General features: G+C 41.3%; 2 protein-coding genes across 2 annotated transcripts; one reads left to right on the plus strand and one right to left on the minus strand.

Annotated features, from left to right (window-relative positions):
- Nucleotides 1-44,454: 44,454 nt before the first annotated feature.
- On the minus strand, nucleotides 44,455-48,077 carry LOC128133674 (uncharacterized). Its single transcript, XM_052771193.1, has 3 exons — nucleotides 47,410-48,077; nucleotides 45,757-47,346; nucleotides 44,455-44,767 (listed from the first exon to the last, which is right to left on the minus strand). The coding sequence occupies exons 1-3, from the start codon at nucleotides 48,075-48,077 to the stop codon at nucleotides 44,455-44,457; spliced, it is 2,571 nt and encodes an 856-aa protein (XP_052627153.1).
- A 599-nt stretch (nucleotides 48,078-48,676) lies between these two features.
- Nucleotides 48,677-51,031, plus strand: LOC128133675 (uncharacterized). The gene is made up of 2 exons (XM_052771194.1): nucleotides 48,677-49,344; nucleotides 49,408-51,031. The coding sequence occupies exons 1-2, from the start codon at nucleotides 48,677-48,679 to the stop codon at nucleotides 51,029-51,031; spliced, it is 2,292 nt and encodes a 763-aa protein (XP_052627154.1).
- Nucleotides 51,032-70,542: the final 19,511 nt, after the last annotated feature.

The following is a 70,542-nucleotide window of genomic DNA, read 5'->3' on the forward strand; positions in this document are numbered from 1 at the left end:
GGAAAAGGCATTGGAATTCTCAAAATCCCCAACTATGAGCCTCCCAGGAAAGGATCCATGGACAAGGGAAAGGAAAAGTTGAAGGAAAATTTCTGTCCAAATTCCTACTATTCTAAATCCCAGAACCGAAAGTCATGTCTCGGTCCTGAACCCACTTTTGGTCCTTGACCTCGATTCGGTCCTCGACCCAGATTCAGTCCTAAACCCAGATTCGGTCCCAGTCCTAGCTATGGATCCTCCAAGTCCCAAGTTGAAACAAATTCTTTAAAGGACATAAAAGGAAAAGGAAAGTTGGTATCAGACTCTGAGAAGGAAAATAAGAAATCCTCCACCAAACCTAGGAATCAAACGAAAAATCCTAAACCATCAACAACAACCCCAACTGATACACCAAAATTTAAAGAAGATAAAACAAAAATCAAGGTGTACACCATTAAAAGAAAAGATCAAACCACTCTTATTAAACAAACTTATTTAGTTGATCTTTCTGTAGTTATTCCTTTCTCTGTGAAAAACTCACCAGGACCCAAGTAACTTTAGGTTCCTAAATCTGCTTGAATTTGTAGGTAATCAGTGACGAGCAGTTTGACGACGAATGGTATACAGACAGTGGCTGCTCGCGTCACATGACAGGGAGGAAGGAGGAGCTAAGAGAGTTTCGGTCCCTGAAAGATGCTGGGTCTGTGAAGTTTGGAAACAATTCCTATGGAACAATCAAAGGATACGACATGATATCTAATGGAGACTTCTCGATCAGAAAGGTGGCTTATGTAGAAGGTGTAACAGCCCGATATCCAGGTATTATTCTTTTGGCTTTACATCTTGGTTAAGTTTGTGAATTAGGGTTTTCATGGTAGGCGAGTACGCTGGGCGTACAAGGTGTATGTTGCGCGTACTCGCTCGCCTCATTTTGGACGCGTTTCCCCTCAGGTACCAGGGGCGTACCCAAGGTTACGCCCGGCGTAACTTATTCAGACCCAAACCCTAAATTCCTTTGATGGGGCTATAAAAGGAACATGTGGCTGGTCTTCTCAGCCACCATCCCTCAGAGTGAAACCCTAAAAAGATTGTACCCCCATTCTTAGGCCATTATGTGTGTATTCTAAGCTTGGTGGTGCCATTTCAAGGTTGCATAGAAGAAGAAGAGCTTGTTGGAGAGGCTAGAAGTGGTGCTCAAGTGTAGATCTGAACTTTGCAAAGGCTAAAGCTTCATTTCCAGGTATAAAGTTCGGATCTTGTCACTTGGTTCGTGTTGTATGCTTAAAAGGTTATTTTCTAGGGTTTAAGTCCCAAAGGTGGAGACTTTTGTGCAAATGGCCTCCATAAGCTTAGATACTTCATATTTCTGATCTATTGGAGTTGTAGACTCATAAAAATGGCATCTTGGACGTGGGGATTTCACCATGCATGAGATCAAGGTCCTTGAGTTTGAATAAAAGGTTGTATGGTGATGTTGGAGCCTTTACAGCCGTGCCAAGGCTTAAAGGTCTCGACTTTATGGGTTTAGACACATTAGAAGAGTCGGATCTAGAAGTGGAAGTAATGGCTTAACCGATTAAGACCAGAAATGGAGAGTGGCTGATTCTGGGGGTTACGTTGGGCGTAACATCCAGTACGCGCAGCGTACTGGGTGGAGACCCCGATCAGGGAGGGGTTGGCGACGTATGCCCCGTGTACTCTCAAGGTTTGACTTTTGTTGACTTTTAGGGTTTTGGTCAACTTGAGGACTTTAGGTCAAGGAAGGGTAAAATGGTCTTTTACCCTCTGAGGAATGATGATAAGGAGTAAAGATCTAAGTGGTGGAAGTCCTTGTGTAATAAATGATATTTTCATGTTTAGGCGAGGTTGAGTCGTCGTTCGGGGTCGATGTTAGCAAGGACACGAGATCTTAGACTTTCCACGAGGTGAGTCTTCTCACTATACTATACCCAAAAGGGTTTGACTGTGTGACCAGAAGGTCGGATTTGGTATGAGATATATCTGTTATGTGTGCCATGTATGATATGCTTGATATGGGCCGGAAGGCATTATTTTATGGGCCAGAAAGCGAATACGTTATGGGCCGGAAGGCGTTGTAATGTGGACCGTAAGGTTGGCGTGGGTAGGACCGGAAGGTTTACCTAGTCGGGACGGAGGTCCCCTGAGACACATGGACCGGAAGGTCAGGGCCTGGAAAGGCATATGTGCGTAGGTTGTATTTTGGGGAACTCACTAAGCATTTATGCTTACAGTTATGTGATATGTGTTTCAGGTACCAGCAAGGACCGTGGGAAGGCGCCGGCGTGATCTGTACACACTGATGGGGGTTTTATGATCTTGATATTTATATGATTTGTATTCTGAAATGATACATTGGATCTTTATGAATTATTTTGGATGGAAATATATTTTTAAGAAATGAAAATTTCGTTTTAAAATCTCCATTGTTACAAGTTGGTATCAGAGCCTTGGTTTGAGGGATTCGGGTACACCTTCGGGCGTAACTAAACTCAAACCGAGGATTTGTGAAAAATCTTTCAAAAACAAAAGCATAAAAATTTTTATAAAGGATTTTGTGGTAAGCAAGGATGAAGCAGTGTGTACGATCAGCCAGCGCCCGAACGGTAAAAATCCCCAAAATACCCTTACAATATGTGTTATGAGATATGATATGATATGATATGATATGAAATGCATGCTAGAAGACTAGGTATTCATATTAGGACTAGATTGGCCTGATTTGTGATGCCTTAGTCTAGGGAAATCTGTTGCTATGAGATGCTTTGAGAGTGAGCGGGTAGCTAGTGCATGGCAAGAATAGAGTACTTAGAATCCGGGGTTTAGGGAGGAGGACTTGGGGTGAATGCTAATACGGTGTAGTCGGTAGTATTGGGCCCGTACTACCGAAGACACTGGGTCAGTGGGCAACCCAAGTAAGAATCCATGGGTATCGGAGACTGAGTAGGGTTGCGTTATCGAGTGCGATTATGTTCGATAGAGTCTCTGATATTTCTATGTTGTATCTCAGAGGCATCATGGTTGGACCACGCCACAGACCTAGTTCGAGCAGTGTGAGTGACGAGGAGATTCGTCAGATGATTCATGAGGAGGTGGCTGCAGCGATCCGGTCTGAGATTCCGGAGATGTTTGGGTCTATTAAGACCACTCTGATGGAGACATTTGATGAGCGGTACGCCGCGTTGACTGAGGCTGCAGCCGCTATAGCTACCGCAGCTGTGGCCGCTGCTAGACCACAGGGAGGTGACTCGTTGCTGTTCCGGGAGTTCAGCAACACGAAGCCACCTGAGTTTGACGGGACGCAGGATCCGATCGCTGCAATGAGATGGGTTGCTGATATCCAGGGATGCTTCTACACTTGTTCATGTCTGTAGCATCTGAGGGTACGGTTCTCTTTGAACCAGCTCCGCCTGGGAGCAAAGGATTGGTGGAAGTTCGTGACGGCGAACTTCACTCTAGCAGAGGTTTCAGCTGTGATATGGGAGAGATTTACCACCATGTTCAGAGATGAGTATGTTCCCCCAGTGGAGAGGGAATAGTTAGTTCAGGAGTTCTTGACCCTCAAGAAGGGTAATGATTCTATCACGGTGATCACGCGGAAGTTTCATGAGAGGGCGATATTCTGCCCCGAGCAGGTGTCCACGGAGCAGGCTCGGATGAGCCGGTATTTGGGTGTGTTGAGTAGGGATATCCGGGAGTTCGTATCGAACTCGACATATCAGACTTTTGCTGAGCTTCAGGAGAATGCCAGGAAGCGTAAGATCGAGTTGGAGTCCCAGGCCAGGGAGGAGGCCGAGTCTCAACGGGTGGATCGGCGGCCAGCTTAGTCTCAGCCGGTAGCCAAGCGGACTAAGTCTGCAAATTCGAGGACGGGAGGTCAGAAGGGTCGCACTTGCGGAAAGTGCGGCAAGGGTCACGAGGGGACATGTCGATCAGGTGCTTGCTACAAGTGTGGCATGGAGGGGCACATTGCTAAGGATTGCCCCAAGGGGTTTATGGTCTGCTTTCATTGCAACCAGACCGGCCATCGGAAGGCTGAGTGCCCTTAGCTTCTCCAGGGATCTGCACCAGCTGCTAGGGCTACTAAGACTCGACTAGTGAAGGCCGAGGCCCCGAGGGCTCGTGGGAGAGCTTCCCAGTTGACTGCGGAGGAGGTCCGCGCGGCGCTTGATGTTGTGGCTGGTATGTATTCTTTCATGTATTTATTATTCTTTTATGAGATGTTATGCTTATTTCATGATATGCATAGGTACTTTGCTTGTGAATTCTGTACCTGCTTTAGTATTATTTGACTCGGGTGTGAGTCGGTCTTTCGTATCTCTGGCTTTTAGTCAGCACCTCGGTACTGATCGGGAAGTGATGAGTCAACCTCTGAGGGTTTCCATAGCTGATGAGAAAGTGATATATGCCGCAGACGTGATTCGAGGATGTGTGCTCGAGATTTTTGGTGTCAAATTCCCTATAGACTTGGTTCCTATAGCGATGGGGGATGTCTGCGTTATCGTGGCATGGACTGGTTGATTAAGTTTGGGGCAGTTATTGACTGCGAGAGACAGGTGGTGACGATTCGATACCCTAGTGGGGGAGTGCTTTTTGTATACGCCGAGGGGACCCGGTGTGGGTCGGCGTTTTGTTCGGCTGCTAGGGTGAGGTAGAGTTTGTAGCAGGGCTGTAATGGATTCATAGCCTACGTGACGGATACTCGAGTGGCCGCGGGGAGGCCCAATTCGGTTGATGACGTTCCTGTTGTATGCGAGTTTTCGGATGTGTTCCCCGAAGAGTTACCAGGTGTGCCTCCGGAAAGGCAAGTGGAGTTCCGTATCGATTTGGTTCCGCGAGCGGCGCCCATCGCCAAGGCGCCTTATCGTCTCGCTCCACCGGAAATGCAGGAGTTATCCTCGCAGCTTCAGGAGCTATTGGGGAAGGGGTTTGTCCGACCGAGTAGCTCACCATGGGGAGCGCCGATTTTGTTCGTCAAGAAAAAGGATGGTTCACACCGGATGTGTATCGATTACCGGGAGTTGAACAAGTTGACGGTTAAGAACCGGTATCTGTTACCTAGGATCGACGATCTGTTCGATCAGTTGCAGGGGGCATCTTGGTTCTCCAAGATAGACTTGAGGTCGGGTTATCATCAGATGACGGTTCGGGATGAAGATATTTAGAAAACTGCTTTCAGAACTCGTTATGGACATTATGAGTTTGTGGTGATGCCTTTTGGGCTCGCCAATGCCCCAGCTGCGTTCATGGATCTCATGAACAGGGTGTGCAGGCCGATGCTGGATCGGTTGGTGATCGTTTTCATTGATGATATTCTGGTATATTCGAGGTCTAGGGAGCAGCAAGAGGAGCATTTGAGGGAGATTCTTGGAGTTCTAAGATCGGAGAGGCTTCATGCCAAATTCTCCAAGTGTGATTTCTGGTTACGAGAGATCCAGTTCCTAGGGCACCTCGTTAACCAGAAAGGGATTTTGTTCGATCCGGCCAAGATAGAGGCGGTGATGAGTTGTGAAGTGCCGAGATCGCCCACCGAGATCAGGAGCTTTCTGGGTTTGGCTGGATATTATCACAGGTTTATCATGGATTTCTCCAAGATCGCCATGCCACTTACTAGGATGACCCGGAAGAGTGTTGCATTTTCGTGGGGACCGAAGCAGCAGTCCTCATTCGAGACCCTTCGTCAGAAATTGTGCGAGGCCCCAGTGCTTGCACTCCCGGAAGGGATGGAGGATTTTGTGGTGTACTGTGATGCATCTATATCGGGTTTAGGGGCGGTGCTTATGCAGAGGGGGCATATGATAGCGTATGCTTCGAGGGAGTTGAAGCCTCATGAGTCGAGATATCCCACCCACGACCTGGAATTGGGGGCTGTGGTGTTTGCCCTCATGATCTGGGGGCATTATCTTTATGGGGTTCGGTGTACCATCTACACGGACAACAAGAGTTTGAAGTACTTGATGGATCAACCAAACCTGAATATGCGACAGAGGAGATGGTTGGATGTGGTGAAGGATTACGATTGTGAGATCCTGTACCACCCAGGTAAGGCTAATGTGGTAGCCGACGCGTTGAGCCGTAGGGCGGAAAGCGCCCCGATCCGAGATATTTGTATGAGGTTGACGGTGATGACCCCGATTTTAGATACCATTCGAGGAGCTCAGGCTGAGGCTGCAAAACCAGAAGTGGGAGCGGGTTGTGGGTCAGGTATCAGGATTCGTTACGGATGGTCGAGGACTTATGACTTTTCAGGGTCGGATTTGGGTACCGTTTGTGGGCGGTACGCATACTATTTTGATAGAGGAAGCGCATCGATCGAAATTCTCGATTCATCCCAGGGCTACGAAAATGTATTTGGACCTAAGGAAGGAGTATTGGTGGCCGTGTATGAAAAGGGATGTTGCATGGTTTGTTGAGAGATGCCTGACTTGTCGGCAGGTTAAGGGCGAGCACCAGCGTCCGCATGGTAAGTTGCAGCCGCTAGAGATTCCAGAATGGAAGTGGGAACAGATTACCATGGATTTTATCACCGAATTGCCGCGGACTGCGAGGGGAGTCGACGCAATTTGGGTGATCGTGGATAGATTGACGAAGAGCGCTCATTTTCTATCCATCAGCGAGAGCTCTTCTACGGAGAAGTTTGTGGAACTATACGTGAGGGAGGTGGTATCGCGGCATGGGGTTCCGATGTCGATTGTTTCAGATCGTGATGTGCGTTTTACTTCCAGGTTTTTGATGAAGTTTCATGAGGAGTTGGGTACGAGACTGCATTTCAATACCGCATACCACCCGCAGATAGACGGACAGAGCGAGCGGACGATTCAGACGCTTGAGGATATGCTCCGTGCATGTGTTTTGGATTTTGGAGGAGCTGGGACACCTATCTGCCTTTAGCAGAGTTTTCGTACAACAACAGCCATCATTCGAGCATTGGTATGCCACCCTTTGAGTTGTTGTATGGTCGGAGGTGTCGCACCCCCATCTGTTGGGGAGAAGTGGGGCAGGAGGTGATGGTTAGCACGGAGATTGTACTCCAGACGACCGAGCAGATTCAGCACGTCAGGCAGAGGTTGTTGACTGCGCAGCGTCGCCAGAATAGTTATGCGGACAGGTAGCGGTTCGAGCTCGAGTTTGAGGTTGGCGACCTTGTGCTCCTAAAGGTCTCTCCTTGGAAAGGGGTGATACGATTCAGGAAAATGGGCAAGTTGGGACCCCGGTATATTGGACCCTTCAGGCTAATTGCTAGGGTGGGCCGGTATATTGGACCCTTCAGGTTTATGCTGTGACTGGGGTCACTCAAAGGCAAACGGCAGAATTAAGAATCATAGTTGACTAAGATAACGCTGAAGGATGCGAAGATTATTTCTGGTATGCTCCTATTGACAACGCAGACGAGACTATGGGACTATCTGAGAAAACCACATGGAGAGTCAAAGGTAGATACATACCAGAACCAATCAACAAACCCTCCAGTTTCGACATTCCAAGCTCAAGTGGAACCAAAGATGTTCCTGAGGAACCAATGGTTGAACCTGATGTTCCAATCAAGAGGGAAGAACCGAAAGTTCAAACTAAGAAGAGTATAGAATCTAAAATGAAAGGTAAGACAACTGCAACTCAGAAGGAGAAACCGAAGGCCAGCTTCAATGTTCACAAATCTCAGAAGGAGCTAGCTGAACAGACACGCTTGAGAAATCAGAGATATGCCATGAATATGAATGAAAGGAAAAGGCAATGGAATTCTCAAAATCCCCAACTATGAGCCTCCCAGGAAAGGATCCATGGACAAGGGAAAGGAAAAGTTGAAGGAAAATTTCAGTGCAAATTCCTACTATTCCAAATCCCAGAACCGAAAGTCATGTCTCGGTCCTGAACCCACTTTTGTTCCTTGACCTAGATTTAGTCCTCGACCCAGATTCAGTCCTAAACCCAGATTCGGTCCCAATCCTAGTTATGGATCCTCCAAGTCCCAAGTTGAAACAAATTCTTTAAAGGACATCAAAGGAAAAGGAAAGTTGGTATCAGACTCTGAGAAGGAAAATAAGAAATCCTCCATTAAAACTAGGAATCAAACGAAAAATCCTAAACCATCAACAACAACCCCAACTGATACACCAAAATTTAAAGAAGATAAAACAAAAATCAAGGTGTATACCATTAAAAGAGAGTATCGGTGGAAGTAAGTACATTCTTGTCATTGTAGATGATTTTTCACGCTTCACATGGGTTTTCTTTCTTAAGCAGAAATCAGATGCTACTCCCAAGCTAAAGGCAATCATCAAGCAAGTGGAAGTACAACTAAAGAAAACGGTCAGAAACATCAGAAGTGACAATGGTCTGGAATTCAAGAACAAGGATTTTGAGAACTTTCTGGCTGATAAGGGGATAACTCACAATTTTTCGGCCCCTTATACACCACAGCAGAATGGGATTGTTGAAAGATGAAACCGCTCGTTATGTGAAGCAGCCAGAACCATGTTAAGTTTTGCTTCCCTACCTTTATCTTTCTGGGTTGATGCAATTGTTGTTGCATGCTATACTCAGAATTGGTCCTTGCTCAACAAGAGATTCTCCATAACTCCTTATGAGATCTTAAACAATAGGAAACCGAATGTCAAATTTTTCCATATCTTCGGTTCAAGGTGCTTTATTCTTAATTCTAAAGAGAACCGAAATAAGTTTGATGTTAAAGCCGACGAGGGCGTATTTCTAGGTTACTCTCTGTCATCAAAAGCATATAGGGTGTTGAATAAGCACTCCAAAAAAATTGAAGAGACTTATTATGTCTCCTTTGATGAAAATTATATGCAGAAGGTTCAAAGGACTGAAAGTGCATTAGGAGACATATTCCCAGAATCTGGACAGGTCTCGGTTCCAATATCTAACTTGTTTGAGGAATACATTCGGCTATTTGATGAACCAGAAAAAGCAATTTATTCAGAGGCAACGGCAGTAGATAACAAACTCGACAATCTCAAGAAGGTCATAGACGAAGCTACTAAAGAGATGGAAAGTGAACCACCAAGTACTAAGTCATCAACAGGCTCTCCAAGCAAAGATTCAACGTTCCAGGGGGAGAGCTCTACAACTTCAAAGACAACCGAAGTTTCTATTGAAGGGGAGAATCCAAGTTCATCCCCAACATCTAAAGGTTTAGATGATAGGGAAAACACTGATTCAAAACAATCAAGTGATAGTCAAATCGAGGGGGAGAAACCAACTTCCACAAGAAATGTTGACTCTGATGCTGACAGAGATTTCACTTCGCCAGTCGAGGGGAGAAGGAGAAAGAAAGTGATAGTTCTACTAACGAAGGTGAGGGTGATATGTCAGATGTTGAAATAGAAGTAGAAGCTGAATTGAATCTAGAATATGATCCAAGTTATCCTCCATTAGTGAAATGGACAAAGGAAAATCCCATTCAGCAAATTATTGGTGAAACCTCAGAATGTGTTCTTACTCGATCTTAACTGAAGGCGAAAGAAACTGCATTATTCTCTAAAGTCAAATTTTGTATGTTTAATTCGTTTATTTCCAAAATTGAGTCGAAAACTATAAATGTTGCACTTGATCATTCAGATTGGGTTCAAGCAATGCAGGATGAGCTCCATGAGTTCGAACGCAACAGAGTTTGGAGGTTGATTCCTACACCGAAAGATGCTTCTATTGTCGGCCTGAAATGGGTGTTTAGAAATAAGCTGGACAAAGAAGGGAATGTCATTCGTAACAAGGCTTGGGTGGTGGTAAAAGGTTATTGTCAAGAAGAAGGGATAGATTATGAAGAAACCTTTGCTCCAGTAGCAAGGTTAGAATCTGTCAGAATCTTTCTTGCATATGCTGCTCACAAGAACTTCGAAGTTTTCCAAATGGATGTCAAATGCGCTTTCTTGAATGGAGAATTAGAAGAAACCGTTTATGTTGAGCAACCGCCTGGTTTTGTGAATGAAAAATACCCTGATCATTGCTATGTGCTGGATAAAGTTGTCTATGGGCTAAAACAAGCACCAAGAGCCTGGTATGAAACGCTAACTCACTTCTTGAAAATGTCAAAATTTAAACAAGGTTCGGTTGACCCAACCTTCTTTCGTAAGAAGGAAGGCGAACATTTAATGATTGTTCAGATTTATGTTGATGATATCATCTTCGGCTCCACGAATCCTAGCTTAACAGCCAAATTCAGGAAGTTGATGGAGACTAAATTTGAAATGAGCACAATGGGTCCAATTAACTTTTTCCTTGGTTTGAATATTAGACAGGGACCAGAAGGTATTTTTATAAACAAGGAAGCATACACCAAGAACTTACTGACAAAATTTGGAATGAAGGGTGATTCAAAAGTGAAGGTTCCTATGGCATTTGGCACTAAGCTAACCCCATCTTTGGAGAAACCTGCTGTGGATATAACACTTTATCGTCAAATGATCGGGTCCCTTATGTATCTAACAACTAGTAGACCAGATATTATGTCTTCTGTTTGTTACAGTGCCAGGATTCAAGCCAATCCAAGAGAACCTCACATGCTTGCTGTGAAGAACATTTTCAATAACCGAAGAAAACTTCATCTCTCGGTCTCTAGTATCCTGCAAGATCTGGATTCTTCAACCAAGCCTTCTCTGATGCTGATCTAGGAGGATGTGGACTGGACAAAAAGTGTACTACAGGTGGATGCCAATTTCTTGACGGGAAACTTGTTAGTTGACAGTCCAAGAAACAAACATGTGTTTCGTTATCCACAGCCGAAGCTGAATATATTGCTGCAGCATCTTGCACCTCTCAAGTGGTTTGGATTCAAAGTCAACTAAGAGATTATGGGCTAAGTAGAAAGAAGATTCCTCTCTATTGTGACTCTGAAAGTGCAATTAGGATTTATCATAATCCAGTGCAACACTCAAAAACCAAGCACATTGCACTTAGGTATCATTTCATCAAGGATCATGTAGAAGATGGGACCGTGGAAGTACACTTTGTTCGATCTGCTGATCAACTGGCTGACATCTTTACTAAAGCCTTACCAGAAGCAACCTTTAACAAAATCTTACAAGGCTTGGGCATGATGGAAGGAGAGTCGTTACCGAATCCTCAAATCTCTCATTAAAAATTAGACAACCGAAATGGACAGACCGCTCAGTCTATTTCGGCACTAGACTTTTAGGGAACCGAAATGGACAGACCGCTCGGTCTATCTCGGCTCCGTAATTTTCTGGAACCGAAATGAACCGAACGCTCAGTCTATTTCGCTTCACTCATTTAAAGATAAGGTTTCGGTTGTATATTCTGTACATATCTTTCTTTTGATTTGAACTTAATTATTTTATCTTTCTGCTTTTATTCTTTTTCAGAAAATTTCAAAAATCCAAACATATTTTATCTTTCAGTTTTTATTCTTTTTTAGAAAATTTCAAAAATCCAAAAATATTTTATCTTTCTGTTTTTATTCTTTTTCAGAAAATTTCAAAAATCCAAAAATATTTTATGTTTCTGTTTTTATTATTTTTTTCAGAGAAATTCAAAAGTTTCACTAAGTTTTATTTGACTCGTATGTTTGTCTGTTTGGTTTGTTCGGTGTGTTTCTTTACTTTTCATAGGTGATATGAATACCCGTATAACCGACTATGGATCTAAGGAAGGTATGATTCAATTTCAAAATGAACTAGTTAAGGGTCCCTCGAAGCATGTTGCTGCATGTTGTCTTAAGCCTCTACGATCTTGAGCAGGCCTTAATGATTCGATCTACACCTATCGTTTCTTCCAAATCAGGCTAATTCATATTACTCGGTCTAGAGCTACCTTACTCTTCTCATATGACTTAAGAGTTTCTCTACTCTGTTAGTATTATCTAGCAGAAGGTACATTTGGTTCTTTAGCCACCTCCTTATATTCTCCATCTACTTTCGGTTCACCAAAGTAACCCTTGAGACTCTCGGTCTTTACCACTGAGGTTTATGGTTACACAACATATGTGTTTGTGATCTTACATACGTTTACCACGTGCTGAGTGAAACCCAATATCCAACACCAAAAATGAATTGATGGTGAATTATATATTCAAGAACTTACTGGTTACCTAAGGAAATCTCTCTTTTTATTTTTGTGTGATCATTTATGAAATTGTCTACTACCAAGGCATTTCTTCCCAAAGAGATCGAGTTAATTTTTTTTGAGATTTCTGATTTCTCTATAGTTACTAAAACAATAAATCCCACCTACCTGTTCTACAGACCACATCGGTCTCACAGGTACTTCTTCCAACGTTCGGTTTTATGTTAAAACTCGAAGTTCGGATGAAGATAAGCTACCCTAAGCCTATGAGTAAAAGAAGCCTTTCAATGTTTACTAACAAACAGTTGATCGTACTTTTTGGGAAACCACACAAGCACTTCAAGTCTCTCTTGACTTTGAAGGAAGTGATTCTTTCCCAGAATCATCTGCTTTCTGTCTAATAATAAGACATCACTCACATCCCATACACATTTGATTTGTTTCTTTATCTTTGTCACACTTATGCACAAAAATTTTTGTTTTCCAACATTCTTGTTACTGTTTCGTTTGAGTTTTGGGTTATCTATTGCAACCAAACAAGGGGCTATTGTGGAATTTCAAACGCCGATTGAAGATAAGATTTAGGCGCGTGAATTTGAACGGTTTCTAAAGCCATGCGTGCTGACGTATACCTGGGAGTAACCACACTGTCACATCGCACTTTTACAGGCGGCGTTTTAGTGATCTCATCATAATCATCACGGTTTTCTCTCTCCAGCCAATGGTATATAAAGGGTTGAACATTTTATTTGTCTTTTACCAGCATTCAATTCTTTCAAACTTAAACGACAAGTAAACACTGTTCATCTTCTTCTTCATTCATCAATGGCGACTTCCTCTTCAGTACATGAACACACGGCATCATCATCCTTGCTCACCATTAAACCTAACCAAAATATGATCATCGAACTTAATTCGTTCTTTTATGACTCATATATGCTGTAGGTTGTGGAATGTTTAAAATATTCCCCCTGGTTTTAGCCCTAACCCAGGTTGAAGCAGTCCCAATGTCGTTGTTATCACAAGTTTATTCCATGGCGACTTATGACAAAAACAAAGATCGTATCTATTTTACCAGCCATGACAAGAAGGCTTCGGTTTCATAGGTAAAGTTCTGTTCGATTTTGAATGTTGCAGTAGATTCTTCTATCATCTCGCCAGACTTTATCACCACATCTCAGCTATTTTCAATGATGTATGAGATGGGGTATACCGATGTGCTAACAACTATTACCAAAGTGAAGAAATCTTGTTTACCCTCTCAGTGGAATGGCTTGCTCACTCTACTGATTAAGGGTTTAGCATAATGATGTGGTGGTTCCGATACTACTAGCAAGGGTTTTCTCGCTATTCTTTACGGCCTCTACAACGGGATCAATCTTGATTATGGCTCTATAATCTGGTCTCAGGTGGTGCAAAGTCTCAATGCATCGACACGGCATTCTAAAGTTTCATGTGGGCGTTTTTGGACCCTGATTACAAGGAAGGCAATTAATTCTTTAGAGATTCCAATCATGCAGGATGCTCTACTTGCTTCTATTGCCACATTCCATACAAAGAAGATAATTCTCTCTGATCTGCTCAAGTATCCTCATTATGGAACGATTCCTGAAACCATGTATCGTGGTATTACAGAAAAGAGCAATGTCTTGGCTGACTATAGGAAACTTCCTCCTATCGGACCGAGAGTTCTGTCTCCTGAGCAACAAGCAGCTTTGGATGCACTGGAGAAGCCTACCAACAGAGGAAAGAGGGTTTCAAAGAAAGAGGATCCTGAAGAACGCAAGTCCAAGTCCTCTAAACGCAAGTCTGGTGAAGGAGATACTTCTCAACCGAATCAAAAGAAAATAAAGAAGATGGCTCGCAGACCTAGAGACAACACTCCTCCAAACACAGATCATGCAGATGAGCAAAGTGATGAAGAAGAGGTTCATCATGTCTCACCCCGAGATCCCACTCCTCCACGATCTCCTACTCCACCAGAATCTCTAAATCACAATAGAGTTCCAACTCCAACCCAATCACCGAAACAAACTGTTCCACTTTCTGTTCCCATTGTTACTACACCCCTTAACACTCAAGCAACAACTTTTCCAGTCCCACCACCAATTACTTTCGTTCCTATTTATATTGTACCCTTATCTTCTCCACTTATAACCGAATCATCAACCACTACCATTCCTAAATCCACAGTGGAAGTCAATGTATCTGATACAGGGGCTACTACTGTGACTGAAACTCCAGTCATTACCAAACCGCCTTCACCAACCCCATCATCTGATTTGGGTGCTACTCTTGGGGGAGGCGATGAGCAATTTGAATCGATCTACTACAGTCCTTACCGACTTCCAACTGATGATGAGACTGATGCTCCTGTCACAGGTCAACAAATACAGGGCATTCATGAGAAGTTGGATCGATTGCTTGACGACAGCAAAGCCTATCGTGGTGTTGTTCTTAAAGCATTTCTGGAGACAGCCATTGAGTAGTATACTCTGGCAATTGAAAAATCTATGAAGGAAGTTAATGAGTCTACCTCCACCTGTAAGCAGGCTACCAAAGAAGTTTCTGAGGTTGTTCATACAACTCAGATTTTTCTTGAGTCGTTGAAGTCTCATGGTGACACCCATGCAGCAAACTATCAATACTCTGTTGACTCCTTTTCTAAGTCCCTTCACGATGAAACCATTAAGTTTGAGGCTGTACGCTCTGAGCTTAAAATAGAAACCACTTCTTTCTTAAAATCAGTGGATTCTCATTTTGATGCTCTTGTTGCTAATCTTGCAACAGAGAGTGCCTTGAAGGAGGATTTGGCTAAACAACAAGCAACAATTGATGTTCAGAAAGTGCAGCTGGCCCAAGCGGAGAAAGAAATTTCCTTGTTGAAAACTCAGAGGGCTGTTTATAAAAGTTGTGCAGGTGATGTGAAAGATTTGCTGACAAATTTTCTTGAAGCGCATGATCCGATCTTAACTCTGATTATTCGGACTCATCTTCAATCCAAACTCCTTCCTGCTATTGCCATTTTAAGTGAAATGAAAGGTGTTTCGGAGGGAGTTGTACCTCCAAAACAAGGGGGAGAGAGTAGTGCTCGTTATTTTGTTCAAACGAGACCGATTGTGAAGACAGAAGATGAACACCCGAAAGTCACAACAGAACCGAAGGTTAATATAGCTTTGGGTTCTGGTTCTCAATCAAAGCAAAAAGAGATTAATGATGACAGTGAGAGTGATGTTGAAGAAACTGTAGCTGATGCTCTAAAACGAAAGAAAAGAAATAGAGAGCTTGATGAAACGATGAAAGTGGCTAGTGAAGCAGAGGAGCAGGAAAAGAAAAATAAGGAAGAAGAGGATGCCTTGCAATGCAAGAAGGCTTTGTTTCCTGAGTGGAACAGAAACACACTTATCAATCAAGCGATTGAGTTTCCTTCTGTTTATTGGTTGGAACCAGTTGCTCCGTTTGATTGTGATAACTCTAAAGACTCGTAGTTTGATATGCCTATTACCAGAAAAGCTTTTACATTTCACTGCTTTGAGGCGACTGTTGAGTTTCCACATCTACACCCGAAGGTTGATATGGAATTGATTGATTCTTACTTAAAGTATGGTCAACCACAGTACTTGACTTGGAGTGTACAGAAGATTATGAAAGTCAAGGTACTGAAACCTTCACCTGCTGGGAGATTCGTAAATGTCAATTTCAAAATCACCCGTCGTTCAACAAACATGGTGTCTATAATCTCTCTAGCAGATCTTCCTAACCTCAATCCTCATGACTGGATTCTGCTATACAACATTCTGCTCTCTGATCCTAAGGAGTATGAGCCGATTTTAGATCATCTTAAGAGAATGTTGGCCTGCTATATCCATGAGCTTGCAACTATGGATCAGGAAATAGCAAAGGTAATGAATAGAAAGCCAATTATGAAGACAACGCGTAAACCTGGTGATGTAAACATGATGAAATTGGGACAGATAGATTCATCCAATCTAACTGTCATGTTCACGAAAGGAGGAGGACTCAAGTTTCTGTTTGCTTTGGCTGATAAGCATCTGTTTTCAACAGACTGTTTGGAGCATATCATCAATATCATACACCGATGCAAGCAGAACTCAGCGGCTGATAAGAAGAACTTTACTGACATGCTTCGTTGGTATATTACTTTTCGCCATCATATGATAGCCGTTGTACCGAAGGTGTTCAAAACTGTGAAGAAGCCTCCAGTTGTTTAAAAGGAATGAGGTTTCAACTCCAAAGACGCAAAGGGGAGATTGTTGAGTCCATTTGTGTTGCATCTTTGGCCATATATTTTGTATCCGGATTGGGCCTGTCCATCCGTGTCTATCTAGATTAGTTTCGTTGTTATCTAAATTAGTTGTTAGGGTTATAGTATATATATATATATATATATATATATATATATATATATATATATGCATGCATGTATGCGTATATTGTATAGTTGTTAATCACGTTGATTCTTGTAACCCAAAACACCTCTACGGATTGAAGTTCTTTATTGAGCTCTTCTGAGGTGTTATCACATTAATCATACGACATATTCAGTGCCATACTTGTGTTCTTTATTACGTTCTGATTTAATATCCTGCTTAGAATCATACGATCCTAAAAGAACTTTGTTCTAACAAGTTATATTCTGTTCTGGAATTTGACTCTAAGAGACCTGAGTCTGAGCGTTGCAACATACGATGAGAGGTAATTAGAATTTAACACATCAGTCCATGATAGTAATAAAAGAACTTATGTTAACTTCGTATCCAGCGAGGATCAAGATTGTGACTTGAAGGTCATAATTTAGAGTCTAACGTGAGATACGGAGCAAGTGCAAGATCGAGCACCGCCTGCAATCAGGAAGTCTTAGAGTTAGACACCCATTCAAAGAAACATCAAAGTTACGATTAATACTTAGGATGAAGATATAACGTATGGAGTCATCATGTGAGCCCTGTTTCATTGATGATTCTGGGACGTAATCATCCTAATGGGGAGATAATTGTAACGCCCATAGAACGAGGCGAGTCAATTTAGAGATAATAGGGTCGATAATGACTTTTCGACAAAAGATTATTTAGAATAAATAATCTTAACCAATTTGTATAATATGTCTCAAGGGTTCCGTACATATAAAGAATGCTGAAATCCGAGTTATAACAAAGAAGTTATAAGTCGAAGTTTTACGGAAAACCGGCACGGCACCGGGAAACGTAAATAGTGAATTTACGATAAAGGACTTTTTAGCCTTAGTGATCTAAACCAAAGTTGTGGTATACATTAAATCGAGAACATCCATAAAATGAATGCCCAAATCTGACTTCGTACGAGGAAGTTATGATTTTTCTAACATTCGGCTTAGCAGTGTACAGCCCGGAACTCGAACTTTAGTTCGAGCGGTTTTGGCTTACGCAACCTTAATGAGAGTTGAAGATCTCATTAATACGAGCTCAACGTTAAAAACATAGACGAAAACAGAGTCCGTATGTAGAAGTTATGAATTTTACGCGGACATTTAACAGTATAATCTCCACTTACCGTTAAATTTAAGATCGGTCGAAAATTAGCCGATGGAGTCTAAATGAGAGTTGTAGATCTTATTTTTACCTACGTGTGGATATAAAGAACATCGAAAATGGTGTTCGTATGCGAAAGTTATGAATTTTTGAAAATCGGTTGATTTCCACCCAGTGTGCGATGCCACCTGTCAGCACCAGGTGAAAACTTGGAGCCTACGCAACACCACGACGTGGTGACGCTCCAGGAGCACTATAAATAGAGGTGTCGGGGCAGCCTTCAACCTCACACCTTCACCCATTCTTTCTCTCTCTATAAAATCTCTCTAAACCTCCGAAAAGCCCCCCAAAAAGCCTAGGGAACCCCCTAGCACGAGGCGGAAGCCCCGGAGCGCCTGACGGCTCCGAAAAGAAGAGCCTTCGGCTCAGAAACTGTGCTCCGGCGGAGTCTTGTTTCCAAGGAAACCCGTTGTAAGTGAGCTCTACCTACCCTACCTCTAGTATAGCGTATGTTTTAATATAATATCGTTATTATAAACTTGTAATAATTATTTAGGCTATTTGTTTTGAGATAACGAAGCGTTGTCCGAGTACAGAGTCACCACCTAATTAGGTGAGTGCATAGTCCGTTTCATCTTACACATAGATATAAAGTATTTGAATATAAATTACGTGCTATGTGTGCATATTGTCTAAATACTTGCTGTCTATGCTGGTGAAAGATTTTTATTCATGTTTTAAATGATGTAAACTGTATAAAGTATTTTATATCTTCAAAATATGTTGGGTAAAACATGGGTAGATGAATGATGAGGGATAAAATGTCACACCCCCAAACCAGACGGCGGAAACGTCGGAGGACTATTGTGACTCAACTGAATACCATCACAATGAATATACATGAAACATAACATCATACAATACCAAGCATTGGAATATTACAACTACTAGCATTTACATTCAGTACATTGATCCATAATATTACATGCCCAAAAGTAAATTGTTCGGTACTAATTAAAACAACAGCAAGACGTTACTGAGTACATTTTTCCTTTTCAATTTACCTGTTACCTGAGAATACAAGTATTTTGAAAAACGTCAACATATGAAATGTTGGTGAGTTCATAAGTAATGTTTGAAATATAGTGGTTTGTATTGTTTTGAAAATCACCAGAAAATCCGATATTTTCTGAAAAGAACAATTTGTAAAACTCGGTATGTAACTCGTAGGTGTATTAATTGAAAACCCTAGGAAAACCCGATGTTTTCCTAATACTTTGCATCAAATAATTTATATCTTGTTATTTCGTTACGACAGGTGTATTCGTTGAGTCCCGGTGACGTTGGATTAATTATGGATTGTGAATTGTTATAAACACACATTAATGAAAATGACTAGTTTACAACCATACAAACGATCCCTTAGGCGTCGCTCGCACTATTCACTTAATCCAAACACCCGGACTTCATGTAGCCCCACAACCGAGGAGGAAAAGAGGGTGCGAAGTCCCGATATTTTCCGAAGTTGTTCAAGGCTATCGTGAATGCGAAGGGCCCTTAGCCCGACTTGCATTTGGTGAATTCTTGACTTTACTAGCAACACCAGAGGGCCCTTGGGGTCCAACAGCACAAAGCCTGTAAAAGTCCTTTTACACGAAATTAGGTCATATAAGACCCAACACCATGTAAGCGAGTTTCCTTCAGGCCTAAAGCTCATGTCATTGGGCTAGCTAGGCCCAACAAACACGATTTGAAACTTCCGGGCCCAATGACGGTGTATCGACGTCTGGTGTATTCTCACGTGTGTATTGACTTCCCGAAATTTCGGCGTGTGAATTGAAGTTTCGTCGTGTTAGTAATTTCGGATTCATTATTGATTCGAGACCGAATCAATTCGTTTGATAACGATTTTTGGTGTTGAAGGTGTATTATAATTTGCCGATAGTCGAGGTGCTAGTATTTCATTATGATGGATTTATTATTTAAAACATTAGGATGTTTCATTATTACAGCCCCTTTGTATAAAATAAATTTCTATTTTAGTCCTCAAACCATTTTTCTTGACACTTTAGTATCAAAACTTGTGGAAAAGTTATTTTTCAGCCCAAAGTTATTTGAAAAACAGTTTTAGTACACCAAATGAAATTTTTCTCGGCTAAAACCCTTATTTTCGCAATTTTTACTCTTTTGGCCCAAAATAGAAAATTTTTGCATCTTTGGTCCCTTTTAAATGTGAAAACATTTTTAACCCTTGAAATGGACTTCGAGCACTAGTAGTCCCCTGTTTTACAGTAAAATACAGTTTCAGCCCCTCTAATTTGAAAATCTTGCAATTTGGGCTTTATTGGGCCGAAAAGTTCATTTTTTTGGCCCATTATGCTTAAAAATTCACATTTTAATCCTTTCAAAGAGTAGATTTCTGGAAAATCCATTCTTGAAACTGTTTTGACTCATCGCATCCCTAAGAATTTGTATTTTGACATTTTTGGCCCTTTAACTTCATATTTTTAACATTTTGAGTCCAAAAATGGGATTTTTAGCCCAATGAGTTCATATTAACCAACTTGGTTATTTTTCAAGAAATGATTTGTGTGTAATAATATGTTTAACACTTGTTTCATACATCCTAATGCAAATCTCGTTTTTAAGGACTTTTTGACTAGTTTCAACACCATAATCACATATAAACATGTAAATGAGCATAGAAATCATACAAAGCATACATATACTCATAGATCTTCACATTTGCTTGTATTCCCCCCCCCCACAAAACTTATAAAAACCGAAAAATAGGGGGTATGAAGCTCACCTTGAGTTGTAGTTTCGGTTTTGAAGAGAGAAAAGGGGAAAATTTCGATCCTAGCAAGTCTCCTTGGTAGATCTCGAGTTTAGTGACTTCTAAGGTGCATGATCACAAGTTGGAATAGATTTAGAAGAGATTTTTGATGAAGTGAAGTAGCTAGATCATGGATTAGTCATCAACTTACCTTTGATGATGTGTTTGTGGGAAAAGCCTCCTTGAAAAGCTCTTGATTCTCGAAATTTTTGAAGGAGGGAGGAGATGTTCTTCAAGATATTAAAGAGAGTGGAACAAATTTTTTTGAGTGTGTGTGTGTTGTGTTCGGCCGAGAGCAAGGAGAAGAAGAGAGAGGGAGTGGAAGTGACACTTCTAGATACATGTTGGTCCATGCATGGAGGCATGTGAGGTATAAGTGAGGTGGCACTCCAATAGTCAACTCTTCACCCTTGGATTTGGGCTTTGGGCCGAGATTTCGAAAGAAAAAGGAGGGTATTGGGCTTTATTGCCCCTAAGCCCATATTAGAGTTAGGTTTGATGATTGTTGGCCCTATAAAATATTAGTGTGATTTTTATACTTTGTTGGGCTAGTTTAGGTTAATTATGGTTCATAATATTTAATTTATTTCATTCTAGGCCCAATATGGCCCAAAATGTTGAAATAAATGATTGTGGGTCCAATTAGAGCCCATTTAAGGGTTCTAATCCCATGATAGTCAAATTGGAAGCTTATTGGTCCATTGAGTCCAATAAGGAAGTCCTAGTCCAAATGGACCTAAACAAGAACTTCTAGGGTTTCCAATTGCTTGTTGACTATTTGTAGTACTTGTATGGTGTATTGGATTGAAATTTTGTTGTCATAGAGTAAGCATCATACATGCTCTTAAGTTTTTGATTCTTCATCTTACTTGAGTGTAGTGATTACAAGACACAAAATTTCTAGTTATGACATCATCCCCCCATTAGAGGGAATTTTGTCTCAAAATTCTGTTTGAAAGCTAGATTTGAGAATGCTAGAATAGGTGAGGGTACATTTTCTTCATTTGATCTTCGCTTTCCCACGTGAATTCTGGCCCACGCTTCGCGTTCCACCGTACTTTCACGATCGGGATGCGACTTTGCTTAGTCCGCTTCACCTCCCTGTGCATGATTTCAACCGGTTCTTCAACGAACAGGAGATTCTCGTTGATTTCGATCTCATCAAGGGGAATGACGAGTGTTTCATCCGATAGACACTTCTTTAGATTAGACACATGGAACACGGGGTGTACATTGTTTAGCTCTGCGGGTAGCTGCAGTTTATACGCCACTAGACCTATTCGGGCGACGATCTCGAAAGGTCCAATGTATCGTGGGTTCAGTTTTCCCTGTTTTCCGAAATGAATAACTCCTTTCCAGGGTGAGACTTTTAACAGTACTTGATCCCCGACCTGAAATTCTAAGGGCTTTCGCCGTTTATCGACGTAGCTCTTTTGTCAGTCGCGCGATGCTTGTAATCGTGCTCTGATTTGAACAATCTTTTCCGTGGTTTCATGAATGATCTCCGGTCCTGTTAGTGCCTTGTCCGATGTATGTGTTTTTGCTAGTTGGGTATCACCCACCTCAGCCCAACATAACGGTGATCTACACTTATTCCCGTATAGTGCTTCGAAAGGAGCGACCTTGATGCTCGAATGGTAACTGTTGTTATATGAGAATTCTACTAAGGGTAAGTGGGTATCCCAAGACTTCCCAAAGTCTATCACACATGCGCGGAGCATGTCTTCGAGCGTTTGAATGGTTCGTTCACTTTGACCATCCGTTTGTGGATGATAAGCGGTGCTCATGTCGAGATGAGTTCCCAGCGCCTTCTGGAGAGATTGCCAAAAACGTGAAGTGAACCTAATGTCCCTATCCGAGATAACAGACACTGGTACTCCGTGCAGTCTCACGATTTCTCGAATGTATAAACGTGTCAATCTTTCCATCCTGTAGGATTCCTTTATGGGCAGGAAATGGGCAGATTTCGTCAGTCGTTCGACTATTACCCATATGGTGTCCAGTCCATCCGACGTCTTGGGTAGCTTGGTCACGAAATCCATAGAAATCCCCTCCCATTTCCACCCAGGGATTAACGGTTGCTGTAATAACCCCGAGGGCTTCTGGTACTCCACCTTTACCTTGGCACACGTAAGGCACTTACTAACATAGGTGGCAATTTCCGCCTTCATGTTAGGCCACCAATAGTGTTGTTTAATATCCAAATACATCTTGTCTGAGCCGGGATGAACGGAGTATCGTGTCTTATGGGCTTCCATCATAACTACCTCCCTAAATCCTCCGAGTTTAGGGACCCAAATACAGTTCATGAAATAGTATACTCCATTCTCCTTTGCTTCTAGGTTCTTCTCCATTCTACGCAATGCTTCGCTTGCTCTATTTTCCGTCTTCATGGCCTCTGACTGGGCTACTGCAATTTGGGTGGCTAGGTGAGATTGAATGGTTATTGAGAGAGTTTTCGTACAACGATAAGAGTACTCCTTCCGACTTAATGCGTCAGCTACCAAGTTGGCCTTGCCTGGGTGGTACTTGATCTCACACTCGTAATCGTTTAGTAATTCAACCCATCTTCGTTGCCTCATGTTCAACTACTTTTGGTTCAAGATGTGCTGGAGACTCTTGTGGTCCGTGAAGATGGTGCACTTTGTACCGTAAAGGTAATGCCTCCAAATTTTTAGGGCAAAGACTACGGCTCCCAATTCTAGGTCATGGGTCGTATAATTCACTTCGTGCGTCTTTAGTTGGCGGGATGCGTAAGCTATCACCCTTCCACGCTGCATGAGAACACAACCTAAGCCCTGATTTGACGCATCACGGTAGACCACGAAATCTTCCGTTCCCTCCGGTAGTGATAGTACCGGGGCACTACAGAGAGCTTGTTTCAGGGTTCGGAATGCGACTTCTTGTTTGTCTGTCCATTTGAATGGTACGCCCTTTTGTGTAAGCGAGGTAAGTGGATTGGCGATCTTAGAGAAGTTTTGAATGAATCTCCTATAATAGCCTGCTAGACCCAAGAATTGACGGATTTCCGTAGGTGTTGTCGGGATTGCCCATCCTTCAACAGCTTTAACCTTAGAGGGATCCACATGAATTCCATCTTGGCTAACTACATGACCTAGGAAGTTCACACTCCGGAGCCAGAACTCACACTTCGAGAGTTTTGCGTATTGCTTTTCCGATCGCAGAGTTTTTAGGATTTGTCGGAGATGTTGGCCATGCTCTTCTTCGCTTCGGGAATAGACGAGAATGTCATCAATGAAGACGATGACAAAGTTGTCGAGGAATGGTCGACAGATCCGATTCATCATATCCATAAATACGGCAGGGGCATTTGTTAGACCGAAGGGCATTACGACAAATTCATAATGTCCGTAACGAGTTCGGAAAGTGGTTTTTGGAATATCCTCTTCCCGGACTTTGAGTTGGTGGTATTCGGACCGTAGATCTATTTTAGAAAAATAACTAGCTCCTTGGAGCTGGTCAAATAGATCATCAATTCGTGGGAGGGCGTAGCGATTTTTAACAGTGAGTTTATTTAACTCTCTGTAATCGATGCACATTCTAAAAGATCTGTCCTTCTTTTTGACAAAGAGGACTGGAGCTCCCCATGGCGAGTAACTAGGGCGGATGAATCCCTTGTCCATGAGTTCACTGAGTTGGCTGGACAATTCCTACATTTCAGCAGGAGCTAGCCGATAGGGTGATTTAGCGAGAGGAGTTGCTCCTGGAACGAGGTTAATTCGGAACTCCACTTGTCTCTCTGGGGGTACTCCTGGAAGATCTTCAGGAAACACGTCTGGGAACTCACATGCTATGGGAATGTCTTGAACGTTAACCTCTTCCTTGATTTTATCCACTATGTGAGCGAGCAACGCTAAATTATTCTTTTGTAGATGTTTTTGTGCCTTGATGCACGAGATGAGGTGAAGGTTCATGCTAGGTTTGTCTCCGTAAATTACTAGGGTTTCGTGATTAGGAAGGCGAAGGCGAACGGCCTTCTCGTGACACATAATTTCAGCATGGTGGGGGCTTAACCAGTCCATGCCAATAATCACATCGAAACTCCTAATTGATACAGGCATTAAGTCTATTCGAAAGACGTGTTGATTGAGGGTTAGGGTACATCCGATGTAGATTTCCCCGGTGGATTCGGTTTTCCCATTGGCCATTTCCACCGTAAAGGTTTCATTTAGTTTCTGGGGTTGTTGTTTTAATAAATGTTTAAACTTATTGCTTACGAAACTTCGCTCCGCTCCGGTGTCAAATAGGATGCATGCATAAGTGTGGTTTAGGGGAAACATACCGGTAACAACATCGGGGTCCGGAATCGCCTCTCCCTAACCCATGGTCAGCATCCTTCCTGTTCCTCCGTTTCCTGGATTGTTGTTGTTAGGGTAGTCCCAGTCCTCCCACACCCATAGCAGGTGTGGCTAGGCCCTGCATTGTTGCCGTCGGTGGTGACATTGTTGTTGTTGCGATTGTTGTTGTTGTTGTTGTTTCCCTGTTGTTGGTTTTGGGGAGGGTAGGTCCTGCAGTACTTCGCCGTGTGTCCCCTTCGGTTACAACTGGTGCACTGCAACTCCTTGCATTCTCCATTGTGATGGAAACCGCACTTGTTGCACTTGGGAAGATTACCGGAATAAGGTCTGGGAGTATTTGAAGCAGCTGAGGCTGGAGCATGTGGTGTGGCTGGAACCGGTGCGGTGACAGCATTAACTGCCACTGTCTGCTGCTTTTTAGAGGTCTCGGGGTCCTGACGCCCCTTCCTGTTGTTGTTCTTCCCCTTCTTGCCATCACCTTCCTTCTTTCCTTCATCCTCCGCTGGCTTCTCACCCTTCTTGTTGTTATGGTCATACAGCTTCTTTGCCAATCTTTTTGCACTGTCAAATGTTTCGGGGTTTGCAGCTATCACATTTCCTTGGATTGGTGATGTTAGTCCCCAGATGAATCGCTCAATCTTGTTTCCTTCCGAGGTGATCATACCCGGGCACAACAGAGACAGTTCACTAAATCTCGATATGTAGGCATCGATATTCGCATTCTGCACAGTGAGGTTCCACAGCTCTTGCTCTATTTTCTGAATCTCACCTCGTCGGTAGTATTCAGCCATCAACATTGCTTTCATTTCCGACCATGGCATGGAGTTGGCTACAGGGAGTGTCATGGCTTCCACATGTCCGTTCCACCAGGTGAGCGCTTGATCGACAAAAGTGCAGGCCGCGAACTTCACTTTCATCTGCTCAGGACAATCGCATATCTCGAATACCGATTCCACCTTCTCGATCCATCGCTTTAGAGTGATCACTCCTCCAGTGCCGTTAAAAGTTCGTGGTTTGGCATTCGTAAAGTCCTTGTAGGTACATGTTTTGGTGGGTCCTTGATTCATCCCGTTGTTCGAACTCCCGGCCCCTTGCCCGTTGCCTCCTCTGTTATTCCCTTGGTGGAGTTGTGCCATAGTTGCGGTGACCGCAGCAGACACGGCCGCCTGGAATGCAGTGGAGTCAACTTCGGGTGGGGTTGGTCTAGGGTTTCCGCGAGTAGGTCGGAAAGATGTTGAGTGTTTGGGGTTTTTGGGAGGTTGTGACCCTACTGACTAGGTGCAATGTACGAACTTAAACACTCCTACCATTCAACATACAATCATAGATTCTCAACACATAGCAATTTGTAATATCATAACAAAGCACGTAAAAGTTTACTAAAATTATCCGCATTTGATATATGAAAAATTTGCTCGTAAGAGCATACATGAGCAACACTAGTTCGACAGCATAACGGCTCTATGAGTATTGTAGTCACTTAAACATAGAGTCGGGGTACTGTAACATCCCGGAATAGCAAGAGTAGAGTTGAAGGGCTAAAAGTGTTATTTGGGAAAGAGCGACTCGGCGAGTCCATGGATGGACTCGGCAAGTAGAGTCGCGGCTTGGTCGCGTGTTAAGTAGCCGACTCGGCGAGTCGATGAGATGGACTCGGCGAGTAGGCTCTGAGTGGAGAAAGCCCTAATTCTCGGGGTTGAGCCCTATTTTAAGAACATTATATCCTTCCCCCATCCTCTTTATTCCCTCTTGAAGTCCAGAAACCCTAAAAAGTGTGATTGAAGAAGATTGTTGTGTATTTGGAGCATTGGAGGAGTTTGTTGAAGGAATCTTGTGAGATTGAAGGCTTGGGGCAAGGGGCTTTGCTTGGATTCGAATTTCATTGTAGTTGGGGCGTCCATTGGAGGTAATATCTCGTTCTTGGACTGATTGTATGTTGTTTCTTCATTTTAGGGTTTGTGGGATCTTGTCTATGGATGAAATTGGAAGTCTAGAGGTTAGATCTGAGGTTGCTACCTCAGATCTGAAGTGGAGAAGAATCAGAGAGCATGAAAGTCCCTGTGTTGGACTGTTTAGTGAAGCTTGCATGTCCCAAACCCTAGTTATAAGTGAATAAGGCCTAGATCTCTTTGGATTCACGTAAAGTTTGCCACTTTACGTGATGGATGAGTTGTATGAGACTAGACCTATGTTTTGGATCATTTGCATGGCCTGGAATGCTTCTGAGTGGATTCAGACCGGTGGTACTCGTCGAGTCACATGAGCGGACTCGACGAGTTGCTTGAAGATGAGCTGGGACTCGGCGAGTTGGATGAAGATGGCCTGGAACTCGGCGAGTTGTATGAACAACTCGGCGAGTAGGTTGATGATAGTCTTAGACTCGGTGAGTCTGTTCTTGGACTCGGCGAGTCTTGTCGAAGAGTCCCGATATTCCCTGGTTGAGTCGAGAATCGTCGAGTCAAGGGATGAATCGGTGAGTTGTGTGCGAGTGGACTCAGAGTTGTTGGACTCGGCGAGTCTCGGAGTGACTCGGCGAGTTAGGTCGCGGATTGAGTGAAGTTCTGATTATAGGAACTCGGCGAGTCATAGGGTTGACTGGGCGAGTAGAGTCAGTCAGGGGTTGACTTTGACTGAGGACTTTGATTTTGACCAAGGGTTGACCGTTGACTTTTAAGGTTTGGTCAGCGATGTGGCCTTTGGGCCAAGAGAGGGGTAAAATATTCTTTTACCCTTAAGAGGGTGCATTGAGAGGATTGATTCTAGTCTCGAGAGTTATAGTCATGAGAGTTTTGCCTTACGTGTTAGGCGGTGGCGAGTTCGAGATCCAAGTATGGAGATATCTGCTTTCTGCTTGTCAGGTGAGTTTTCTCACTATACTTTACCTTGAGTAGGTAACCAGAGTTATGTGACAGAGTATTTGTATGCTATGCATGTTATGTGTTGTATTGCATTATTTCTATGTGATTTATGCTGTGCATGTTTGCAGAGTTGGAACCGAAGGGTTCCTAGAGTTAGAACCGGAAGGTTCACAAAGTTAGAACCTGAGGGTTCACAGAGTTTGGGTGCACGGACCCATAGAGTTATAGCCTCGAGTGGCTTATATGTGTTATGTGTGTGGTATTTTGGGGAACTCACTAAGCTTCGTGCTTACAGTGTTTTCTGTTATATTGTTTTCAGGTTTCTTTCAGTATCACGGGACGGCACCGGCTTGATTGTACACATCAGAGAAAGAGTCATATTCTGGAGGATCTTGGTTTTCTATGCAAGTGAAAATGAAGCTATGTTTTGTAATTCAATTATGAATGAGATTTTAAACAAGTGTTCTAAGATTAAAATGACTATTTAAAACGTAAATTTTATCATGAAATTTACGGTGTTACAAGTTGGTATCAGAGCCTTGGTTTGAGGGATTCGGATGCGCCTTTGGGTAATTATGGACTCAAACTGAGGAAGTGAGAAAGGTTTTCAAAGAAATAATTTTCTAAAGCGAATAAGAGTTCAAAGAGAAAACGAGAAAGAGCAGTGTGTACAATCAGCCAGAGCCCAAATGGTGATTTCCCAAAATACCCTTACTTTTGTGTGGCCTGATTTGTGACAGGCCATGATTGAGTTTGGAGAGGCGTCCCTCGAGAGGGAAGTCGAGTGCCTATCAGAGTATTTTGGTAAGGAGTTAGAGGGAGAGGAGAATTTCGGTCTGAGTTGAGCAATCAGTCGGTAGAGGAGAGGTCACCTTCTATGTGGGTGGTGCTATTTATGTTCGTATGCAAGACACGAGAGGCCTGATGTTTTAGTTTTGGGTTTGGGGGTAAACCCTGCAGGTCGTTATCGGTGATGATTTCTCCCAGAGTATCAGGTAGCATGTGTGCCGCGAGGCAGTGACTTATCATGAGCAGACAGTCAGTTGGGACTGAGGTAGTCGAGGACCACACCACACCTATTTGAGAATAGTAGGATGTGTTGTAGTCGTATCAGTGGGGAGTTCAGTCGAGTTTTGCAGTGCAGAGAGTTTTCATCTATGTTGGGAGTGGGTCCCTGTCCTTGGGACGATTCCGGTGTTGGAGCGTTGGTTGATGAGTTGAGGTGAGAAGTACGATGATTTTGCGGTTCAGTCTATGAGCCAGGGATGTTATTGAGCAGTTGAGATGCTTAGTGCTAGATTGGTATGAGATTTGGAACGACTAGAGGTAGTCATGATGAGAAGTTCTTGAGGAGTTCATCAGAGGTTCAGAGTATAGGAGGTTGATTGATTTCCTTAAGGGGGAATTATCGGGCGTTGTGTAGCACTTTCCTGGGGCAGGTGCGATTTCGCTGGTGAAAAATAGTTGTGGGTTGGTTGTGTGCTAATTGGTGATGGTTCGAACCCTAAGTGGGGGAGAACCGGGTACAGTATGTAAGAAAGCAGAGATTTGTCAAGAGTAGTTATAAGTGGAGTATAGAGATATGCTGTAAGAAATCATGAGACCAGAGATGTCGGTGATCGAGGAAAGGGGTCAGAGTGAGTTAATGCGGGAAGTACTTGATGAGAAGGATGAATGTCTCCACGGCAGGTGTTTGGTGTTGTTGCAAGTAGATAAAGAATGATTAGGCAGCCAACTCCTGGGTCGGTATGTGTATCCTTGTTTGGATGTTGAGTGGTGGAAAATGGGTTCGGAGAATTATCAGCGTATTTAGTAGCGTTAGCGTTTTCTTGTATTCCAATTGAGAAATTGGATACACCGAGATTGCAATTTGAAAAATGCAGATCTAATTTTGGGGTTCAGAGGAAATGTATTATTGTGTCTATATGATGCTTGGGGCAGGAGATCAGTGGTTGTGGCAGGATCTTGTGATGTTCTGTTGGGGTATTCTGAGATATCCGGGTATGATATCTTTATTTCGGAGTTACTCGTGAATCTTGAATTGAATCGACTTGTGGTATATCAAATATCTATGGATCTAGTGGGAGCCCTTCGAGTATGGGCATCCAGGGAGATTATTTGAGAGAGTGGATTTTCGCAAGGGTGGGCATTTGTTATGTTGATTGCCTCCAGAGTCTGTGATGGATATTCGAGTCGAGTATGGGTAGCCACTGATGATAGACTGCGGAGCACGAGCTAGTGGAGTCAGAGGGTGTTGTGATACTGCGGGGAGTCGTAGTACTCACTAGTCAGAGGGTGTTGTGATACTGCGGGGAGCCGTAGTACTCACTAGTCAGAGGGTGTGTGATACTGCGGGGAGCCGTAGTACTCACTAGTCAGAGGGTGTTGTGATACTGCGGGGAGCCGTAGTACTCATTATTCAGAGGGTGTTGTGATACTGCATGGAGTCGCAGTACTCACTAGATGGCAAGAGAATGTGATGTTGGAATGTTTTCCGAGTAGTTTATTATGTGGAAGAGTTTTGGGTTTGAGTAGCCCTAGTATTGAGTCTTAGGAGCCTGGATGTTGAATCGGGGGCGAGACTGGGGTCTCCGTCTCTGTCGGGAGATGCGGTGAGATGCGCAAGGGATATGCGCAGCAGAAACCGGAGATCAGAGCTGAGACGATCCTCGATTGGATCGTATTCTTCTCGCATGAGGAAAAGAGGATTTCGTGACTTGCGTGTCACTGGGCAAGGAGAGTGGTCACGGGGAAAAGGTTAGTGAGATGTTTGGATCATGTTATGGGTGACTTTTGGAGGCTCAGCTGTGGAGTCAAAAGCTAACCTGGTGCTCAGTCTCGAAGAGGGATATGAGAAATGAGCTAGAGCTTATCATGAGGTTGTCTGAGGACACTCCAGAGCGAGTGAGCGATTCAAACGCTCGAAGTCATGCTTCGGGCATGTGTATTAGATTTCGGAGGAAGCTGCGGTACGTAATTATCCCTGGTTGAGTTGTCCTATATCAACAGCCATCATTAGTGCATTGGTATGCCGCCCTTTGAGCTGTTGTATAGGAGGTGGTGTCAGACCCTCATTTGCTGAGGGGAGGTAACGCATGGACCCGATAGTCCTTGCGAGCAGATCCAGAGCATGTGCGATACATGGAGTAGTGGCAAGGTTGTCAAGTGGATTTCCCTAGGTAAGGGAAGAGAAAGGTATGTAACCCTAGAGGGGGGGGAAGTGTTGGTTCACGGAAGTGAAGGTAGTAGTGCGAATGGATGATTTAGAGTATTAGGGTTGAACGTTGTGTCTGTTACAGTGGTATGGAATGACATCGTGATGAGATGCCTGCTGAGGACGCGGAAGGGATTCCACGGGTGTAGAGCCAGGAGGCTCGGAAGGGATCCAGGGAGAGAATCCTGGACTCTCAGTGTGATTCTGATCAGGGTATTGGGTATGTATCAGTGGTTCATCCTGGGGGGATGTTTGAGGATATCATCAGTGTATCGGGTCTTCCAACCTGTGGGTGTTGGGGCTAGTTCAGCATGTGTATATGATTGCAAGAGGAGAACTCGTGAGAGTTTCTCTGAGAGTGAGAATGGGTCTCTCAGTCGTTCCGGAATGGATAGGGTGGGTTTTGGATCAGGGATCCGGTGGTTCATGGTTTCCTAACCCTTATGGGTCGAGTGATCGTTGAGATTTAGAGCAGAGTTGCATCTTGGGTAATTCTCGGTTATTGAGAGTGATGATCAGGGGTACAGTCGATGCCCGGTTCGAGATGGTGGTCAGGACACCGTGAAGGAGGGGAAAGTATGTTCGAGTTTCGATATTTATGCCTTGAGAGACCTGGGCCGGTTAAGGCCTGGTGGAGCGTTGTGGGAATACCCTTGGAGTTGAGTTGCTGTAGGCTTCGAGGGCGAAGCCTAATATAAGTGGGGGAGAATTGTAACATCCCGGAATAGCAAGAGTAGAGTTGAAGGGCTAAAAGTGTTATTTGGGAAAGAGCGACTCGGCGAGTCCATGGATGGACTCGGCGAGTAGAGTCGCGGCTTGGTCGCGTGTTAAGTAGCCGACTCGGCGAGTCGATGAGATGGACTCGGCGAGTCGATGAGATGGACTCGGCGAGTAGGCGCTGAGTGGAGAAAGCCCTAATTCTCGGGGTTGAGCCCTATTTAAAGAACATTATATCCTTCCCCCAGCCTCTTTATTCCGTCTTGAAGTCCAGAAACCCTAGAAAGTGTGATTGAAGAAGATTGTTGTGTATTTGGAGCATTGGAGGAGTTTGTTGAAGGAATCTTGTGAGATTGAAGGCTTGGGGCAAGGGGCTTTGCTTGGATTCGAATTTCATTGCAGTTGGGGCGTCCATTGGAGGTAATATCTCGTTCTTGGACTGATTGTATGTTGTTTCTTCATTTTAGGGTTTGTGGGATCTTGTCTATGGATGAAATTGGAAGTCTAGAGGTTAGATCTGAGGTTGCTACCTCAGATCTGAAGTGGAGAAGAATCAGAGAGCATGAAAGTCCCTGTGTTGGACTGTTTAGTGAAGCTTGCATGTCCCAAACCCTAGTTATAAGTGAATAAGGCCTAGATCTCTTTGGATTCACGTAAAGTTTGCCACTTTACATGATGGATGAGTTGTATGAGACTAGACCTATGGTTTGGATCATTTGCATGGCCTGGAATGCTTCTGAGTGGATTCAGACCGGTGGTACTCGGCGAGTCACATGAGCGGACTCGACGAGTTGCTTGAAGATGAGCTGGGACTCGGCGAGTTGGATGAAGATGGCCTGGAACTCGACGAGTTGTATGAACAACTCGGCGAGTAGGTTGATGATAGTCTTAGACTCGGCGAGTCTGTTCTTGGACTCGGCGAGTCTTCTCGAAGAGTCCCGATATTCCCTGTTTGAGTCGAGAATCGTCGAGTCAAGGGATGACTCGGTGAGTTGTGTGCGAGTGGACTCAGAGTTGTTGGACTCGGCGAGTCTCGGAGTGACTCGGCGAGTTAGGTCGCGGATTGAGTGAAGTTCTGATTATAGGAACTCGGCGAGTCATAGGGTTGACTCGGCGAGTAGAGTCAGTCAGGGGTTGACTTTGACTGAGGACTTTGATTTTGACCAAGGGTTGACCGTTGACTTTTAAGGTTTGGTCAGCGATGTGGCCTTTGGGCCAAGAGAGGGGTAAAATATTCTTTTACCCTTAAGAGGGTGCATTGAGAGGATTGATTCTAGTCTCGAGAGTTATAGTCATGAGAGTTTTGCCTTACGTGTTAGGCGGTGGCGAGTTCGAGATCCAAGTATGGAGATATCTGCTTTCTGCTTGTCAGGTGAGTTTTCTCACTATACTTTACCTTGAGTAGGTAACCAGAGTTATGTGACAGAGTATTTGTATGCTATGCATGTTATGTGTTGTACTGCATTATTTCTATGTGATTTATGTTGTGCATGTTTGCAGAGTTGGAACCGAAGGGTTCCTAGAGTTAGAACCAGAAGGTTCACAGAGTTAGAACCTGAGGGTTCACAGAGTTTGGGTGCACGGACCCATAGAGTTATAGCCTCGAGTGGCTTATATGTGTTATGTGTGTGGTATTTTGGGGAACTCACTAAGCTTCGTGCTTACAGTGTTTTGTGTTATATTGTTTTCAGGTTTCTTTCAGTATCATAGGACGGCACCGGCTTGATTGTACACATCAGAGAAAGAGTCATATTCTGGAGGATCCTGGTTTTCTATGCAAGTGAAAATGAAGCTATGTTTTGTAATTCAATTATGAATGAGATTTTAAACAAGTGTTCTAAGATTAAAATGATTATTTTAAACGTAAATTTTATCATGAAATTTACGGTGTTACAGGTACATAGCATAGTTCCTAACGACCTACTAAGATAAGTCTATCCCTAACCGCGTTGATCTGCGTCCGGAAGTGGTGCCGAGGATGTGGATGCTCCCTGAAGACGAGCCACCAGTCGTTCTGCGTCCTGAAGTCGAGACTCCCACCTTACTTGCCTCATGTGAAACTCCCGAAGGACGTCACATGTCTCCTGTTCCGCACGCTCGACCCTAGTCCACAGCTGGCGTACCTGATCAGCAGTGCCCTGAGCAAGATCGCCGGTGTTCCGTAATCGTCTCACCATGACCGGTAGGGCTTGGTCGGCCGGTCCTCCGTCCCTCAGGTCAAAGAACTCGCGCGACATGCCGAATGGGGGCTGGTGTCCCTGCTGTCTGCTCCATCTCCAAAGATCAATACCCCAGGGAGGGGTAGGACCAGTGGGGCCCACACGGTAAGCAGGCACCCTGATCGGGTAAGGGGGGTTGATGACTTCGGACTCTGCGTCCGAATCACCCCCTTCACTGTCATCGGGATCCTCTTCGAACTTCTCTTCGTCTTCTTCGGGTTCGGCAGGCTCGCCTTCATCTCCATCCTCGTGTTCCCCGTCAGATTCCTCTTCGGGGTCTTCCTCAGGCTCTTCCTCTAACCATCCGTTATTCCCCTGATTAGGGAAATAAGGGTCTCCAGGGTGATGAAAACCAGCCATGCTGTCTGCGCGAGTATGTAAATATGCTAACATTATTCCTAGGATGCTATAACTATTGTATAGACTAAGCAAGCGTTCTCTTTTTGGTGATAAAGGGGTATAGTTTTAGGTTCCCTAGCTATCCCAATCTCATCATAACGTGTGTTAGTTATACCTTGGAGAGAATGTAGTTGATCAGGCTACATCCACTCCTTGGTACCACTAAGAACAGTCCTGAATTAACCGAGATACTAGCATTATTTTGTTTCGTTCGGCGCTATGTTCCTTGTTCCTAATGCAAGCAAAGGTGTTTTATTGTTGTATTTTTACTTGTTTTGTTCAGAGTTATGTTAGTCCCTCTTTTGGTTTATAGTTGCATATCAATGTATGGTTCGATATGCTAGTTCACTATAAATAGAGCTCTGATACCAACCTGTCACACCCCCGAACCAGACGGCGGAAACGTCCGAGGGCTATTGTGACTCAATTGAATACCATCACAATGAATATACATGAAACATATCATCATACAATACCAAGCATTGGAATATTACAACTGGTAGCGTTTACATTCAGTACATTGATCGATAATATTACATGCCCAAAAGTAAATTGTTCGGTACTAATTAAAAAAACAGCAAGACGTTACTAAGTACATTTTTCCTTTTCGATTTACCAGTTACCTGAGAATACAAGTATTTTGAAAAACGTCAACATATGAAATGTTGGTGAGTTCATAAGTAATGTTTGAAATATAGTGGTTTGTATTGTTTTGAAAATCACCAGAAAATCCGATATTTTCTGAAAAGAACTTAGTATAAAAAGTGTGAAGATCAATAAGTATGCTTGTTTGTTTCTATAAATGTAAATGAACAATTTGTAAAACTCGGTATGTAACTCGTAGGTGTATTAATTGAAAACCCTAGGAAAACCCGATGTTTTCCTAATACTTTGCATCAAATAATTTATATCTTGTTATTTCGTTACGACAGGTGTATTCGTTGAGTCCCGGTGACGTTGGATTAATTATGGATTGTGAATTGCTATAAACACACATTAATGAAAATGACCAGTTTACAACCATACAAACGATCCCTTAGGCGTCGCTCGCACTATTCACTTAATCCAAACACCCGGACTTCATGTAGCCCCACAACCGAGGAGGAAAAGAGGGTGCGAAGTCCCGATATTTTCCGAAGTCATTCAAGGCTATCGTGAATGCGAAGGGCCCTTAGCCCGACTCGCATTTGGTGAATTCTCGACTTTACTAGCAACACCAGAGGGCCCTTGGGGTCCAACAGCACAAAGCCTGTAAAAGTCCTTTTACATGAAATTAGGTCATATAAGACCCAACTCCATGTAAGCGAGTTTCCTTCGGGCCTAAAGATCATGTCATTGGGCTAGCTTGGCCCAACAAACACGATTTGAAACTTTCGGGCCCAAAGACGGTGTATCGACGTCTGGTGTATTCTCACGTGTGTATTGACTTCCCGAAATTTCCGCGTGTGTATTGAAGTTTCGTCGTCTTAGTAATTTCGGATTCATTATTGATTCGAGACCGAATCATTTCGTTTGATAACGATTTTTGGTGTTGAAGGTGTATTATAATTTGCCGATAGTCGAGGTGCTAGTATTTCATCATGATGGATTTATTATTTAAAACATTAGGATGTTTCATTATTACAACCCCTTTCTTTTGGATAATTTACACATTTAACCCTTTGTATAAAATAAATTTCTATTTTAGTCCTCAAACCATTTTTCTTGACACTTTAGTATCAAAACTTGTAGAAAAGTTATTTTTCAGCCCAAAGTTATTTGAAAAACAGTTTTAGTCCACCAAATGAAATTTTTCTCGGCTAAAACCCTTATTTTCACAATTTTTACACTTTTGGCCCAAAATAGAAAAATTTTGCATCTTTGGTCCCTTTTAAATGTGAAAAGCATTTTTATCCCTTGAAATGGACTTGGAGCACTAGTAGTCCCCTGTTTTACAGTAAAATACAGTTTCAGCCCCTCTAATTTGAAAATCTCGCAATTTGGGCTTTATTGGGCCGAAAAGTTCATTTTTTTGGCCCATTATGCTTAAAAATTCACATTTTAATCCTTCCAAAGAGTAAATTTCTGGAAAATCCATTCATGAAACTGTTTTGACTCATCTCATCCCTCAGAATTTGTATTTTGACATTTTGGGCCCTTTAACTTCATATTTTTAACATTTTGAGTCCAAATATGGGATTTTTAGCCCAATGAGTTCATATTAACCAACTTGGTTATTTTTCTAGAAATGATTTGTGTGCAATAATATGTTTAACACTTGTTTCATACATCCTAATGCAAATCTCGATTTTAAGGACTTTTTGACTAGTTTCAACACCATAATCACATATAAACATGTAAATGAGCATAGAAATCATACAAAGCATACATATACTCATAGATCTACACATTTGCTTGTATTCCCCCCCCCCCCACAAAACTTATAAAAACCGAAAAATAGGGGGTATGAAGCTCACCTTGAGTTGTAGTTTCGGTTTTGAAGAGAGAAAAGGGGAAAATTTCGATCCTAGCAAGTCTCCTTGGTAGATCTCGAGTTTAGTGACTTCTAAGGTGCATGATCACAGGTTGGAATAGATTTAGAAGAGATTTTTGATGAAGTGAAGTAGCTAGATCATGGATTAGTCATCAACTTACCTTTGATGATGTGTTTGTGGGAAAAGCCTCCTTGAAAAGCTCTTGATTCTCGAAATTTTTGAATGAGGGAGGAGATGTTCTTCAAGATATTAAAGAGAGTGGAACAAATTTTTTTGAGTGTGTGTGTGTTGTGTTCGGCCGAGAGCAAGGAGAAGAAGAGAGAGGGAGTGGAAGTGACACTTCTAGATACATGTTGGTCCATGCATGGAGGCATGTGAGGTATAAGTGAGGTGGCACTCCAATAGTCAACTCTTCACCCTTGGATTTGGGCTTTGGGCCGAGATTTTGAAAGAAAAAGGAGGGTATTGGGCTTTAATGCCCCTAAGCCCATATTAGAGTTAGGTTTGATGATTGTTGGCCCTATAAAATATAAGTGTGATTTTTATACTTTGTTGGGCTAGTTTAGGTTAATTATGGTTCATAATATTTAATTTATTTCATTCTAGGCCCAATATGGCCCAAAATGTTGAAATAAATGAATGTGGGTTCAATTAGAGCCCATTTAAGGGTTCTAATCCCATGATAGTCAAATTGGAAGCTTATTGGTCCATTGAGTCCAATAAGGAAGTCCTAGTCCAAATGGACCTAAACAAGAACTTCTAGGGTTTCCAATTGATTGTTGACTATTTGTAGTACTTTTACGGTGTATTGGTGTGAAATTTTGTTGTCATAGAGTAAGCATCATACATGCTCTTAAGTTTTTGATTCTACATCTTACTTGAGTGTAGTGATTACAAGACACAAAATTTCTAGTTGTGACATAAAAGCTGAAATAGAGAAACATTAGTAATATGGACCTAGTGCCCTATAGGTAAACATTGGCAGCAATGGACCTAGTACCGTATAGACGAGCAGTGGCAGCTGTGCCACAACCATTAGATGTTTTAGATCTACGGTAAACATCCTAGCAGCTGCGCTCTAAGGAAAGCATCGGCAGCTGCGCCTAATAGGGAGCCTTATGACCATGATAGTAGCGTTTAAAGGTCAATAACGACAGAAGCGCCTCATAGAAAATGTCCCAATTCTGGCAGTTACATGTACGCGATAATATTAGCAGATGCGCTTGACCACTGTGTCATTGGCAACAATGGACTTCATGTTGTTTCCTTAGGAATGAATGAATAAGGGTTAGCTGATCCTTAGGGTAAATCCTTAAGAAGATAATGGGAATGGGTAATTGGATTGATTGTTTGATGTTTAATATAATAATTATATTATTGTGGTTTGAAAACCCTATGTACTCACCAGGTTTCCCAACCTGACCCACTCAGTTTATTTATATCACAGGTGTCGATATGAAGTTACATTACACTGAGAGATTTAAAAGAGATGTAGATCACTAGTGTAAATGAATGTAAGTTCTGTTTATGCTTATGTTTCTGTATTGACGATGACATCCCAAATGTTTTAAAATGAATAAAATACATTTCTTTGGAAATGCTTTGATAACGTATTTATAGTGTTTTGTTGGGAACAAATTGCGCAACATTTTTATTAAAAGAGGTACTCTGATTTTCATAAAGCATAAACAAAATCGATCTTTTCTGGCCGTGAAAATGGGGATGTCACAACCTGTCTATTAGGGGGAAATCTAGGAAGATCTTCAGGAAAGACTTCCGGATAGTCACACACAACTGATATTCTTTTTATCTCCTTTTCTCCTTCTTTGTGTCAATCACAAATGCCAAGTATGATGTGCATCCTTTGGACCAACATTTTCTAGCTTTCATTAGGGAAATGATTCTAGAATTTACTTTGCATTTGTCCCCGTACACCATAAATGACTCTTTTCCATGTGGGTTTACTCTCACCATCTTCTTCCTGCATAGTATTTCGGCATCGTTCGCACTAAGACAATCCAATCCCAGTACAATGTCGAAACCATTCAACTCAATGGGTAACAATTCCTCGTGGAATTTATTCCCATTCAAATTGATACGATGTTTTTAATGCAATCGCTAAAAAGTATGAATTTGGAACTGGCAACTTCTACAACTAGAGCACTATCAATTTTATCTATAGGCAATGCTAGTCTTCCATTAAATTTTTGCGATATAAGGGAGTAATTTGCTCCCGAATCAAACAATATATTGACAGGCAATCCATTGACAAGAAAGGTGCCTGAAGTGACATCAGATGCATCCTTTGCTGCTTCGAGGGTCATCTGAATGCTCTTGCCTTTGGCCTCGATGGAACATTAACCCTTGCTGCCTCTTTCTTCTTCGGGCAGTCCTTTGCATATACCCTTCTTCGTTATATCCATAACACGCCCTCTTTTGTGAAGCACACTCATTGGCGTAATGCCCAGTCTTCCCACATTTTCCAAAGTGTTTCTTTTTACGCTTCTCACACCACTTCGCTTTACGTCCTCCTACAAATTTCATAGAACCTGAGTTCAAGAATTTTCTTTTCTTGTTGGACCTCGATGATCCATCAAAATTCCTCTTCACGCCAACCTCAGCTCTCTCCAGACCCTTTTCCCTTATCTGGGTCTCAACATTCTTAGCTGCCCAGATGGCGGCTTTCAAGGTGGTCGTTTGTTTGACCATTTGACCAAAGTCTTTCGGTAATCCATTGGAAAACTTGTTGACCTTGGAGAATTTAGTTCAAACTAGGTAAGGAGCAAGCTTCATCTTCTTCGTAAAACTTGCAGCCTACTCGGTGACGCTCATTCTTCCCTTCTTAAGGTTCTAAAATCCGTTGTTGATCTCCAATAGATCCTGCTCAGAGCAGTACTGCATTTTCAGTTACACCAAAAAGTCTTCCCAAGACATCTTGCTAACTTCTCCCTTGGGCATGGTATCAACTAGTAGCTTCCCCCAGTTCAGTACTCCTTACATTAACAGTGTAACCGTGAGAGAGATCTTTTGTTTGTTGCTGCAGTCGCAACTTTCAAACATCATCTCCATCTCGGAGATCCAACCCATAACTTCCACCGGTTTTGCGCTTCCAAAAAGACTCGGTGGCTTGGATGCCATGAAATCCTTGTACTTGCACCCACACCCATCATTTCCTCCATTATGGTGATTTATCCTACCCACTCGTGGCTCAGCTTGACTGCCATTTTGAATATAGTTTCCTTCATCTGATTGTTCAATGTGCAGTTCAGGTTGTACGATGGGTATAGTAGGTTCATCCCTATTATCCTGCAACATTTGTCTCATCTCCTCTCTTTGTTCGACCATCATAGCCCGAATCATTTCTTGGACTCCTGCCATCGTGATTGGTTCAGGTGCAGCTGCTACTTCCGGTGCACGCTCAATCACAGGCCTTTGATTAGCATTTCCATTAGCGTTTCCGATTCTACTTCGGGTTCTTACTATGTTGATCTATACACCAAAGTAGGTGAATTTAGATCATTATTTATGATAGATGCTTAATCCTCCTTTTTTTTTCTCCAAAAAGTTACATGCTAGTTTTAATATCGTAATTATACGTTTAGAATTCTGAACACATAAAGTTTCTAGATCCAGTCGGCAACAGACCATAGATCTGACCAAATAATAGCATATAAGGCATCTTTATGGCTATAACATAAATCATTTAGCAGATAAAAACATTTTAGGCATCTTTCCTAAAATAGGTTAGTGCTCGTATCTATATATTTTCTAAATATAGCAGACACTCACCCGGCAATCATCGCTTAGCATTCTAAGTTTAAGTCTAGAAATCCTACAAATTCCTAGTTCGCTTAAACTAATGCTCTGATACCAACTGTGACATCCCCAATTTCACGAAAAGAAAAGACTGATATGTTTAATCTTTATTTGAAAATTAAAGTATACTTTTAAAGAAATATGTTTCGGAATTTGTTCCCAAAAACATGATAAGTAAATTATCAAAGCATTCCCGAAGGAATGGGTTTTCATTATATTAAAAATGTTGGGATGTCATTGTCAATACAATACATAAGCATAAACAGAAATAGTACATGACTTACAACATCGGTTATTCTAATGACCTATAATCCATAGATCTGTCATCAGATCAATACTTATGTACTCTTTTGCCACTACCTGTAATACAAGAAACTATGTGGGTCAGACATGGGAGGTTGGTAAGCACATAGGGTTTTCAACCCACAATAATTAAGCTCATTAATTTCATCAAATCCTTCAATCCGATTACCCGTTCCCGTTATCCTCACATTATGTCCCTAAAGCATCTAATTCAAGGGACCTAGCCTAAGGATCATCATCAGGATGACAATACTGCTTAACGGATTCTTCAACAATATATTTCAATTAGGCAACAATGAGGGGGACGGAGTACACCTGGTGACCACTTAGTTTAAAGACACCTAAAGGTTGCGAGCCTGTCAGCATTCCACTAGACTGTCTAGAATAGTCCATGGTCGTCATCTATACTCCGCTAGATGACTGGATCATCTTAAACATCGAGGGCTCTCATCATTGACTTCATCATCTATATAAGCTACCCATCTTTACCCATCATAAGTATAGGTATAAAATACATATACAGTTTAAATCAAATAAAACATTCATATTTTGTTCATCCAACATAAATATCAAGAAAATAGATAATATGCAAACATAGCACGTAAATTATATTAAATACTTCATATTTATGTGTAAGATGAAAGTAACTATGCACTCAGTTGTTAAAGTGATGATTCCAAACTCGGGCAGCGCTTCGCTTCTAACAATTTTATTTTCTTTCGACAAAACCTAGTATCATTATCACTAGATTTTAGTCTAAAATTTATTGCAAATAATTATTAGTTTAGATTCATTATTAAGTCAAGGTCTACGAGCAATATTGTTTTTCTTGTATTATATAAGTGTTAAACAGTACTTTTCAACTATTATGTAGAAACAATACTTTTCTAAAAAGATTCTTGTAGTGCTTCCGCGCTCACCTTGCTATACTAAAACTATAGAAAGAGAAGTCGAATCATGAGGGACCGAAATGCTCGGGAGATAAGCACATAAAGACTCTTGAATCAAGAGAATGGTGCAAGAAAATGTAAGAGCGTAGAGGCTCTTATTTATAGTAATTGAATTTTAAAAAACTACCATCTATAGTTACTTAAATGACTAAACACCCCTTTATAATACTATTTTAAATAGATTTAACAATATTTGTACTAAACTAATGTCGAAAGTACTCAACACTATTCTTATAACGACCGCATCGTCAATACTTTTCTAATGATATATATATATATATATATATATATATATATATATATATATATATATATATATATATATATATATATATACTTTATTTTATACTTTATTTTAATACGTAAATATTCTATTATAAATTATAACTCATTCATACGAACTCCAGTTTTGGCGTTCTTTATATCCACACATAGCTGTCGACGAGATCTACAACTTTCTTTTAGACTCCGTCGGCTAATTTTGATTTTATTTTTTGTCCATATTGTTATAAAACTAAATGATTTTGCTAAAATCATAACTCTCTCGTACGGACTCCATTTTTTACATTCTTTTTCTCAAAATTCCTATTTTAAGGAGTATTATGATTTTCTTTTTGGTGACATTATCTAAAAGTCGACCATTCTCTTCGTAGCTTTTTATGTCACATATTTGTTGTGCGCTGCTGACTTTTATATTTTATAAAAATCATATATAATTCATACGGATTTGAATTTTGACGAAATTTATATTTTTGGGATCGGGACGACATGAACTTTCTATATATATATATATATATATATATATATATATATATATATATATATATATATATATATATATATATATATATATATATATATATATATATATATATATATATATTGACGCACTTATTTTTACGATTAACGGACTATTCGACTAATTCTTCCTATTTTATTATAATATAATAATCATGAAACACATAATATTCACATAATTCTTATTTATTACGTCAAATAGGTTACAATTGTTGACCTAACTATTCGATCATAATTTTAATGCTTAGCCAGAAACACAGGTGTTACACGTATTTATATTTAGATACTACTTAAATATATACTCATCTTGACTTAATTCTGGATTGATGACTATTTTTTTGATTTCAGTCATTGTATGAGTTTGTGCCTTTGCAGGTTGCTTTGATTGGTGTTTTGCTATCTTTCTATTTTGACACCGAAGATATTTGTACATAGAAACCTCAATGTTACTTTATGTTATATTCTTGTTATTAGTCATTATAAAAGGATATTCTATTCTTGTTATCGGTCATTACAAATTGGTTTGACAACTTAAAATTGTAGGTTTGGACAGCTTATTAAAAGTTAACTAGGTATATGTGTGTAACTAGAATGAAGATACACCAGGTTTCTTAATATGATGTTAATATCTAAATTATTTGGTTTACAAATTGGTTTGTTATCTAGGGCTCTAGTTTCTTGATCAAAGTGACGTACTTGATGATGGTTGGAAAGGCTTTACGAATGAATTCAAAGCTTCAAGAATAAATTGGTTTTTGCAATACCATATAAGTATTAAATGTTGCCATGTCATCCTAGGCCTTTCATAACTTGAAAGGGTTGCAAATGAATTTGTGGACCTCATTCACTTCCAAAAGGTATTGGTTGTTATGCTAAATTAAAGATTCAAAACCTTCTTCTTCCCTTCACGTAAATATATAAATATTTGATTGTGATACATGTTACAGTAATTTATATTTTTAAATATATATATATATATATATATATATATATATATATATATATATATATATATATATATATATATATATATATTTTGTTAAATGTTATAAAAATTTACAATTTTAAAATGATTATATATATATATATATATATATATATATATATATATATATATATATATATATATATATATATAGGAGTAGGATCAAATGAGAACACCTAAAAGGTTGAGAACGCGAGAACAAATATCATCCGTCTATTATCTTAGATCTAAGGTAATAATTAATTAGAAATTTTATTAATAATAAAATATTTAAATTCAATTAATTTGAATTAAAATTATGAAAAGGGTAGCAAATGAATTTGTGGACCTCATTCACTTCCAAAAGGTATTGGTTGTTATGCTAAATTAAAGATTCAAAACCTTCTTCTTCCCTTCACGTAAATATATAAATATTTGATTGTGATACATGTTACAGTAATTTATATTTTTAAATATATATATATATATATATATATATATATATATATATATATATATATATATATATATATATATATATATTTTGTTAAATGTTATAAAAATTTACAATTTTAAAATGATTATATATATATATATATATATATATATATATATATATATATATATATATATATATATATATAGGAGTAGGATCAAATGAGAACACCTAAAAGGTTGAGAACGCGAGAACAAATATCATCCGTCTATTATCTTAGATCTAAGGTAATAATTAATTAGAAATTTTATTAATAATAAAATATTTAAATTCAATTAATTTGAATTAAAATTATGAAAAGGGTAGCAAAGTAATTAATCATTCCCTTATTTTTAACGGCTCCTAAAATCTCTCAATCTCTCTTTCTTATACCTAAACCTACGACTTTCCAGTATTATCGACTTGCGTAGCCGCCATCCACGAACCACTTTCACAGCCAGAGAATGAAAAAGCATCGCCTCTATCTTCGCCGATGATAACCACCATCTCCCACAATAAGACCCTGATTCCGCTTCTATCTCCAACCATCTCTATAATCCAATGTCTCCTCCATTCATGAGAACCATAGCTTTCAACATCCTAGGGTTATCGACTGTTTGACCTCCTCTGTCGAAAGCAGATGAAAGAAATTGAAGAGGAAGGATAGTTGGGTCTCGCCTCCAGCAAGGCGACAATCCGACTGGGTCAAGGTGGCGTGTGTGTGTTGAAGATCGATGGTGCCCTAAAGCTATTTCACACCAATCATTCATCACCATGGCTGGGTAAGCATCCACCTTTTCTCTCTGATCAAACCGATTAACTTCCATTTGAGTGTCTTGTTTATCTTCAAGTTTCATATGATTTCTTAAACCAATATTAACTTTTTCATGGTTTTGATGAAAACCCAGTTTACAATGTGTAATGTTTTCATCGATTTGACTAAGTGTGCTTGTCGATTGATCCTCTAAGTGAGTCTTGGTACAATTGTATGTCCAAGAAGAGGAATCAAAGATTGAAGAAATGGTCAAATCAAGAAGTCAATCATACTTCGTTCCAAAAACAAGTCTTAAAGTTAAGATTGTGACATTAAGTAAAAAAAGTATTAAGAAGGTTTATAACATTCATTAAATGTGGTAAGTTGTGATGTCCTGGACAAGACAAAGACCAACTTGGACCAATTTATGAAGTGTTTTGATAAAAGCTACACTAACTCTTGAATATTTGTTTGTCAAGAAATGGTTATTGACAAGAGAATCTTATATGTCAAGGAGTCAGTGGGAGTCTTAATGGTCTTGAAAGGTTTCAAGAACAAATCAAATAAACCTTATCGATCATCACTAGCACACAAGTTGAAGTTTACAACCTATCGTGTTGATGTTATTTTGTTTCTGTGCGGTTCCAATTGAGTTAATTATGCATGTGAGTTCTATGAGTTCTCATTTTGAACACATAAAAGGCAAAGCACCTTAATCAATGAAAGGTACATTGATAGGAAAGGGTGAGCTGCTTAACTACTTGGAAGACATGGTGGGCAGCTATGCTACCATAAGGCAAGAAATCAAGATTAAGAAAGTTCGGCCCATATGAGTTTGAATTTGTCGTAAACTTTAGTTTTAACAAATTCACATGGATAGGAACACATACACCGTTTAAAATTTCGATTGTAATCTTCTTAAAATATCTCTTAGTGGGAGCCAAGGGCGAAGCCAAGAAATTTTTTTAGGGTGTTCCTAATAACTTATTAAACATACAAAAACTAGAAACATATATAAATTATCAAACAACCGCAAACTTCAAACATATATAGATTACAAATTCACTAAGGTCGTCGACGAGTTTTCATTTTATCAAACATATTGCTGATATCTTGATTGGCAACATCCGCAAAAACCTCTTTTTCGATATAAGCAACCAAATTATCATTCATCCATTGATCTCCCATTTTATTGCGTATCCTGTTCTTCACAATCTTCATAGCGGAAAACGATCTCTCAACTGTTGCTGTTGAAACCGGTAACGTCAATGCTAATTTGATGAGCAAGTAAACCATAGAAAACACTTTATCCCTTTTTGTTTCAACCATCTTCTGTGCAAGATCGCCAATCCCATTTAGATTCAAAAACTCTGACGAATTCAACATATCGAGAATATAAGTTTCTAGTTGATCGTTAAGTATCTCCAAATCCATATCTGAAAAATCATTTGGATATAAACGAGCTAGCTGAATTAATTTGTTTTTATCAAAAGCTGCAAATGAGTTATTTGGATTGAGACACGCCATGAAAAGAAGCAATTTGGTGCTAGTCTCACTAAAACGACTCTCTAGTTCTGTGCGTTGCAAATCAATGACATCGTAGAATAACTCTACACGATAGTAGTGTAAGTTTGTCATCTTTGGATATTTTCGTCGTGACCGTCCAGGAAGTAAGAACATTGCATCCATGTTGCAAACCTCAATCTCGTGTCTTTTACAAAACAATGTAGTCTGAGTGAGCATAGAATCCCATCCACTATCCCTCAAATTTTGCAATTGCATCTCGCAAATTCTAACCAAGTTCATTGCATTTACAATATCTTGATCTTTCCTTTGCAATGCTTGGGACAACTCATTCGTAATACCCAATAATTTTTTCATGAAGTGCAAAGAAAATATGAAATCAAAGGTCTGCAAGGAGTTAATTAACATATCAGCTTCACATTTTTGTTCTGGGGTTGCTCCATCTTCCGTAATAATCTCAAGAACATCTAAAACGGATGGAAACAATGTAATCATACTTATCAAAGTACCATAATGGGATCCCCAACGTGTGTCTCCCGGTTTGATAAGAGATGTTTCTTGATTGAGGCCTCGACCGCTTATGATTTCACCTAAGCCAAGTGCTTCAATAACTTTGGAAGCTTGTTGTTCTCGAAGACGGTCAAGACGCTTGCAAGAACCTCCAACAACATTCACAACATTGGTTAGCAACACAAACAAAGAAACGATTTTTGAATTATTTTTTGCCACCGCTACAAGAGTAAGTTGAAGCTGGTGAGAAAAACAATGAATATAATATGCACTTGCATTTTCATTCAAAATCAAAGTTTTAAGACCACCAAGTTCACCTTTCATATTACTTGCCCCATCATAACCTTGTCCGCGCAAACTGGAGATGCTCAACCCATGTCTTGAAAACAAATTATCGAGTGTCTCTTTAAGTGTAATAGCTGTAGTATTTGGGACATGCTCAATACCTAGAAAGTGTTCAATTACACGACCTTCTACATCTACATACCGCAACACAACACTCATTTGTTCTTTAATCGAAATATCACGAGATTCATCGACAAGGAGAGAGAAAAAACATTCGCCAATATCATTTATAATGAGCTTCGTTGTTTCAATTGCAGCTGCATGAACAATGTCTTTTTGGATATCTGGTGAAGTCAACTTTAGATTCAAAGGAGCATTATTGAAAGTAACATCTTTAATGCTTTGATTATGATCAGCTAGAAATTGCAACAACTCTATAAAGTTCCCTCTGTTAGCTGAAGTTTCACTTTCATCATGTCCTCTAAATGCAAGACCTTGTCTTAATAGAAATCGAATACAATCAATTGATGCATCCAATCGTATATCATAGTCTATTGAACTTTGTGTTAAATGCTTTGCAAACGCAACATCAACACGTTGTTTGTTGTTCAATAAATCCTTGGACTTGGACCAAGCTTGGTTGTGAACACTCTTGAAACCTCCAACATGTTGATTCAACTTTTCTTTATGTCCCCAATTTTCAAATCCCACACTAACAAACGTTTCACCGCCTCCTTGTGCTCCAACATATGGTTTGAATAAATAACAATATAAGCAATACACAGCATTTTGAGTTACACTATATTCTAGCCATGTAGAATATTCTTTAACATTAAACCAAGCAACATTAAATCTTCGTGGTTTTTTGCCAAAAAGAGTGTAAGGAAACTCGTGAGATTTAGGTTGGCAAGGCCCTTTTAAGAGGTATGCTCTTCGAACTTCGTCTCGAACATTAGGATCATAATCTAAAATCCTAGTCCTCATTCCAGGGTCTGAGGGAAGATCTGGTAAATTGATTTCCACACGGCTATGTTTAGAAAAATCAACATTAGATGCCTCTGATGAATCCGAAATTTTTCTCTTTGTTAAATATTTCTCCATGCCTGTTGAATGATAAGTGATTAATAAATAATAAGTAATTAATGAAAAATAAGACTTGTTTCTTCTAATAAATACAATAACTAAATAGAAAAATAAAAAGGAAATATAGGTTCTACTTGGTCTGTTCATATGTTTGCAGAGAGAAAAGAAAGAAAGATATAATAATTACCAAATATGTATATTCAAACATCAAAAAAGCAAGAGATAACAATTAAAAGATAAGTATATTTACACTGTGAGTTGTGACTTTCTCTTTTCACAGCATGGGCAAGTGTACTGTATACAAGTATGCAATGCAACAAAAGGAATTAAATAAACAAATGGTGGGGATCAGTTTCTATGAAAAGAGAAAGTCACAACTCACAGTGTAAATATACTTATCTTTTAATTGTTATCTCTTGCTTTTTTGATGTTTGAATATACATATTTGTTAATTATTATATCTTTCTTTCTTTTCTCTCTGCAAACATATGAACAGACCAAGTAGAACCTATATTTCCTTTTTATTTTTCTATTTAGTTATTGTATTTATTAGAAGAAACAAGTCTTATTTTTCATTAATTACTTATTATTTATTAATCACTTATCATTCAACAGGCATGGAGAAATATCTAACAAAGAGAAAAATTTCGGATTCATCAGAGGCATCTAATGTTGATTTTTCTAAACATAGCCGTGTGGAAATCAATTTACCAGATCTTCCCTCAGACCCTGGAATGAGGACTAGGATTTTAGATTATGATCCTAATGTTCGAGATGAAGTTCGAAGAGCATACCTCTTAAAAGGGCCTTGCCAACCTAAATCTCACGAGTTTCCTTACACTCTTTTTGGCAAAAAACCACGAAGATTTAATGTTGCTTGGTTTAATGTTAAAGAATATTCTACATGGCTAGAATATAGTGTAACTCAAAATGCTGTGTATTGCTTATATTGTTATTTATTCAAACCATATGTTGGAGCACAAGGAGGCGGTGAAACGTTTGTTAGTGTGGGATTTGAAAATTGGGGACATAAAGAAAAGTTGAATCAACATGTTGGAGGTTTCAAGAGTGTTCACAACCAAGCTTGGTCCAAGTGCAAGGATTTATTGAACAACAAACAACGTGTTGATGTTGCGTTTGCAAAGCATTTAACACAAAGTTCAATAGACTATGATATACGATTGGATGCATCAATTGATTGTATTCGATTTCTATTAAGACAAGGTCTTGCATTTAGAGGACATGATGAAAGTGAAACTTCAGCTAACAGAGGGAACTTTATAGAGTTGTTGCAATTTCTAGCTGATCATAATCAAAGCATTAAAGATGTTACTTTCAATAATGCTCCTTTGAATCTAAAGTTGACTTCACCAGATATCCAAAAAGACATTGTTCATGCAGCTGCAATTGAAACAACGAAGCTCATTATAAATGATATTGGCGAATGTTTTTTCTCTCTCCTTGTCGATGAATCTCGTGATATTTCGATTAAAGAACAAATGAGTGTTGTGTTGCGGTATGTAGATGTAGAAGGTCGTGTAATTGAACGCTTTCTAGGTATTGAGCATGTCCCAAATACTACAGCTATTACACTTAAAGAGACACTCGATAATTTGTTTTCAAGACATGGGTTGAGCATCTCCAGTTTGCGCGGACAAGGTTATGATGGGGCAAGTAATATGAAAGGTGAACTTGGTGGTCTTAAAACTTTGATTTTGAATGAAAATGCAAGTGCATATTATATTCATTGTTTTTCTCACCAGCTTCAACTTACTCTTGTAGCGGTGGCAAAAAATAATTCAAAAATCGTTTCTTTGTTTGTGTTGCTAACCAATGTTGTGAATGTTGTTGGAGGTTCTTGCAAGCGTCTTGACCGTCTTCGAGAACAACAAGCTTCCAAAGTTATTGAAGCACTTGGCTTAGGTGAAATCATAAGCGGTCGAGGCCTCAATCAAGAAACATCTCTTATCAAACCGGGAGACACACGTTGGGGATCCCATTATGGTACTTTGATAAGTATGATTACATTGTTTCCATCCGTTTTAGATGTTCTTGAGATTATTACGGAAGATGGAGCAACCCCAGAACAAAAATGTGAAGCTGATATGTTAATTAACTCCTTGCAGACCTTTGATTTCATATTTTCTTTGCACTTCATGAAAAAATTATTGGGTATTACGAATGAGTTGTCCCAAGCATTGCAAAGGAAAGATCAAGATATTTTAAATGCAATGAACTTGGTTAGAATTTGCGAGATGCAATTGCAAAATTTGAGGGATAGTGGATGGGATTCTATGCTCACTCAGACTACATTGTTTTGTAAAAGACACGAGATTGAGGTTTGCAACATGGATGCAATGTTCTTACTTCCTGGACGGTCACGACGAAAATATCCAAAGATGACAAACTTACACTACTATCGTGTAGAGTTATTCTACGATGTCATTGATTTGCAACGCACAGAACTAGAGAGTCGTTTTAGTGAGACTAGCACCAAATTGCTTCTTTTCATGGCGTGTCTCAATCCAAATAACTCATTTGCAGCTTTTGATAAAAACAAATTAATTCAGCTAGCTCGTTTATATCCAAATGATTTTTCAGATATGGATTTGGAGATACTTAACGATCAACTAGAAACTTATATTCTCGATATGTTGAATTCGTCAGAGTTTTTGAATCTAAATGGGATTGGCGATCTTGCACAGAAGATGGTTGAAACAAAAAGGGATAAAGTGTTTTCTATGGTTTACTTGCTCATCAAATTAGCATTGACGTTACCGGTTTCAACAGCAACAGTTGAGAGATCGTTTTCCGCTATGAAGATTGTGAAGAACAGGATACGCAATAAAATGGGAGATCAATGGATGAATGATAATTTGGTTGCTTATATCGAAAAAGAGGTTTTTGCGGATGTTGCCAATCAAGATATCAGCAATATGTTTGATAAAATGAAAACTCGTCGACGACCTTAGTGAATTTGTAATCTATATATGTTTGAAGTTTGCGGTTGTTTGATAATTTATATATGTTTCTAGTTTTTGTATGTTTAATAAGTTATTAGGAACACCCTAAAAAAATTTCTTGGCTTCGCCCTTGATCTAAATAACATAATTTATACAATAAATAATAGGATCATAGGAATCGTATCTACTCCAATTCTAAATAAACAAATTAACGGAATCCCAATTGCTTTGCTGCCGACATATACAACAAAAGTATACCCTAAATTCTTTGAAAATATAAAATATTTACACACAATAAGTCAATAACCTACTGCTTTACTTGCTTGCTCGATCGCAAACTTCAATTAAGAGAATTAGAAATTTAGAAGACGATGCCTGGTTGTCTTACTTGCTTGATCACACTTTTTCTCCATCTAATTTCCCACTAATTTGATCTAATGGGATTTGGGGTTCAGACTAATGAAAGCGACGAGAGTGGGCCTGGCTATTTGGGCTAGTAAAAAAACAAAAAAAAAATTAATAATCTGAGGGTGGGCCTAGGCTCCCTCTGGCCCCAACGTGGCTCCGCCATTGCAGACCATCATGGTTAGTTGATAGCAACCGAATTGCCCCGTGGGATGAAATTTGACTCGTTGGATCATGAAATTATTTGGCATTTACTTGCTAAAAGTGGTTTACAAATGTGTTCGTTATAATCACTTATGATTATAAATATGGTTGTACATATGATTAAAAGACGTTGTAATAATCATTTATGATTATAACAACATATGCTTTTCTACTAATCATTCATTTTAATATTTTGTTGGTCTTTTTTGTCTTTACATGTTATTGTCATTTTTGTAGATATTAATCAAAGAAAAAGGAATGCTATAATTTTTTAGATATCGTGTCTGCTCCTGCTCGTTACACAAGCTTGCGAGCCATTTGATTCAAAGAGAATGCAGGGGTTGTGACCAATGTGTTCGTTATAATCACTTATGATTATAAATATGGTTTGTACATATGACTAAAAGACGTTGTAATAATCATTTATGATTATCACAACGTATGCTTTTCTACTAATCATTCATTTTAATATTTTGTTGGTCTTTTTATTGTCTTTACATATTATAGTCATTTTTATAGATATTAATCAAAGAAAAAGGAATGCTGGAATTTTTTAGATCTCGTGTCTGCTCCTGCTCATTACATAAGCTTGCGAGCCATTTGATTCAAAGAGAAGGAAGGGGTTGTGACCAATTCAAGAAAATGGCTGATATAGGGATAAATTTTGCAAAAAAAAAATTCCTTTGATTTAATCATTATCGAATATAATTATGTATAAATGTATGAAACTAGTCTTGGCATATTCTTTTGTGAATATAAATATATAAATGTATAAACTCAATCTTTGAAATTTTTATTTGATGAATATAATTTTTAATGTGTTGATTTTTTTTTATTTGTTAGCATATTCATGTATGATTAGTAGTTTTATTTTTATTCATTTATAAATGTTATCTCTAAATTATGATTTATTATTTAGGATTACAAATATATATATATATATATATATATATATATATATATATATATATATATATATATATATATATATATATATATTGTTATAATTACAAATGTTTTAGAATATTTTGATGAATAAAAAATCAAAAAAAAAAAAACGATTTTCTATTTGACAAAAAAAATAATATAAATTATATTTATGTAACACCGTGAATTTCAAAATAATTTTTCGCATAAAATAAAAACATTTTCATTTAATTTTCATAAAAACATCAATGTTTTAAGACTCCAATCCATATCATACAAAAATCTCAAGATCACATATCATAAAAATCTCATGCGTGTGTACAGATCAAGCCGGCGCCTTCCTACGGTCATCACTAGTACCTGAAACAAACAATACTAACACTGTAAGCAGAAAGCTTAGTGAGTTCCCCAAAATACCACACATAACACATATTAGCCACTCGAGGCTATAACTCTGTGGGTCCGTAGACCCTACTCTGTGAACCCACTGGTGCTAACTTTGGGAACCATCCGGTTCCAACTCTATAAACATGCACAACATAAATCACATAGAAATAATGCAGTACAACACATAACATACATACAGCATACAAATACTCTATCACATAACTCTTATTACCTACTCAAGGTAAAGTATAGTGAGAAGACTCACCTCGCGTATCTCGATAACTCGCAAATCCCGGAAATCACTCGCGCTCGATCCTCCGAGCTATAATCCTCCTATAACACAATATATCTCTAATTAACACTTTCTCAACTAAGGTTGACTACCCCCATCAAGTCAACACTAGTCAACTCTGGTCAACGGTCAATGGTCAACTTTGACCGGACTCAGCGAGTACACTAGAGCGACTCGGCGAGTCTATACGAGTTCATTGACTCCCTAGGATCCTCTTTTGACACGTCGAGTACTTCCCTGACTCGACGACTTCCACCTGGCATGAATCGCAGGGCCACCATGACTCAACTCACCGAGTCTCAAGAACAACTCGGCGAGTTCCAGCTCGACTTAGTCCACCTGTCAACCCTCTCTAACTCTCCCTGACTCATTGAGTCAACCCTTAACTCGGCAAGACCACTCGCCGAGTCTGTTCTTCGGACTCGGCGAGTCCATGCCATGCATCAACTCAATCTCGCTTCTGAGGTCAGATTCGCTCCAATAACTCATAGATCTGGCCCTCCCAAGCACATTCATCACGTAAAGTCACAATCTTGGCTACCATGCAATGCCTAGAAGGCTTCTTTTGATGAAATGACCTCTAAAATGGTAACCAAAGTCTCCAACTCAAAAGGAAAGGCATAAAGCATGGCATTTGGGACTCTCTGGACCTACTAAGGTCCAGATCTAGGTACCATATCCCCATGGGACCTCTCACACTCCAAATACAAGGCAAACAAGGCATGAAGAAACCCTAGATTTGACCATATCAAGAAAAACACAAGAATAAGCTCTGAATGTTACCTCAAATAGCTTCTTCTACCAAAATGGGAGTAGATCCAAGCTCCCCAACTCTCCTAGTTTGGCCTTCCTCTTCCTTTCTTGCAAATACACACAAAAATGGTGAATAATGGCCTCTTATCTCACTCACAAGAACCCTCAGCTGCTCTAGTGCTCTCAAGGTCGAAGGTAGCCGCAATGAAGGGGTTTAAGGTCCTTTAAATAGGGCTCATGTCACACCCCAAAACCACGAACGGCGGAAACGTTCAGGGGTGGAGGACGTCATATACAGTATCACAACAGTGTAATATAATAAACAAGCTACAACATCATCCATTGCATTATAAGTAAAGTTTAATACAGGTGTGTTCTTTCATTGTAATATGACACCAAAAATATAACATCAAAATAAAAGACGAGACTTGTCTGCTCCGTCTTCTCAAAACCTGGCCTCCGTACCTGTCTACTGATGACCTGAGAATACAAGTTATTTTGAAAGCGAGTATCAGCTTTAAAGTTGGTGAATTCATAAGTATATAAGTGTCATTGCCTTGTTTGTGAAAATCTATTATGAAAGCCATGTAAACCTTTAAATGAAAATGTTGTGTTAAGTATGAAATCCCTAGAAAAACCCTTATTTTCTATAAGTATGAAATGTAGTCTTCTACCAAGACCCGAATGTTTTGTAGGTATGAAGTGTAGTCTTCTACTAAGACCTGAATGTTTTGTTATGACTATGTAAAATGATAGTTTTTCATTTCTATTGACTAGTACCAAAGTACTTAGTCTAACTCCTCGTTTATGTGAAAGATATCACAAAATAAAGTAAACAGGAAAAATATCATCATGTAAGTGTTAGTCGGAGGTACTGGTGCTAACAAGACGAATGTAATTGTTGACCCGAGGTACTAGGGCTAACATATGACATATAACCTAATGGACATCCGAGGATTGTCCAATTTTCCTCTGTAGCAGCAGCAGGTGGGAGGAAGGGTTAGTCCCTGTAATGGTACTCCTAGTATAAGTAATAACCGTAGGCATCTTTAGATGTTCATTACCCACTGTTGCTAACAGATGGGTTCCGGAATGGTTAGTCCCGTCCATATATCCCGAGGTACTGGGGATAGAGCCCTATTCTAGATATCCCGAGGTACTGGGGATATGCAGGATAATTTACACAGAAGGTACTAATAAATTATCCTCGCAATTTGTGATACATATATTCAAATAAGTATATACAGGCAAAGGTATCAACGTAAAGGTGCTCATGTAATGTGTTCATGTATCGGGTAAACATATGTAAAGGTACTCATGTATCAGGTAAGGTACTAGTAAAGACTCATGAATGAACTGACTCTTGTGTGATTCCTTGTAATAATGCTTTGTTATTTCAAATTATCCCTATGATAATTTACTATAATCTAACTAGTTGATCATGTAAGTTTACACACTCTTACTACTCAAGGGTGTGGGGAAACTAAATGAAAGATGCAACTCATAACATCAATACATATATAAGGGTATAAGTGTATATGCATAGTTTAGTTCAAGAATGAAAAATGGTTTTGTAAGACATCTTATGAGTTTTGAAACAATGATTAACAATAACCTGAGGTCATTTCAATATACATTTCAAGGTAAAACCTTTGATAACAATGTGTTCTTAAGATTTGAAACCAATTCATGCATCACATTTTGTAGTATGTGAAAACTGTTTATAAAAAATACGTATCAATGATTTAATAACATGTTTGTTTCTACTTGTATTCCCCCCTACTAAAGCATTTAGAATCATTTAAAACATTGATTAGGGGTATGAACTCACTTGGAAGTTTGAAGATAGCAAGATGGAAAACTGGGCAGAGTTTCGTCTTGGGAAACGGATTTTTCTCTGGATTCTCGGGAATCTCGGGAGTAAAATCGACCCTCGGGACTTGAGCAAAAAGACCAGAGCCTCAGGTTTGAACGGGCATGGAAATCGAGGCAAGATCGTGAGAGAAAGGAGAGAAATGAGCATTTTTTTCGGAAATCCTCGCATTCTATTTATAGGAGGGTCTGAGAAGCCTCGTACGCGGGGTGTACGCTCGTACACAGCGCGTACGCGTACGTCATGCATGAGTGAGTCCTCGACTGCCTCGGCTTCGGATGGGACGGGTCGGATGGGGCGGGTCGGAAGCTTCGCATAGGGGGACGTGGATGATCCGAGGCCCTTGATCTGAGTACGCGGGGCGTACGAAGGTACGCAGGGCATACTCCGGTCCTATCCGATGACTCCCCTTCGGATAATACCGGGAGTTTATAATTAAATTTATATTTATTTTAAATAAACTTCTAAAATCCATATCTCCTTCATACGAACTCGGTTTTCGACGTTCTTTATATCCACGCGAAGGTGAGACTAAGATCTACAACTTTCGTTTAGATTCCGTTGGCAAATTATGAAATTATTTTTATGATTTATTTATTAAAATGACGTGGTTAATGAATTTCTTCAAAATTCATAACTTCTTTATCTGACGTCGGTTTTTGCCAGACTTTTTACCGCTGAAATACCATTGACGAGACCTTCAATTCTCGTTTAGGTCATTCCGGCCAAAATTCGCTCGATCTCCGATTCGAGTTTTTAGCTGTCTGTTGCTAAGCTGAACTTGAAAAAAAATCATAACTTCAATATACGAAGTCGGATTTGGGCGCTCTTTTTACGTACGATAATGGTTTAATGACATTTAAACATAGAAAGAATTTAAATAGAACTTTTTGGACATTTTATTATCAAAGTTAATTTTATTAACTCAAAAGTAGTTACAATACTTGACTTTTTAGGTCATTACAAAGAGCTGAAATATCGGGTTGTCACATGATCCCCCCGTTAGAGGGAATTTCGTCCCGAAATTTAAAGTAAGAAAACACTTGTGGATTAGGGAAACAAATGTGGGTACTTTTGTTTCATCTGGTCTTCGCGTTCCCAGGTGAATTCAGGTCCTCGCTTTGCATTCCAGCGGACCTTCACGATAGGGATGCGACTTTGCTTGGTTTGCTTGACCTCTCGGTCCATGATTTCTACTGGTTCCTCCACGAAGTTGAGGCTCTCGTTGATCTCGATCTCGTCGAGTGGGATTACAAGAGTCTCGTCGGACAGACACTTTTTCAAGTTTGACACGTGGAAGGTAGGATGTAGGTTACTGAGTTCTTGCGGTAGATTTAGTTTGTAAGCTACAGGACCAATTCTCGCAAGAATCTCGAAAGGCCCTATGTATCTTGGATTTAGCTTCCCATGCTTTCCAAAGCGTATCAAGCCCTTCCAGGGTGAGACCTTCAGTAGGACTCGGTCGCCTACCTGGAACTCCAATGGTTTCCTACGCTTGTCAGCGTAGCTTTTCTGTCGGTCTCTAGAGGCTTTCAATCATTCACGAATTTGAACGATCTTCTCTGTCGTTTCCCGAATGATCTCCGGACCCGTGAGAGTGCTTTCGGGAGCTCGCCCCTTAGCTAACTGGGTATCACCCACTTCAGCCCAGCACAAAGGGGATCTGCACTTTCGGCCATAGAGGGCCTCGAATGGAGCTGTCTTTATGCTCGTGTGATAACTGTTGTTGTAGGAAAACTCGACAAGAGGTAAATGGGTATCCCAAGCTTTTCCAAAGTCAATCACACATGCACGCAACATATCTTCTAAGGTTTGGATAGTTCTCTCACTTTGCCCGTCGGTCTGTGGATGGTAGGCTGTACTCATGTCCAGCCTAGTTCCTAGGGAACTTTGTAATGACCGCCAGAACCTCGAAGTGAATCTACTATCTCGGTCTGAGATGATAGATAAAGGGACACCGTGCAGCCTTACAATCTCCCTGATGTAAGTTCTGGTAAGTTTCTCCATCTTGTCTGTTTCTTTGATCGGTAGGAAGTGTGTAGACTTGGTCAGTCTATCGACGATGACCCATATGGAATCAAGTCCACCCGTTGTCTTGGGCAACTTGGTTATGAAGTCCATAGTGATCCGCTCCCACTTCCATTCTGGTATCTCCGGTTGTTGTAGGAGACGGGAGGGTTTTTGGTATTCAACCTTGACCTTCGCGCAAGTAAGGCATCTACTCACGAAGGTAGCAATATCTGCTTTCATGTTAGGCCACCAGTATAACTTTTTAAGATCCAGATATATCTTATCTAAACCCAGGTGGACGGAATAACGAGTGTTGTGAGCTTCAGTCATGACCAAGTCTCTGAAGCCACCGTGTTTCGGTGTCCAGATCCGATCCATGAGGTATAAGGCTCCGCCACCCTTGGCTTCTAGGTTCTTATCCATCCCTCTAAGGGATTCACCAGCCATGTTTTCAGGTTTCAAAGCGTCGAGCTGAGCCTCCTTTATTTGTGTGGACAAGTGTGAATGGATAGTTAGAGTCAAAGATTTGACCCTACGACCAGAATATTCTTTCCGACTTAGGGCGTCGGCTACTACATTGGCTTTACCCGGATGATAACGAATTTCGCATTCGTAATCGCTGAGTAGCTCGACCCACCGTCGTTGTCTCATGTTGAGCTCTTTCTGGTCGAAAATGTGTTGTAGACTCTTATGGTCTGCAAAGATCGTGCTTTTCGTACCATACAGGTAATGTCGCCAGATCTTCAGAGCGAACACCACCACTCCTAGTTCAAGATCGTGGGTTGTGTAGTTAACCTCATGTGTCTTTAGCTGTCTCGAGGCATAGGCGATGACTTTACCTCGTTGCATCAGAACACATCCGAGTCCTTGATTGGATGCATCGCAATAGACAATGAAGTCTTCTATTCCTTCGGGGAGGGATAGTATCGGGGCGGTGCACAAGGCTCGTTTGAGTGTTTGGAATGCTCTTTCTTGTTTCTCTTCCCAGTCAAAGGCCACGCCCTTCTGGGTCAGGGTTGTAAGAGGTTTCGCTATGCTGGAGAAGTTCTGAATGAACCTGCGATAGTAGCCAGCGAGACCTAGAAATTGACGAATTTCGGTAGGTGTCTTTGGTGCTGTCCAGTTCTCAATGGCTTTGATCTTGGAGGGGTCTACATGTATACCTTCTTCACTAACCACATGACCCAAAAATTCGACTTGCCGAATCCAAAATTCGCACTTTGAGAACTTCGCGTAGAGCTTCTCCGACCGCAATGTTTCTAAGATTTTACGAAGATGTTGACTATGCTCCTCCTTACTTCGAGAGTAGATGAGTATGTCATCAATGAAGACGATGACGAACTGGTCTAAGTAAGGACGACACACCCTATTCATCAGATCCATGAATACTGCGGGCGCGTTAGTTAATCCGAATGGCATCACTACAAACTCGTAGTGCCCATAACGAGTTCGGAAGGTTGTCTTGGGAACATCCTCCTCTAACACTCGTAGTTGGTGGTATCCGGATCACAGATCTATCTTCGAGAAGTAGTTGGCTCCTTGAAGTTGATCAAATAAATCGTCAATGCGGGGAAAGGGATAACGATTTTTAATGGTAAGTTTGTTGAGTTCTCTATAGTCGATGCACATGCGAAACGATCCATCTTTCTTCTTGACGAACAAGACCGGTGCTCCCCATGGTGAGAAGCTTGGTCGAATAAATCCCTTCTTCAGAAGTTCGCTAAGTTGACTGGAAAGTTCCTGCATTTCAGCCGGTGCCAGACGATACGGGGATTTGGCTACGGGGGTAGCCCCTGGCACTAAGTCGATTCTGAACTCGACTTGGCGTTGTGGTGGTAAACCGGGAAGTTCTTCTGGGAATATGTCGGGAAAGTCGCGTACTTCTGGGATTTTCTGGATGTCTTTCAGTTCTTGACTGGTATCGACGACGTGTGCGAGAAATGCATGGTACTCCTTCCGCAAGCACTTCTGGGCTTGAATGCACGAAATAATGCGAAGGCTCGTACTGGGTTTGTCGCCCTAGATAATTAAAGTTTCGTTGTTAGGAAGGTTAAGGCGAACTGCTTTTTCAAAGCACATAATATCGGCACGAAGAAGACTCAACCAATCCATACCGATGATAACGTCAAAACATTTAATTGTGACCGGCATGAGATCTATCTTGAAAGTATGGCCATCTAAACTTAAAGCGCAACCTACGTATATGCAGTTTGTACTCTCTGTTTTCTCATTATCCATTTCTACCGTGAATGGATTATCTAATGCACATGGTTTTTGTTTAAGCAGGTGTGCAAATTTGTGACTCACAAAACTTTTCTCGGCTCCACTATCGAAAAGTATGCAAGCATATGAGTTATCGAGGAGGAACGTACCAGTAACTAACGTAGGATCATCCACTGCTTCCTCGTGGCCTAGGGCCATAACTCTTCCTACCCCTCCAGCCATTCCTGCCTTAGGGCAGTTCCTCTTGTAGTGACCCACCTCGCCACAACCGTAGCAAGTTTGGCCCATACCGGCATTTGGGATCTGGGCGGCTTGAGCTATTGAAGCCTTGCAGTAACGAGCGGTTTGCCCCTTTCTGTTGCAGTTAGAGCAGAACATCTCCCTGCAAGGTCCGTGGTGGTGGAAGTTGCACTTGGTGCACTTCGGGAGAGTTCCAGCATATGACTTTGCTGGTAAGGGGTTCGCAGGGACAACAGGAGTCACTGTGGCAGCATTGATCGCCACAAGTTGTTTATTGGAGGATTCTTAAGAAGTCCCTCTTTTCCTCTTATTCCACCCCTTCTTGTTGAAGTCGGCGTTGGACTTTTGTGGTATAGGTTTAGGGATTGTTGTGTTCTGAGGTTTCCGGTGATCGATGAGGGATTGTGCCAGTTCCTTGGCGCTATCAAAGGTAATAGGCCTGGAAGCGATCACACTTGACTGGATCTGGGGAGACAGTCCCCAGATATATCTTTCGATCTTTTTGCTCTGGAGAGCAACCATATCAGGGCATAAGTTCGCCAAATCACAAAACCTATTTGTGTAGGTAGTGATGTCGGATCCTACCATTTGAAGACCCCAGAGTTCTTGCTCGATTTTTTGTATTTCACCTCGAGGACAATATTCTTTCATCAGCATGTCTTTCAACTTTTCCCAGCCGATGGAATACACCACCACCAAAGTTAGATAGTTAACATGGCTGTTCCACCATGTTAGTGCTCGGTCAGAGAAGGTACAAGCTGCGAACTTGACCTTGTTGGCTTCTTGGTATCCGCAGATCTCGAAGACAGATTCCATCTTCTCAATCCATTGTCTCAACACCATAACACCCCCAGTTCCATTGAAGCTGCGGGGTTTGGCGTTCGTGAAATCCTTGTAAGTGCATTCCCGAGGGTGTCCATGGATTTCGCCGTGGTTCGAGGGAGGTGCACCTGTTCCCGATCCACTAGGGACAGGAGCGTTGATTGCTGACACAGCAGCTGCAACTGCTGCTGTGAAAGCTGCCTGGAACATGCTGGCATCGAAAGGGTTAGGTGGTTGAACAGGTACAGGCGGTGGTGGAGGTGGTGGTATCGGTGTTTCGTTGATTGGATTACGCCTTGTACTTCTGCGTGGCGGCATCTTTAACTATACGTTTAAAAGATGACGACATGGATAAGAATAAATGATAAATGAATGTGTCCCATGGACTAATCCCTATAGTTCAACGACCGAAGGAATAGCTAAGATAGATGACTGACTAAGGTACTTATAGTAAGATCAAATACCCATATGGTATTTCTTTATGGTTGTGTTGGTAAGTTTTTAGACTTGTTGCCATATTACAACCATTCTTGGGCATATTCTAATCACTCCTCGGACCAGCATAGTTGATCAGGCTATGCCATTCCCAAGACTGACCATATATCCCCAGGCTTACTTATAATATTCAACAATCGTAATACTTTTGTTCTTGTCGTTGTGACACTGATTTTAGTATGAATGCAGGCACGTATAACTTTGTTAAATATTTTATTATTTAAAAGTATAACTCTTAGACAGAATGTTTTGATCCCATGTATTTATAGTTAGTATATCTTTTATGGGTTGATATACTTGATTCACTATAAACAATGCTCTGATACCAATCCGTCACACCCCAAAACCACGAACGGCGGAAACGTTCAGGGGTGGAGGACGTCATATACAGTATCACAACAGTGTAATATAATAAACAAGCTACAACATCATCCATTGCATTATAAGTAAAGTTTAATACAGGTGTGTTCTTTCATTGTAATAAGACACCAAAAATATAACATCAAAATAAAAGACGACACTTGTCTGCTCCGTCTTCTCAAAACCTGGCCTCCGTACCTGTCTACTGATGACCTGAGAATATAAGTTATTTTGAAAGCGAGTATCAGCTTTAAAGCTGGTGAATTCATAAGTATATAAGTGTCATTGCCTTGTTTGTGAAAATCTGTTATGAAAGCCATGTAAACCTTTAAATGAAAATGTTGTGTTAAGTATGAAATCCCTAAAAAAACCCTTATTTTCTATAAGTATGAAATGTAGTCTTCTACCAAGACCCGAATGTTTTGTAGGTATGAAGTGTAGTCTTCTAGTAAGACCCGAATGTTTTGTTATGACTATGTAAAATGATAGTTTTTCCTTTCTATTGACTAGTACCAATGTACTTAGTCTAACTCCTCGTTTATGTGAAAGATATCACAAAATAAAGTAAACAGGAAAAATACCATCATGTAAGTGTTAGCCGGAGGTACTGGTGCTAACAAGACGAATGTAAATGTTGACCCGAGGTACTAGGGCTAACATATGACATATAACCTAATGGACATCCGAAGATTGTCCAATTTTCCTCTGTAGCAGCAGCAGGTGGGAGGAAGGGTTAGTCCCTGTAATGGTACTCCTAGTATAAGTAATAACCGTAGGCATCTTTAGATGTTCATTACCCACTGTTGCTAACATATGGGTTCCGGAATGGTTAGTCCCGTCCATATATCCCGAGGTACTGGGGATAGAGCCCTATTCTAGATATCCCGAGGTACTGGGGATATGCAGGATAATTTACACAGAAGGTACTAATAAATTATCCTTGCAATTTGTGATACAAATATTCAAATAAGTATACACATGTAAAGGTATCAACGTAAAGGTGCTCATGTAATGTGTTCATGTATCGGGTAAACATATGTAAAGGTACTCATGTATCAGGTAAGGTACTAGTAAAGACTCATGAATGAACTGACTCTTGTGTGATTCCTTGTAATAATGTTTTGTTATTTCAAATTATCCCTATGATAATTTACTGTAATCTAACTAGTTGATCATGTAAGTTTACACACTCTTACTACTCAAGGGTGTGGGGAAACTAAATGAAAGATGCAACTCATAACATCAATACATATATAAGGGTATAAGTGTATATGCATTGTTTAGTTCAAGAATGAAAAATGGTTTTGTAAGGCATCTTATGTGTTTTGAAACAATGATTAACAATAACGTGAGGTCATTTCAATATACATTTCAAAGTAAAACCTTTGATAACAATGTGTTCTTAAGATTTGAAACCAATTCATGCATCACATTTTGTAGTATGTGAAAACTGTTTATAAAAATACGTATCAATGATTTAATAACATGTTTGTTTCTACTTGTATTCCCCCCTACTAAAGCATTTAGAATCATTTAAAACATTGATTAGGGGTATGAACTCACTTGGAAGTTTGAAGATAGCGAGATGGAAAACCGGGCAGAGTTTTGTCTCGGGAAACGGATTTTTCTCGGGATTCTCGGGAATCTCGGGAGTAAAATCAACCCTCGGAACTTGAGCAAAAAGACCAGAGCTTCGGGTTTGAACGGGCACGGAAATCGAGGCAAGATTGTGAGAGAAAGGAGAGAAATGAGCCTTTTTTTCGGAAAGCGTCGCATTCTATTTATAGGAGGGTCTGAGAAGCCTCGTACGTGAGGCGTACGCAGCGCGTACGCGTACATCATGCATGAGCGTGTCCTCGACTGCCTCGGCTTCGGATGGGACGGATCGGATGGGACGGGTCGGATGAGGCGGGTCGGAAGCTTTGCATTGGGGGACGTGGACGATCTGAGGCCCTTGATCTGAGTACATGGGGCGTATGAAGGTATGCAGGGCGTACTCCGGTCCTATCCGATGACTCCCCTTCGGATAATACTGGGAGTTTATAATTAAATTTATATTTATTTTAAATAAACTTCTAAAATTCATATCTCCTTCATACGAACTCCGTTTTTGACGTTCTTTATATCCACGCGAAGGTGAGACTAAGATCTACAACTTTCGTTTAGATTCCGTTGGCAAATTATGAAATTATTTTTATGATTTATTTATTAAAATGACGTGATTAATGAATTTCTTCAAAAATTCATAACTTCTTTATCTGACGTCGGTTTTTGCCAGACTTTTTACCGCTGAAATACCATTGACGAGACCTTCGATTCTCGTTTAGGTCATTCCGGCCAAAAGTCGCTCGATCTCCGATTCGAGTTTTTAGTTGTCTGTTGCTAAGTTGAACTTGAAAAAAAATCATAACTTCAATATACGAAGTCGGATTTGGGCGCTCTTTTTACGTACGATCATGGTTTAATGACATTTAAACATAGAAAGAATTTAAATAGAACTTTTTGGACATTTTATTATCAAAGTTAATTTTATTAACTCAAAAGTGGTTACAATATTTGACTTTTTAGGTCATTACAAAGAGCTGAAATATCGGGTTGTCACAGCTCAAGGCTGGGAATTTAGGGTTTCATTAAACAGCACGGACTCGCCGAGTCCAGGTGTGAACCCGCGTCCAAATCCACGATCATACTCGGCGAGTCTAGGCTCCAACTCGCCGAGTCTCCTCACAAATTATCAAAATTAAATAAATGAATAATACCCGGGAATCCGGGCTGTTAATACTCTCCCCCACTAGAACTAGACTTCGCCCTCTAAGTCTCGCTCTGCAAATAACTCTGGATGCTGCTCACGCATCTCACGCTCCGGTTCCCAAGTCATCTCGGACCCCTTCCGATGCTGCCACTGAACTGAAACCAGGGGTACCTCCTTGTTCCTCAGAACCCTGATTTTCCGATCTCTGATGGTCACTGGTCTCTCAGCATAATTCAGGCTCGTATCCACCTGAATATCCTCTAATGGAACCACTGCCGACTCATCGGCTATACACTTCCTCAGCTGCGACACATGAAAAGTGTCGTGAATCTGCCCTAACTCTGCTGGCAAATCCAAACGATAGGCTACCCGGCCTACCCTCGCGATCACTCGGAAAGGACCAATATATATCGGGGCCCCGACTTGCCCCTCTTCCTGAATCGAATCACTCCTTTCCAAGGAGAGACCTTCAGGAGTACAAGGTCGCCGACCTGAAACTCAAGCTCGAACCGGCGTCTGTCTGCATAACTCTTCTGACGACTCTGAGCGGTCAACAACCTCTGTCTGACCTGCTGGATCTGCTCTGTCATCTGAAGCACGATCTCTGTACTGCCCATCACCCGCTGTCCAACCTCTCCCCAACAAATGGGGGTCCGACACCTCCTCCCATACAACAGCTCAAAGGGTGGCATACCAATGCTCGAATGATGGTTGTTGTTGTAGGAAAACTCTGCCAAGGGCAAATATGCATCCCAGCTACCCCCGAAATCCAACACACATGCCCGGAGCATGTCCTCGAGCGTCTGAATCGTCTGCTCACTCTGACCGTCTGTCTGGGGATGATATGCGGTACTAAAATGCAGTCTAGTACTCAACTCCTCATGAAACTTCTTCCAGAATCTGGAAGTGAAGCGCACATCACGGTCTAAAACAATCGAGATCGGCACCCCATGCCGAGATACCACTTCCCTCACATACACCTCCGTCAATTTCTCTGCTGAAGAACTCTTGCTGATAGCAAGGAAATGAGCGCTCTTCGTCAACCTGTCCACAATCACCCAAATTGCATCAACTCCTCTGGCAGTCCTTGGCAATTTAGTGATGAAATCCATAGTGATCTGTTCCCACTTCCATTCGGGAACCTCCAATGGCTGCAACTTACCATGCGGCCTCTAGTGCTCGGCCTTAACCCTACGGCAGGTCAAGCACCTCTCAACAAACCACGCGACATCCCTCTTCATACAGGGCCACCAATACTCCTTTCTCAGATCCAAATACATCTTAGTGGCCCCCGGATGGATCGAAAATTTCAACCGATGAGCCTCCTCCATCAAAATGGTATGCGTTCCTCCCACAAACGGCACCCAGATACGCCCCTGAAATGTTATAAGCCCCCGACCATTGGTAACGAACTCTGAAACCAAACCAACAACTCGTTCCCTCTTCTGCATCTTAGGTTGCACACCCTCGGCCTGTGCCCCACGAATGGCGTCAAACATTGGAGCTATCACGGTCAATCTCAAACATACCTCCCGCAGCGGGGTGCTCTCCGCCCTACGGCTCAATACATCGGCTACCACATTAGCCTTGCTTGGGTGGTATAGGATCTCATAATCATAATCCTTGACCACGTCCAACCACCTTCTCTGACGCATATTTAGGTTGGGCTGATCCATCAAATACTTCAAACTCTTATGGTCCGTGTATATCGTACACCGAACCCATATAAGTAGTGACGCCAAATCTTGAGGGCGAACACCACTGCCCCCAACTCTAGATCATGGGTGGGATATCTCGTCTCATGAGGCTTCAGCTGCCTCGATGCATATGCTATCACATGCCCTCTCTGCATCAGCACCGCTCCCAACCCCAAAATCGATGCATCACAGTATACCACAAAATCATCCATCCCTTCTGGGAGGGCTAACACCGGGGCTTCGCACAACCTTTGGTGAATTGTCTCGAAGGAGGCCTGCTGCTCGGGGCCCCATGAAAAAGCAACACCCTTCTGGGTCAATCTGGTGAGAGGCACTGCGATCTTAGAGAAATCCTTGATAAACCTCCGATAATACCCTGCCAACCCTACGAAACTCCTGATCTCGGAGGGTGACCTCGGCACCTCCCAACTCATCACCGCCTCAACCTTGGCCGGATCGACCAATATCCCTTCCTGGTTAACGAGATGTCCTAAGAACTATACCTCCTACAACCAGAAATCACACTTGGAGAATTTGGCATAAAGCCTCTCCGATCTCAGAACTCCGAGAACCTCTCTCAAATGCTCCTCATGTTGCTCTCCAGATCTCGAATATACCAGAATGTCGTCGATAAATACAATCACCGACCGATCCAGCATCGGCCTACACACTCGGTTCATGAGATCCATGAACACTGTCGGGGCATTGGTGAGCCCGAAAGGCATCACCACAAACTCATAATGCCCATAGCGCGTCCTGAACGCTGTCTTCTGGACGTCCTCATCCCGCACCCTCACCTGATGATATCCAGACCTCAAATCGATCTTGGAGAACCAAGATGCTCCCTGCAGCTGATCGAATAAATCGTCGATCCTCGGCAACGGGTAACGGTTCTTGACTGTTAGCTTGTTCAACTCCCGGTAATCAATGCACATCCGGTGTGAACCATCCTTCTTCTTGACGAACAGGATAGACGCTCCCCACGGCGAGCTGCTTGGCCGAATAAACCCCTTCCCCAGCAACTCCTGAAGCTGCGAGGATAACTCTTGCATCTCTGGAGGTGCAAGGCGATAAGGCACCTTAGCGATAGGCACGGCCCCCGGAACAAAATCGATACTGAACTCCACTTGCCTCACAGGAGGCACACCCGGCAACTCCTTGGGAAATACATCCGGAAACTCACGCACTACCGAGACCTCCTCAACTGACCTTGGTCTCTCGAAATCCACCCGCGTATCCATCACATACGCCACAAAACCTTTACAGCCCTGCTGTAGACACTGCCTCGCCCTAGCGGCCAAACAAAACACTGATCCTGAACGTGTACCCTCACCATACACCGAAAGAACTCCCCCACTAGGGTCACTAGCTGTCGCTCGCAGTCGATAACCGCACTGAATCTGCTCAACCAGTCCATGCCCATAATGACATAGACATCACCCATCGCAATAGGAACCAGATCAATCGGGAACTCAACACCGAAAATCTCGACTACGCACCCTCGGAGAACCTCCGTGGCATATATCACCCTCTCATCAGCTATGGAAACTCTCAAAGGCCGACTCAACGCCTCACGACTAACATTGATATGCTGACTAAAAGCCAAAGATACAAAAGACCAACTCGCACCCGAGTCAAATACCACCAAGGCAGGTACAGTATTCACAAGAAAAGTACCAACGCATAACATAATATAAGCATAATATCTCAACATCAAAATAAATACACGAAAGAATACATACCAGCCACGACATCGGGCGCTGTGCGGACCTCCTCCGCGGTCAGCTGAAAAGCTCTCCCTCATGCCCTCGGCGCCTCGGCCTTCACTGGCCGACTCTCGGTAGCTCTGATGGCGGCAGGGGTAGATCCCTGAGGTGTTCCCTGAGATGATCCTCGCAACTGCGGACACTCTGCCTTCCGGTGTCCGGTCTGATTGCAGTGAAAACACACCGCAAACCCCTTGGGGCAGTCCTTGGCCATATGCCCCTCCTTGCCACACTTGTAGCAAGATCCCGCTCTGCAGACTCCATCGTGACCCTTGCCACACTTCCCACAAGTGCGGCCCTTCTGGCTCCCTGGTTTGGGATCAACTGGTTGGCCCGCTTGGCTGCCGGCTGAGACTGTGCCGGTCGCCGATCCCTCCCCTGAGACTCCGCCTCCTCCCTGGACTGAGTCTCTAGCTCAATCTCCCTCTTCTAGGCATTTGCCTGAAGCTCGGCAAATGTCCGGTACGAGGAGTTCGCCGCGAACTCCCGAATGTCTCTCCTCAAAATACTCAGATATCGGCTCATACGTGTCTGCTCGGTGGACATGTGCTCAGGGCAGAACATCCCCCTCTCATGGAACATCCTGGTAATCGCTGTAATAGACTCGGTACCCTGCTTGAGGGTCAGAAACTCCTGGGCCAAACGCTCCCTCTCCACCTGGGGAACGTACTCATCTCGGAACATGGCAGTGAACCTCTCCCAGGTCACTGCCGCAAGCTCAGCAGGCATAAAGTGCGTCGTCACAAACTTCCACCAGTCATTCGCTCCCAAGCGAAGCTGGTTCAGCGCGAACCGAACCTTCAAATGCTCAGGAGATGAGCAAGTGAAGAAACACCCCTCTATGTCAGAAATCCACCTCATAGCTGCCACCGGCTCCTGGGTCCCATCAAACTCTGGCAGTTTTGTGTTGCTGAACTCCCGGAACAGCAACACATCACCACCTTGCGGCCTCGCGGCAGCAATAGCTGCGGTGGCCGCTACAACAGCAGCCTCAGAAAGAGCGGCATAACGCTCGTCAAAAGTCTCAATCAGCGTGGTCTTAATAGACCCGAACATCTCTGGTATCTCTGCCCTGATGGCCACAGCCACCTCCTCGTGGATGATCCGGCGGATCTCCTCATCACTGGTCTCACTGCTCTCAGGCATCAGACGTATCCTCACCATGATCTACCTCTGAAATACAACATATGATAAATTAGAATCCATTTGAGCATACTCACACTTGACAACTCATTCCTCTTTGATCCTTGGTATTCCAAAGATTCTTACTTGGGCTGTACACCGCTCCGGTGCTTTCAAAAGTACGGGCCCAATACTACTGTCCGGACCGTATCAGAATACACCCCAAGTCCTCCTCTTCGGATCCCAAATTCCAAGTACTCTATCATGCATAATCCACTCTCTAACAGATCTCTTGTAAGCCCCTCGCCGCTACCAACTCACTCTCAAGCATCTCATAGCAGCTCACCTCTCCCTAGGCTAAGGCATCACAAATCAGGCCACTCTAGTCCTAATAGGAGTACCTAGCCTACTCTAGCATGAGAATACATCATATCAATATTAATATCCCATAACATGAGGGTATTTTGGGAAATCACCGTTCGGGCGCGGACTGATCGTACACACAACTCTGCTCTGTGTTTTTCCAAAAATCTTTTACTCTTTTTGAAAATACTTCTCAAATCCTCAGTTTGAGTTCAAATACGCCCGAAGGTGTACTCGAATCCCTCAAACCAAGGCTCTGATACCAACTTGTAACACCGTGAATTTCAAAATAATTTTTCGCATAAAATAAAAACATTTTCATTTAATTTTCATAAAAACATGAATGTTTTAAGACTCCAATCCATATCAACAAAAATCCCAAGATCACATATCATAAAAATCCCACGCGTGTGTACAGATCAAGTCGGCGCCTTCCTACGGTCATCACTAGTACCTGAAACAAACAATACTAACACAGTAAGCACAAAGCTTAGTGAGTTCCCCAAAATACCACACATAACACATATCAGCCACTCGAGGCTATAACTCTGTGGGTCCGTAGACCCTACTCTGTGAACCCACTGGTTCTAACTCTAGGAACCATCCGGTTCCAACTCTATAAACATGCACAACATAAATCACATAGAAATAATGCAGTACAACACATAACATACATACAGCATACAAATACTCTATCACATAACTCTTATTACCTACTCAAGGTAAAGTATAGTGAGAAGACTCACCTCGCGTATCTCGATAACTCGTAAATCCCGGAAATCACTCGCGCTCGATCCTCCGAGCTATAGTCCTCCTATAACACAATATA

This window comes from Lactuca sativa, chromosome 4, assembly GCF_002870075.4.
Source record: "Lactuca sativa cultivar Salinas chromosome 4, Lsat_Salinas_v11, whole genome shotgun sequence".
Lineage (NCBI taxonomy): Eukaryota > Viridiplantae > Streptophyta > Magnoliopsida > Asterales > Asteraceae > Lactuca > Lactuca sativa.

Bases quoted from the DNA above. Each gene is read 5' to 3' on its own strand.
- LOC128133674 (XM_052771193.1), bottom strand. From the start codon at position 48,077: ATGGAGAAATATTTAACAAAGAGAAAAATTTCGGATTCATCAGAGGCA. The intron at 47,347-47,409 runs GTTGTTGCAATT...CAATAATGCTCC, and splicing joins AACAGAGGGAACTTTATAGA to TTTGAATCTAAAGTTGACTT. The intron at 44,768-45,756 runs GTTTGATAAAAT...TATTGGTTTAAG, and splicing joins AATCAAGATATCAGCAATAT to AAATCATATGAAACTTGAAG.
- LOC128133675 (XM_052771194.1), top strand. From the start codon at position 48,677: ATGGAGAAATATCTAACAAAGAGAAAAATTTCGGATTCATCAGAGGCA. The intron at 49,345-49,407 runs GTTGTTGCAATT...CAATAATGCTCC, and splicing joins AACAGAGGGAACTTTATAGA to TTTGAATCTAAAGTTGACTT.